Source organism: Rhipicephalus microplus, chromosome X, assembly GCF_043290135.1.
Source record: "Rhipicephalus microplus isolate Deutch F79 chromosome X, USDA_Rmic, whole genome shotgun sequence".
NCBI classification, from domain to species: domain Eukaryota; kingdom Metazoa; phylum Arthropoda; class Arachnida; order Ixodida; family Ixodidae; genus Rhipicephalus; species Rhipicephalus microplus.
In genome coordinates, this window is record NC_134710.1 from 442,194,709 (window position 1) to 442,266,797 (window position 72,089).

Here is a 72,089-nt window from a genome sequence, read left to right on the forward strand (position 1 = left end):
CGTCATTGTATTCTCCTGGTCGAATTCTTGTAGTCCACATTATAGCACGCTACACATTTATATACTGTTTTCTTTTTTCGAAAGCAGTTTGAAGAAATAGCGTAACTCTGTGGTAGAATACCAGCTTGCCACGTAGGAAGCTTGGGTTTGGTTGTTTGTGCGTGTGACTGTGACGGAAGATTTTTGTTACCTATTCTATTTTTTGTGTTTCTCAATTTTTCGATCAGGGGCAAGATGCTGCTTCGTTCGCAACTGACTACACCGACACCACAATTTCTCCGAACCGAGTACATTGATTCCGTTGCGTTAGACTTGTTCGGCGGCTTTTCTGGTCAACCGGCCAAAGCCGAAAACCTAAAAACGGGACAAACAAAAATGAAACTCCATTTTTTTACATCACCTACACGTCTGTAGCCTAATAAGTGGGGCCACCATAATATGTGCTCACTGCGTCTGCGCACCGTTCTACTTTTACTTCATTGCTACAATTGCAATACATCAGGGCCCTTTCTCGGTTGTAGTGTACTAAATTGAAGTAATCTATGTTTGCTCTGCTGTTTTCAACTTAGTTAAAAAGCATTTGCACGTGGTGTAGTTTACTACGTGAGTCTATATATAGAGTATGAGGACCACTTAATTTCCTCCGGTTAGTAACGAGCATTTTTATTCTGCAGGCATTCGAGATGAATCATGGCGCTTTTTCGAACATATTGTTCAACATCATCATTATTATGGCGATGTAGTAGCTTCAAGTTCCACGGCTTCTAAGCAATAAGAACAGCTGTGTTACGACTGTGGCCTTCATCACTTGTACGACACATGGATGTACATCCCAAACAAGCAAAGCAAAGTATATTTATGAAAACATATTTATATCCCAATTGGTCTATAATATTTTATGGAACAGCAACGCCGCGTTAAATTTTCAGTCAAGGTAGAGAACGTGCTTAAGCTAGTAGAGACGACTCAATTATGAGAATCATTTACTAGTACATTACGTGCAATAAAGTCATATCCGACATCTAAAAGAAATGAAAGGGGCTGAACTCACCCCGGAAGGCCATGACCTTATTTTAACTGCTGGCACAGAATTTGCTATGACGGAAGTCTGCGAAAGAAGAGGTAGAAATGTTGCGACGAATCACCGAAATCACTAATCACGCGATGATAAAGCGGGGCTTGGTTCAAAGAACCCTCGTAGATCGCAGGTTAAAGGTTTCCAGTATCTGAGGGCGTGTGCTTTTATATAGCCTTGCTGTTGCCTGAAACAAAACAACCTTTCAAGTTAAAAATTTTTCAGTGTTCAGTGTTTCAGTGAAACCGAGATATAAGGCGTTCTAGACAACCACAATTTCATTCAATATAGCACCAGACATTTTGCACAATTAGGCATGGTAAGAAATAGGTAAGCAATTATTCTTAATTGTAACAGAGAAAGTTTGTCTCAGGCCGTCCTCCTTTTCTTGAGCGGCCTGCAAAGTCAGGTAATCTTACTTGTTTTATAGTGAAATGATGCCACCATCATCAAGCAAGTAGAAGAATCAGCTATGCCACAATAAAGTGATTGCACACTTGTTAGAATATAGTGCTAAAATACAGTCTGGGAACGGCACCTTTGGAGATCGTCCGATACTGCATCATGTAATATTATTATTCAGGGATCTCTAAAAATTACTACAAAATTATATGCTTTGTTTCATATTTTCTTATCTACAGCCTAATGACACCTTTTGCTTGCAATAAGACATTTTCACTTATAATGTGAGCAAGACTGGTGCACTGAGACAAACCCAGGCAAGAAAATAAATGCTGTAACAATCTCCCTTTGCAGCTGACATTGGAGCCGGTACTCCTCGAGCAAGGCTAAAAAAGATAGCTATGGGAGTGGAATGTGCACGTGCCATTATAAGTGTGGGCACAGTGCTTGATCTGCAAGCACAGCTAATTGAATTACTTTGTGACTCTCCCCCCGCCGCGGTGGTCTAGTGGCTAAGGTACTCGGCTGCTGATCCGCAGGTCGCGGGCTCGAATGCCGGCTGCGGCGGCTGCATTTCTGATGGAGGCGGAAATGTTATAGGCTCGTGTGCTCAGATTTGGGTGCAGGTTAAAGAACCCCAGGTGGTCGAAATTTCCGGAGCCCTCCACCACGGCGTCTCTCAAAATCATATGGTGGTTTTGGGACGTTAAACTCTACAAATCAATCAATTACTTTGTGACTCTCTGCACGCGTTCAACATAGGCCCGTATGCGTGTGTTTTATTATCTGTTGCTGCTCTGGGAACAGCTGCGAAGTGTTGCTCAGAAGGAATTGTTGCGCTGACGACGGCAGTTTTCCTTGAAAAACAGCGTTGCAAAGAGCACGATGGGATCACGTGAGAAGCCCTGCACTACAGATGGATTTCCGCCATCGAGTGGTGAAGGCGTCAAACGCAGGAATACGTTTCCCAGATAAATTTTGCATGCGGGGCATTTTTCCGTCGGGCCATGTCACGGCTCCGGCGTCGGCTGTGCCGTCAACACCCTCAATGTGCATGCTCTCGTCTCTGCTTCGCGTCTCGTGCCAACTGTTGCTTTCCTTCCCCTCTCTCGCTGCGGAAGGCTGACACAAGCAGCATCTGCTAGTAAAAAAAAAAAGAAAAAGACTGCCCGTGCTCCGCAACCAATAATTGGCCACCCCATATAGGCATTGGATTGTGCGTTCGGAGTTCCGTCAAGAGTGTCTTTACTTCGATTTCGCTTGACTCGAGTAGATGCGATGGAAGTAACACCACCCTCAACAAGTAGTTGGGCACAACCCAACATCAGCGTCTCGCCTCTAGTTTAAGACAGCGCTTCTCCTTCATTCGATAAATGAGCTTAATAAAGACGGAATAACAGTTGAACATTCCCAAAGCATACCAATTTACGCAACATTCACACAATACCCCTAGAGTTCCCCCCGTGGGAAGATGCGGGTTGCTTTGTCTCTTTTTTTTTTCACCGCTAAGCGTCCTATTGCTCCTCTATTGACCACCTTTCCCACTTCGCGTGCCAGCGGAATGAATACGCTCGTGCCTTCTTGAAGGTCCACTGGCCACTTGGGCGATGCAGCCATTCGTAAAATTTTGTTATTCTCTTATTTTTTTTGTTCGTATTTGGTGAAGAGGCCAAAGCAAGTGGAAACTCGATTGGCACAAATAAAGTGAACTTTTTGAAGGCCCGTTTTGCATAAAAAACTAACAAAACAGACATACACGTAGTCTTAGAGTGCCAGTCTATAAAAGCAGCTTCAAGTTAAAACTGACATACGGATATAGTGAGCAAACGCTGAACCCAGAACATCTGAACCAATGTGGAAATTATCAACAATCGCGAGTATAGAACATGTCATTTTTGACTCAATAACATTTGTGATGACGGCGTGAATAGTTTTCTTAGAGAACTTGAGAACCAAACGAGACTAGTTGAGAACAGAGCAGCTTAAAGCAATCAGAAGGTTTTAGAGAAACAACATCAGTGTTTCGGCAAGTTCACTTTGAGTTCGTCTTAGCAACGCTGCAGCGTTGCCTTTACAAATGAAAGTTCACTTGTCAGAACGTTTACTCCATCTGCACTCTCTGTAATGTTTTAAGAAGAATTCAGTCCATCACGTGTACTTGAGTCACACTATAAAAAGAAAAGACTCACGAAATCTCAAATTGCAGCTACAAACATTTCATGAGCAGTAAACAGCCTATCGGGCACTTGGCATCATTTGAACTACATGCCAAAAGTAAGAGACCCTAGCCAACTAGAGTTCAAGCCTTTCAATGAACGCATTTTCTAGACAGAAGCTTGACTGCCGTCTTCACCAATCAGTCAAGCGCCACTGCAACATGCCCCGGAGACTCACCGCTAGTTTCGGTTTCAAGGAACATTCAAGATAGTAGCGGTTGCCAGACATCCTAAGATCCGATTGAACGTAGTAAGGTCACGTGAATGTTCGTTTTTATTGCCTTTCACATGTGTTTTACAATTAAAAGAAATCGATGCCCCTGTAAAGAACTTGTCTTTTGTTTATATGTTTTTTCTTAATTCTTATTTTGCAAATTTTAAATCAGGCGAAGGTTGGGAAGGGATTCGCTTGCGTTCGTAGCGCTTGCCTCCGCTCCTTCTCACCCTTTGCTCAGCCTTATTAAAAGTAGGAACGCGCTATGTTACCTCGCTCGGTTCGCGTGTCAACTACGGGAGAGACGAAGACAGCAAGTTGTGGCGGGCATAGAACGGAAGCCACCGTGAGCTACATAGAGCTACCATAGAGTAACATAAAAATTAAGAGTGGTCACTCTGGCCAAAAGCGGCGATGCTACGATGCTTCACGCCGGCCGTAAGATGGTAACACATCCCTCACTGCTTTCAAGAAAACGCGTTTAATGGTTATCTGCTATAGTACCTTTTATAGTGCATTATATGTCTACGCGTCTTTGCGGCTGCGATTGTGGCTTTCTTATCCACCATCATTGCCTCATTTGCATGCATGGTCGGGCACGATCTGGCATGAATGGGATGCTAGAGAAGTGCATATGCATCGACTCGACGGCAACGTAGTCACGAAGAACTCCATGTTCATGGGCAGTGAAGACAATGCAGGAGTACGGGCAGCAGCAGGGAGATGCGATAAAAGATGTTGCGAACAAAATTCCCGGAAAAACCGCTAGCAGAAAAAAGTTAGTATACGGTACTCAGGCCCAGGTAAAAGGCCCGTTTCACAGCCTCGAGGGTGAGCTCGGGATGCGCCGCGCTGGTTGTAAGCTGACACCGAGGGGCAGCTGCGGGTGAATAGAAAGGAGAGCACGGGACAACGCTTGACCACTGGAGGAGAGGGAGAGCGGAGGAGACGACGCGGTGATGGAGTCAGTCGCAGATCGCCCTCCGTATCTCTAAGAACTCTTTTACTCATTGTGTATCTGTGTCACCATTTTGTTTGTTCATAAATAAATAGTTATTCGTTACCGGAATAACACCTTGGTATTCATTTTAACAAACGTGAACCACAAAATTTCTGGTGCCGAACCGCGGGACTCACCCTGCGTCGACATTACAGTGTAATTTTCACGTCAATGACTCCGTGCCAGAACGTCCCTGTGATCACCTGATGCATTCCTTCCGGTGAGTTACCCAACAAAATATTCAGTGTAAATAGAACCCGGGCTCAAGAAACGCGTTGTCGTCCGGGCACGAGGCACGTGTCCTAATAACGAATGTAAATAGGGCAAACAAGTTAGTCTCACACCAAACGGAGCAGGAGTGCTGCATGTCCCGTTGACATTAATACGGACGGAGGTTAACACTGTCAACAACTAGATGGAGGCCCTGGTTTCCGAAGGCGACCTCGATAAAGAGTATACGCAAGTGATTGAGTTTTACGACCGTATAGCGCAATGCTTGACACGGCTGGGACAGCGAATGAACCGCGACGCAAAGCAAGCGCCTCCAGCTCAACCAGCTCAACGAATCAGCGGTGCCATAACCGAAAATACGTCAGAAAAAATGAAGGTCAAATTGCCGCGACATGAGCTAGTAACATTCAGTGGGTGACGGCATGAGTGGCAGCCCTTCTAGTAGTTGTGCGAACAGGTAGTGAACAACAACGATCAACATTCCTCTCTTTATAAGTTCCATTAGCTGAAGGCATCTCTCACTGGTGAAGCCGCTGCGGTGCTTACCGGTCTACATCCAGCGTCCCGTTGCGAAAATGATGCGAAGTAGCTTCTGAAGAAATGCTCAGGTAACGAAGAGCTCCTAATTCAGGAGCCATTGAAAAAGCTCATCGACATGACACCTGTGTGCAAATCGGACAATGTGCGTGGACTTCAACGTATGTACCACACTGTGTCAGTGCACATCAGAGGACTCGAGCACTCGGCCAAAAGCTCGGCAGCTTTAGCTCTATTCTACTCCCCATTGTACAACGAGCGATGCCGAAAAAGATTCTGCTCGAATTCAGCAGTAAGTGCGTAGTGAAAACTGCCGGCCCCATCGACGATCCGCAGGCCACCACCGATGGTTCATCGCTAACGACGGAGAAGGGAGACAAAGCTACTGTAAACACTTTCTACGGGCTCTTATCTTTACGCCGAGTTCAGTTTGAAAGCCGTGAATATCTGGTTGCACTACAGAGCATGAACATTAGGCAGATTCCGAATTACAGTGCCAGAAAAGCACCCCCCCCCCTCCCACAGAACGAAAAGAAAGGAAAGCATGCTCCATCTGCCGCAATGCTGCACCAAAGTGCCACCCAAGAAGGGTGCTTCTTTTCGAACGCTGCAAGCCACACCTTGCAAGCCTGTGGCGAAGAGAAAACGATAGCAGAAAAGAATACACTGTTAAATTCTAACGGGAGATGTTACAGGTGCACGTAGAGAGTCCCTCCGGCTCGAAAATGCCGATGCAACATACGATTTGCAAAGTGCGAGAAAATGCATGTCATCACCATGTGCGACGCAACGTATGCAAAAACGGACGTGTGGTAGCCGAATGGCCCCGTCACAAACGCGCACGTGGCTCTTTAGGCTACCATCACAGGCAGTGAAACAACCACAAAGCAGACAGTTCTGCTGAAAACTGTGAAAGCTTTGTGTTGTGATGAGGCCTCCGGGGCTTAGGTGCGAATACTTTTTGAAGGTGGCAGTGTTATGACCCTCGTCCGTGGGCGCCATGCTGTCCATGAGAAGCAGAGCCGAGCAGTGTTCCCACACCCGAAATCCCAATTTTCTCGGAACGAGCATCCAGCAGCGGGGAGTGACAAGAGGTTTAGAAGACGCTTTGTTAGCCAACGTCCCTACAAGCATTTCCTCCTGATGGCTTGTTTAGCGAAATGGCGAAGCAGAAGGAATCCACAGGTCGTGCCTACGTGATTAAAGTCCCTACTTCTTGGCTGCCCTTCTCGGGAATGACAGCAGCAACCACCAACTTGTTCCGGGAAGGAACCCAATTGCCCTCTCCTCAGTGAAGCTCGGCTCGAAAGAGTATTGCGTTGTAAGATGCGACCCCTTATCGGTAACCATGTCTTATTGACTGATGGCCTAGAGGGCGGTGTCTTAAGTGTGTGATTGGTGTTCCAATGAAGGAGGAGGAGCCCGAGAGGGCTTATAACGACGCTGCAAAGTGCTGGACGTTGCTTTGAATAATGGTTTGATGGTTCATTCCCCACGCTCGTGGTTTGCGGAACTCCTTATCTTTATGCTGTAAATGAGTGTAAATAGTGCGATAAACTTGTTTTTCGTATTTCCATCTTGTTAGCGTTCGTTTCCTCCCCCCGAATTCGCGCCACGCTACCACACGAATCCGGGTACGATGTAACCCTGACATCTCGGCAAACCACAGCAGCGGGGAAGCGTCGGGTAGACCCCGGGCCACAACAGCAGTCAACGCTCGTACATCACGTCGAATACGTCAAAAAGAATATGATGTAATCCCATCGGCAGCAAAAGACTGACAGTGGCCCCGGGGTTCTTCGGAAATCACAAAAGTGAAAGATTGTTCAACAAAGAGTCCGTCAGACTAATAACGAATGATCAAGGGGAATGTAAAATTTATGTTTTGGAGACAGATGTTACTTGTGACCGAATTGTCCCCTCACCACCGAAAACGTAGACCGACCGCCTTACTGCGCTTGGCTTCAAAGTTGCAGACTTCTACAACGACGGTGCCACTAATTCTGAAGAGCTGCTAAACGGTTTGGATCAGTTTTGGCGGCTCACGACTGGCCGCACCACTACTAGGTTTGTAGGAAACATGGGGGCTGTTGAAACGGTGGTTGGTCGGACCTTTCACGGGCCTGTGGAGGAGAGTAATGAGTCGTCTCAGTGCACACAAACAGAGGCGCTTCGAACGTCAGTCATTGGAATAAATTCAGCTGACGTGCTTACCGAATTCTGGGCATTGGCATCTGTTGGACTAAATGACTTCGACAAAACGAGAGAACTAAATCCTAACCAGCAATTTGTCCAAGCAACTATCAGGCGAGTGGATAGTTGTTACAAGGTGGCCCTTCCGTCAAAACTCTTCCGGCACCACAACAAGAAGATGGTCATGGAGCATGTGCATCACTTGACAAGGCGTCTTCAATACCATCCAGACTTGTGTCAAGATTACGATTCAGTGATCAGGCACTACGATCGACTGGAGATAGCGGAACTGAATAGTTCGTGTGCAACCACCTCACTTAAATTCAGCATCTCACAGGTGGGTTATCGTGAAGACATGGCCCCGGAAAAAAGAATCCCGCGGATATTCTCACACGAGGAGTACCCGCCGCGCAGCTGGCCACAAACGAGCTCTGGTGGAACAGAGCGCAATGGATTTGCAAAGCAGAGGTGAATTGGCCTCGAGTTGTTCCCGAGGCAACATTCAACGAAGCCGAGCTAGAGCAATGAAGGGAAACAAGTGTTGTGCCACCTACATTATCACCCCCCACCAATTCATTAATTATCGACCTTAAACAGTAGAGAAAACTATCAAGGGTGATCAGAGTCACAGCGTGGATTTTTCGGTTCATAGCAAAAACAAAACGCCATATTCAAGAATTCAGATCCCTCACATTGGACGAGCTGAATAAAGCGAAACAGTATTGGATATGCCGTGAACAGAAAGAGGTATTTCTAAGAGAAATTGCGTGCGTCGCCAATGGAACACAAATTCTATCTGACTCACCTTTGTGGACTGTTTCACTGATGATGGACAGTGACAGAATTTTAAGAGTTGACGGAAGGCTGCAGCATAGCCAACTTGATTACAACGGGAAGCATCACGCTGCATTACATAAGAACCGCAACCTCGTCGAACTTCTCGTCTCACAGTGTCACCAACAGGTTATGCACGGATGTATACGGAACACACTGATGCACATGAGGGAGCAATTATGGCCGATCGGGGCGAGAGAGATGGTAAAGAGAGCCTTGAAGGCGTGCGTAATATGCAAGTGTTTTCATTCAAGGCCGGCAAGCCAAGTAAGTGACTGCTCTTCTTCCAACATATCGCATCACCCAGGCCTCTCCTTTTGAAGTGACCGGTGTCGACTTTGGTGGCCCTCTTCTCGTCAAAGGGGCAACGACGACAAATTCGTACATTGCACTCTTCACATGCAGTGTCATTCGGGCAATGCACTTCCTGTTAGTCATCCGCATCTTTCTTTCTTGTATTCCACCGATTCACATCTCGATGATGCCTACCGAGCACTATTTATAGTGACAACTTGCTCCCATTCAAAAAGACGAGCAGAGATCAAGCTGCACTCTGTGACAGTTATCAGAAATGAAGAAGTTAAGAACTTCGTCACCAACTCACGCATACAATGAAAATTCATTGTGGATTGCGCGCCATGGTAGGGTGGATTTTATGAGCGCTTGGTTGGCGTGACTAAACAGGCTATCAGAAAAACGCTGGGAAGAAGCAGTCTTGGATTTGAAGAGCTCAGCACATCACTAAGTGAAGTGGAGGCCATGTTGAATTCGCGCCCCCTAAAACAAGTCTTTACGGAGCCCAACGAGTCCGAACCACTTTGCCCGGCTTTATTTTTGACGGAAAGACGGCTTACATCGCTGCCTAACTAACAACGACAGGAGATTGCAGTCCTTCCCTCTTCCCACTTTAAGCACATATTGTCCCATCGAAGTAAACTACACAACCAGCTCTGGAAAGATGGGCAAGTGACTACATAAAAGAACTCCGGATATATGAGCTGAGAGGAAAGACTCCAAGGCAGCTGAAGGCCGGTGACTTGGTTCTGCTGAATAAATCAATGCTACCAAGACAGATGTGGAAGATGGGAGATATTGAATCCATATTTTCTGGACAGCAAGATTAGGTCGTGTCGAGTGCGACCCGGAGGAATGATGCTTCGACGGCCCCTTCAGCTACTGCATCCAGTTGAATTATATAGCTAAAGGCAAATGGCGGCGTCGTTTCGGGAGCTAATGTGATGCGAAAGAAATTGCCGGAACAAGCAGAAGCAGGAGAAAGTTAGTATACGGTCGCCAGGCCCAGGAAAAAGGCCCGTTTTACAGCTTCGAGGGCGAGCTCGGGACGCGCCGCGCTGGATTTAACCTGACACCGAGGGGCAGCCTTGGGTGAATACAAAGGAGAGCACGGGAAAACGCTTGAGCACTGGAGGAGAGGGAGAGCGGAGAAGACGACGCGGTGACGGAGTCAGACGCAGATCGCTCTCCGTGTCCCAAAAAACTCTTTTACTCATTGTGTATCGGTGTCGCCATTTTGTTTGTTTATAATTAAATAGTTATTCGTTACCGGAACAACGCGTCGGTATTTATTTCAATGAACGTGAATAACAAAAGATGTGCTATAAAGTGCCCGGAGTGCGTCGTGGTCTTCTTGTTTCGTCTGCCTCTAAGCGTGGGTGCTGCTAGGTACGAACGACACCAGTTCTTTGTAAAGTGCGTATTGCATTCGTCATGGAAGCCTTTCACAAACATTTCTCGCACATTGCTGTTCTGCACAAAGGTTTTTTGTGGTTTTCGAGCATTATTTTCGTGGATTGCTTCACACGAAAAAAGAAAAAAAAACTGTTTTGAATGCTGGGCAGCACTTTTACGAGAAAATCGTTCCTTGGTTCAAGAAAGTGAGTTGACGCTCTTGTTGTTAGGGTTTTTTTTTGTGCTGCTACATGTATTCAAATTCATTGTAGGAGCGAAAGTTTCTTAAAAGTGCAGTTGTGCTCAGTATTGTTATGTGAGGCGTTCGTAAATTGTGCAAAGTTCCAACGAGCGCAATAAGAGAGAAGTGGTGAATCTAGAGCGAATGTTTGTTAGCGAAAGCTAGGACGCAATCTTTCAGTAAACACTCCTGCCTCGTTAACAGCTTGCATGAAACCTAGTATTGCTTTGTTTGTGCTGCGGCAACTGCTTGTGACTGTTTTTTGTAAAAGAACAATGTGAATGCGTAGAACAAAATTGGATAAAGACGGCAAAAAAAAACTATGGCCAACATTTTTATTTTCTTATTTCGGTTTATGCCGGAGTCAAGTGCTGTGTCAACTGCTGCCATGTTGCGTTGTGCCCTGTATGATCGCACTTGTTGTAGTTTTACTGTTTTGCGGGTGTTCTTATAATGTTGCCTATATGTTTATTTTTTTGTGTAATTTATATACACGATATGGAAGCTCTATTTCCGCGTCTTGCAGTGCAATGAACATCTCTCTTCGTACCCGCGTTTATCAAAGAATAACAAAGTGGACATGCCCCAACGTGGTGGTGTAGTGGCTAAGGTACTTGGCTGCTGACACGCAGGTCGCGGGATCGAATCCTGGCTGCGGCGTCTGCATTTCCGATGGAGGCGGAAATGTTGTAGGCCCGTGTGCTCAGATTTGGGTGCACGTTAAAGAACCCCAGGTGGTCGAAATTTCCAGAGTCCTCCACTACAGCGTCTCTCATAATAATATGGTGGTTTTGGGATGTTAACCCCGCATATCAGTATATCGACAAAGTGGGCATGTGTATACTAAGAATATCACTTCAAAATAAAAGTTTTCGCTCCTGCAAATATTCTCACATTTCCTTTAAAATTTAGGCTTATACACACAGTTGCATCATGTGCTTGCCGCATTGGCGGTGCAGCTTACAGGAAGATAATCGGTGCATGCAAACTATGCGATAAAAACAAAATATGGCCTCATAAACGAGCAAACAGATAGAAGTGATTTCCGAGGTTGTGTAATATTTGTATTCGCTGGAAAATATTCTTCGAGAAATTCTTTTTTTCGTGGACTCCCATCTCTGACGCTGTGAAAGTTCCCAACGACCATTTAGAGCGCTGCCAGCCCAGATCATCCGCTCTAGGAGAGTGCCCTCTCTTTTCATTTTATTTTTTACTCTTTGGAGCTACGCCGAACAAGTCAATCATGCATTCGTTGAAGATTGCTTAATCGGGCAACACATGCTTTTCGCGGCTCTGCGGTGTGCTAAACCAGGCATTTCTAGTTCCGCGAAGGTTCTTCAATGTTTCCTGAATGCAACGGGTAAGCACAAAATTCGGACCCACTATTTGAGCACGTATCGATTTTTGATGAGTATATATGTATACCCAGTTCTCTGCAGGCCTGACTGAACTGACAGAAGTGCAGTGTCGCTTGATTAATTTGTGAAGACGGCAGCCAAGCTCCTGTTGGGAAAATGCGTTTATTGAAAGACTTCAATTTGAGGTGACAAGGCCTTTTTGCTTTTTGCGTGTCGTTTGAATGACGTCAAGTAATTATTCGTTTATTCGTTTATTAGTACCTCTAGGGTACCGAGGGACATTACATGAGGGGTGGGCAAAAAAAACATAACAGATGAAACAAAAAAAAGAAAATAAAGTGGCACTAATAATAACAAAACAGAGAAAACAGCACTTGATCAAACTTAAAATTATAAAATATGGTTTTTTACGGTGTTTCCAAATTGATCAAGCTGAGATATGACATGGCGATGTGGGAGGGAAGTTCGTTCCACTCAGGTGCTGTCTGAAGAAAAAATGACTTCTGGAATGTCTTCGTTTTTGGACGTACAGGATACACTTCGTTGGGGTGCGAATGTCATGATGTCCAATATGCAGGTCTAATGAATGCATTGCCTGGTGGCAAAAAATGAAAAAAAAACTTATGATAGAAGCCTAAACGTGAAATCTTACGGCGAGAGGCAAGAAATGAAAAAAAAAACTCACGATACAAGCACAAGCGTGAAATTTTACGGTGAGAGGAAAGATCAGTAACATCAAGCTGGTGTTTGACTTCTGACACATTGATGTTATTTGAGTAATTTGAGATAACAATGGATCTGGAAGCGCGGTACTGATTGGATTCGAGCATGGTGGAAAGGTTAGCTTGATGAGAATCAAAAATCGCATTAGCATACTCCAGTTAAGGCCTGATGAGTGTTTTATAAGCTATTAGCTTAGTAGCAGCAGGTGCCGAAGCAAGGTTACGACGTAGGTGTCCAAGAGCTCAATTAGCTGAGTTAGTGATACTAATGATGTGTAGAGTTCATGTTAGATCAGATGAGATATGAACACCTAGGTATTTGGTATTGTTGGTAGCGGCTACGGTGTATTAATATAGAGTGTAAGTGTTACCGATTTAGTCTTTACGATGATAAAAAGTCATTAGGAAAGTTTTGTTATTATTTCCTGACATTAACCGATTCTCACACTATTGCTGTATAGTGTTAAAATCTGACTGTAAAGCGGAAAAACATAAGACATTAATTACACGTTGATACAATACGCAATCATCGGCGAATAGTTGAATAGTAGAGGTTATGTTACTTGGCAAATCGTTAATGTTAATTGATAAGAGGAGGGGACCTATTACAGTACCTCGTGGAACGCCATAGTGAACGGGAGAAAGGGGAGATTTGCAAGAGTTAGCGACAACAAACTGCCGGTGATGGGTTGGAAATTCCCGAATCCAGTTCAACACGAAGGGGTGTAGGTTCAGGAATGAAAGTTTAAGCAGTACGTGACGATTGGAAACCTTATCAACTGCTCTTTCAAAATCAAGGAATATAGCATCAATGGGGACATTATTTGCAGGCGAGAATGAATTTCATGCAAGAAAAGGGCTAGTTGGCTTTCGCAAAAATGGCCGGGACCAAACCTATGCTGATTGGGATGGAAAAAATAATTAGTAGACCGAAAACGCGCTACTTCGGAGTACACTATATGTTCTATTACGTTGAAACAGACACTGGTGATAGATATGAGACGGTATTTGTTCAGAGACAACCGATTCTCTTTCTTGAAGACGGGGACGACCTTGCCGATCCGCCAGCCTTCTGGAACTAAACCTGAATCTAGTGATTGCTGAAATATTAGCGTTAATAAGAAACTGGTTACATATTTGGTGTTTTTGAGCACTCTGGTATTGTTACCTTCAGTTACAGCAGCTGACGAGTTTTTTTAAGTTGTCGATGATATGCACAATCCCACTTGGATTGATTGTAATACAATTCATGAGCGAATGCGCGTAGAGCGAATATGAAGGAAGCATCTGAGTGGATTCACTGGTGAAAACTGAGCAAAAAATATTGTTTAGTTCAATAGCAACATCCTCTTTGGCTATGGGAGAAACATCAGAATCCATTAGCGAAAAACCTTCAGTTTCTTTGAGTTCAATAGTTCTCCAGAACCGTTTAGGATTGCTGTGCAGCAGATGAGGTAGCGTAGAACCGTAAAAGTGAGTTTTGACCTGGTTGAATAAAGTTAGGTAACCCTTAGCTGCAGGGAAGTACCTATAGCCCAAGCCATGTTATAATAGGAAAACTGAACTGATATGAATCTTTTTTTCTTATTGTTGAATTTCTTTAGTTCACCGTTAAGCAACGGGCACTGTGCTCGCTCTTTAAGAATAATAGTGTGGATATATTTTGTGGTTAGACGGGATGACTTTAATTTAAACATTGACCAGCTATTTTCGATAGAGAGTGATTGACAGTGATTTTCAAATTCATCATAAAAGACAGCTAACTCATTAGTCATAGAAGCGTAGTCACCTTTGTTATACAACATCAAGGTTTTTGTAGTTTTCTTATATAAATAGACAAGGTACCATGAAGAGTACAGTTATCACTCAGTGGTGGAAGATAAGTGAATGAGGAACAGAAGTCAGCGTGTGTTGTAAAAAATAGCTCGAGAATGTTTGAAGAATGAGTGGAAATGCGTGTTGACTGAGTGACTAGTTGAGATAGACCGAATGTAAGACGTGTTCAGGAAATCACTTTCAATGATTTTCTTTGATAGCGTGACTGCTTGGTTAGTCCAGTCGATGAAAGGAAAATTGAAATCACCGATGATAAAAATGGGAGAGTTGGGATAGGCTTCCTTTATGGTTTCAAAGCATACATGGAAGCTTTTATTGAACGAGCTGACACTATTAGGTGGTCGATAACAGACACCGATAAGCATACATGGCAATGTAGCATTACAGCATATTCATGAGAATTCTAGATTGGATGATACGTGTACTAACGTGCAAAGCAAAGATCGATTAGCAGCAGTAAGAACGCCAACACCACGCGAGCCATCGGGTCTATGTTTACGAAATATATCAAAATTAGGCAATGCTGGTAACAACTCAGGATCTAGGTTAGATGAATTAAGCCACGTTTCGGTTAGTAAGACCGCATTGCTTGATGATGAGGAAATGAGACTACAAGACAAGTTACGCTTGCGCATGAAACTATACGTATATTTGTGTATAGGAATGACAGGGGCATTCGGCGCGGGCCACTTTGTTCATTACGTTGTGTAACCTGGCGCTAAGATATACGCTCAACGACCTTTTGCGAAGTTTGGTCATAAAAGTAGCTTTCGTTATTACAATAAAGGGTGTCGTATCAGAGCTTGAAGTCTGTATAGATTACGAGCCTTATCAAACTGCACTATATGTTTGCGGGCTAAGCGCGTTTGTGGTGGAAAGTCCCCGCTGACACCATAGACAGATCCTTTAAATTTTTTTGAAAAAGTGTTTTGTTTTACTCTAAAATTGGCAAACTTAACAGTTATGGTTCGATTTCTGCCTTGTTTGTAGGAGCCCAGTCTGCGCGCACGCTCAATATATTGATTCAGGTTTTATAGAACCGGAATCAATAGTTAGACCGAGGAATGTCTTGCAAATGTCAAGGATTAGTGGTTCGCTGTTTCGCCAAGATTCTTTTGGCGTATCACTAATACGAAAGAAAACAAGATTATTATGACGAAAGCCGTTTTGTGCATCATCCATTCGAGCAGACAGCAAAGAAATTTGGCTTGTGCATTCAATAGCTACTTGAAATTTTTTCATGTCGACCTGAAGAGTGTTGAATGACAAGCACTCCGATTCAATTTTTTTCAAGCCTTGCTTTGAATTCACTAAAGATTTCTCGTGATCCGAAAGTGTTAGACGGATTGATTTCAGTTCCTCAATTATCGTCGACTGCCCTGACTGCAGCTCTTTCATTGCGCTGACAAGTTCCCGGGACGGAAAATCAGAGAGATGGCCAGTATTGGCTTCAATATATCCGGCTAGCAGTGACCATTTGAGCAATATACAACTACAATCATAAAACACTTTCCGCATGCTTCGTGGGCTGGGCAGCACAACAAGCGAACGACAACTCGTTTTTTAGGGGCGAAGCTCCTTAAAACGGCATCCGTTCGTCTTTCGTTGTAATCGTAGTGCGTAACTAGTTTTACGCTTTGACCTGCAAGGTGGTGCGGTGGGGGATTTCTCCTGTGTGTTGTTGAAGAGTAAAAAATTCGCAGCGTCCGCGTTAACTAAAAGCAGAATTCTCCTGTTACTCAATCCCATTTAGCAGCGATTGGCATGTACATTGAGCACTACCTGACAAGAAAGGTTTGCTAGGTTGAACTCGCTGGGCGTAACTTTTTTGGTTTCAGAAAGGCTTAGCGAGCGTTGGGCTGCAGTACCATGAATACAGTGAACTAGTATATACCATGAACTCAAAGGGGCTAAAGGTGGGAAGTAGACACGAAGCGCAAGCCGTAAGAAAGTGTGCGTGTGCCTCATCTCGTTCAGTCCTTGGAATATCCGCTGGATGGCGGTGCTTCTCTATACGAAATATATGTTGAAAAGATGCGAGATGGTGGTACTTGGAGTATAGACTTGATGGACGAACGGATACACAGAGAGATGCATGGGCGGACGCATGGATGGCTGCACGGATGAATTGACTTATGGACGGACGCAGGGGCGGATGCATGGATGAACGCAGGGATGGACGCACGAACAGACGCACGCACGGACGGGCAGATGGACGCACGAACGGTCACACAGACGGACGCATAGACGGACGGAAGCAAGAACGAATGGACGGACAGATGCTTCGCCCCACTCTCCATCATTCACCCCATGGATATGTTGCCATTTTTGGGGAAAACAGACAATGGCAGTTAGTTACCTGCATAGCAAAAACGAGTCAGTTAGGTCGAGCCATAGCTCTCGTGCTGCCAAGCCCATTACACCGTGATCCACAAGGCTGGTTGCTTTTGTAGTAGTATTGCGGTATCATCGATGACGTCACAGCCCTGGTGTGATGCCGCTGCAAGGCGCAGTGCGATACCAGAAGCGGGGGTGGGTTATCATCGTTCAACGCAACAGACTGTGCACTCACGCCCCGCAAGTGGAAGGTGCAGTAGTCTTGCTGGTGTTGAGCTCCGGGGGGGTCTCAGCGTTGCATCCATCGTCGATACCGTAAAACAGTGGAAAGCGGTCAACAGTATACGAATGTCAAAGAGGTCCGTAATAGTGCGTGGGCCGCCAGAGGCACCAGCTTCTCCAGGCCACTGCAACGGTGAGTGTACAATGCCGAAAATCTGCATAGCAAAGACTACAGCCAGTTAGGTCAAGCCATAGCTGTCGCGCGGCCTAGCCCAATGCCCTGCTTACTGCTCATGAAATTCTTGTAGGCATGGTTTCAAAATTTGTGATTCCTTACTTTTAATAGTGTGACAGAAGTACACGTTATGGACTAAATGCTTCTAAAAATAACTACAGAGAATGTAGATAGAGCCAACCTTTTGACAAGTGAACGTTTCTTCGTCAAGACAATGCTGTTGCTCTGACGAAGTCAACCTGCTGAAACGCTGTTTCTAGCAACGTTCTTTCTCGAAAAACTCCTGATTGCTTCAAGCCTCTCTGTGCCTCAGAACTTAAATCTCATTTGGTACTCAAGTTCCGTAAGCAACCTATGCGCGCTGTCATAACAAATGTAATTGAGCCAAACACGACGTGTCCTATACTTGCGAATGTGGATAATTTTTGCACTGGTTCGGATATTTTGGATTGAACATTTGCTGATTATTTCCATGTGTAAGGTGAAAAGTAAGACTGGGTTTAAAAATTGACGCTTCCCACTACGTGTATGTATCTGTGTTTTCATGGAAAACGTGAAATAATAAAAAAAGTTCATTTTACTTGTGCCAATCCAGTTTCATATTACTGAGAAATCAGTCAGCTTACCTTTCTCCTCTCCAAAAAAACAAAGAAAATTAAAAAAAGAACAAGAAAATCTTACGAATGGCCACATCGCCCAAGCGGCCAGTAGGCAGAGCTGAAGAAAGACGAGCGCATTCCGCTAACATGCGAAGTGGGAAAGGAGGGCTTCCATGGCGACCCTCCTCCTCTCGATCTTTCGTCCTTTCTTTCTGTTTCGGGACGTCATATGACGCCAAGGAAGGAATGTTTTGTTCGTGATTTATTCCTAGTATGATGCCCGGCGACCACCAAGGGGTAAAAGTGGGCAAGATGCAGTGTTATATACCTTCCTCGTGAGGGATAGTAGCAATCTACCTGTCATAATTTGAGAGCGCTTGCCAAATGTGCTCCAACCCGTTCTCTTTCTTCTAGTTACTTCAATCCCGTGGTTCGGATCCGCGGTTATTGTCTGTACATTGTAGACATAGTTATTTACAACTCTAAGGGCACTATTACCTATCTCGAAGCGCTGCTCTCTTCCGAGGTTGTTGTTGTATGCACAACCCCTCATAGTGTTAAAAAATGTATTTACTTTCACGTCCTTCGTTTTCAGCGGATACTTACCGATGTAAGGCTTCGCTAAGTTATCGCAATGCCGATCTTTTTAAAGAATTTTCAGAAAAGTCCCAGCTTTGCCGCAAAGGCGAAACAATGAACGCGATAGCAAAAAATCGGAACGTCACGCGCCGAATGGCAAGCAAATCGTAACACGCCCCGCACTTCTCAAGCACAAGTGACGCACGATACGTATACACACAGGTACAGATGAACACGAATAAGCGTCTCAGTTGTTACTTCGCTGTGTTTGAAAAGCGCACCCCATTCCAAACGAAGACTGTGCAATGATTGCAGTGACCTTTGTGCGCACAGTAACTACAACACAAACGTTCTAGTGAAGGCCCAACGTCAGCCAAGAAATACATACACGCAGTGATGTTTTGTACTACGCCGAAGAATTCCCATTCAGAGACGAGAAAATTCCACATCTCGGGAATTTGGGAATTTTGCTTTGCAAACTTTTCCGAAATTCCCAGCTTATTTCTCTGCGCAACGGTACTGATTTCCGCTGCCATTCACGCCAACACTTAATATAATTAGAAGTTTCTCACGTGATAGGAACTTTTGAAATAATGACTAGCCCCTCCGCTGGTGCACAACGAAAGCATGACTTTATTAATTTAAATACTGTTAGTGCAATGCACATTGTCGACTTCACGTCTAACACCACTAGTGAACTAGAAAGTGGACCGGGTAAATATCAGAAACAAATACCAAATATCATGCTTTCGCGGTGCATGTGCCAGAACCGATTAGAGCTGATGAAGGCGCACTGTGACCACTAAATATCAGTCGTCATAGAAGAATTTAACTATTCTTGAAGTTCGTAATACTATTGTTGAAGTTTATTAAAGGATAAGCATATAAATGAACAGATAAGCGGAGTACATGAGGAGGTCCCAGAGTAAAAACTGTGGGGGGGACCTCCTAACATTTGTGAATAAGATGATGCATAATATGCAGCAGACAATGGGCGTTGTGACAGTTCTATATACAACGTGTAGCGTGAACAAAATGAACGAAAACACTTTACTCAATTTTCAAAAATACGAATATAAATAACAAGCCTACAATAATTAGAAGAGCTGAACTAGACCATACACAAAACTACGTTTACTTTAGAGGTGGCGTACATATTGCAATTACGCTATAGGAATAGCGACACTGTTATTACACATATAACGTGCAATTCATCAAATCAGTGCAAAACAGACATAAAGTAAAAAGAGATGAACCGATTTCAATTTCCTGATTGCACATATATTTACCATATTCTAGTTAGTTCAGTGATTAAGTGTATTTTGGTTAATCGGCAAAATGAGCTTGTCGTGAAAGGTTGTTTATTTTCAGAAGGAATCGAGTTCCAAACGAACACACCAGCAAACTTAGCAGTCATTTTCCCAGTGTTGTGCGAGCTTTAGGTAAATGGAAATTCTCACGCACAGAGAACCGAGTTCTATCATTATTAGTCAAAATTCAGGTCAGAATCGTTCTATGCGCACATTGTGATGAATAAGGCAATACATGATGACTGCTAACTTTAAAGTAAATGATTCGTTAAGGGGGAGTATGTTTAGCTCAACGTATAGAGAGATGCAGCGACAAAGATACGGACTGAACGTCATTAGCCGCACCGCTTGGTTTTGGAGGCGTCGTAGATTATCTAGATGTGTGTTGTACGTGTTTCCCCAAGGTGATAAGCAATATGAAAGGTGGCTGTGAGTGTACGACTAGTACAGAGACAGAATAACATGTGATGGATGGTATGGTCGTGCTTTCAGAATGACATGAATACCGAAAGAAACCTTTTTAAGAAGAGACTGCGCATGAGCATGGAACTTCAGATGTTTATCCAAGATGATGCCTAAAAGCCTAGTGCTATAAGAAGCAGGTATTGTGTGGTGAATAGCAGGTATTTCTGTTGGAAATAAAATGTCACAAATGTTGTTTTTGTAACATTCATTTGCAGTTGATTAATCAAGCACCACTGGTGAATGCTGATAAGGTCCTTGTTTAGTGCATTTTAAAGGGCGATCGGATTGCTGCTTCCTGCAATATCACGGAGATTCCTTTTGGTGCCAAATGACAGACGAAAATTCTTCAAAAAATGACAAATTCCCTGCACGGAACATCACTGCAAGCACATGCTATGAGCACCGCAGCCCCGCTGCTACTCCGATACTCTTTGAAAAAATTACACTGGTGGCCACGGGGCGGCGTGGCAGCCTACGAAACTTGCGAATAGGGAGCTTTCGCCCCCTGGATGACACGCAAACCGAGCGAGGTAACTGAGCGCGCTCCAACTTCTAATATTGCAGAGCGAGGGGCGAGAAGGAGCAGAGGCAAGCGCTACAAAGGCAAATCAATTACGTTCTGTGCTTCGCCTGATTTAAAATTCATAAAATGAGGGCTGAGAAAACACATAGAAACAAAACAGAAGATCTTCACAGGGGTATCGAATAGTTTTGTATGTGAATACTTGTGAATGCCAATAAATGCGACAATTCACATAAACTTCACTCTGGTCAACCGAACCTTAGGATTCCCGGCAACCGCAACGAGCGTGCACGTTCCTTGAACCCGAAACTTGCGATATGTTTCCAGGGCTCCTCAAAGTTTCGTCGCAGCTTATCTAATGAGCCATCGGACTGCTAATAATGAGGTCGAGGATCGACATCACGATGTTATCGCCGCGACGGGAATAATAACCGAAAATAAAAACTGAAACCACAGTTAATGTACCATGACACAGCGAAGGGACCGCTTTTATCGACCCAACGCTGCGTGAGCATTGTATGCGGAACTTCGTGCGAGCATTGATAATTTTGCTTTTGTGTGGCCTTTTTTATATGACTTGTATGAAAATCTTGTGTTACATACGCTTTGCCGATTGTTTCTTTGCGTCTGCAGTTTTAACGCGATAGCGTTAGAGAGCTCATGTCGCAAAAATTCAGCCGTTGGAGTCGGCCTCATTAGTTGTCTATGAAAAATCGTCTAACCTGCTGAGCACTCTGGGAAAAATTAGAAAAACGTCGATTATATCACGCATATCTATATCTAACACAGAATTCATCAGCTAATAAGTGTGTTCGCCAGCATACGTTCCTAAACTATAAAAGACCTGCATTACTTCTCAATAAGTTCGATATATCAACTTTGCACGCTTTTTGGTGTTGTTCGGTACAGGCTCGCATTTGTTCATTTACCTTAACATCTCGTGTTTTCGGTGCGCACGAGAAGTGATCTTCTGTGCCGGCGGTTGTAGCTTCAGGCACATACATAACTGAACATATTTTAACTTGTTTATTTCATCAATGAGAGCAACAGGCTCTATAGTCTATAATGCTCGGGAATAAACAATTAAATAGTTTCTGTGCTTGATGACACTTTTTGTATTTGGTAAGGTTACGTTCGAGTTGCTTTCACTCGGACACAAGTTCGTTCTTTTATATTGACGTAACGAATGCTTTAACGTCAGCAGAACACAAGATACCAGGACGCTCTGGCTTAGCAACTTGGTTACGTAGACTTACCTATAGCCACGGTGGAAGAATAGCTTAGGTGAGAGAACGGCGCGTAGGGGACGAATCGTGGGGAGAGGCGCATGCTGTTCTGGTTAGAAAACCTCTCCAGAGAGGGCGCGCTAAACTAGCCACCCACCGCCGCCGCTTGCTTTCCCGCCGCATTCTTGCTGTCCCTTCACTCCACGCTGGACATGTCGTTGCTTGTTTTTCTGAACGTGCTCGCGTAAGTTGGCACTTCGACGTTTTTCGTTGTTCAGTGTACTAGTGTGCTTCGCGATGGGGAAATGCTTTGTACCCTACTGCAACACAGGCTATAAGTCGTGCAAAAAAAAGTTTTCGCTTTTTACGCCACCGCAAGATCAAGCGCAACCAGCTAATTACTAAAAGACTGGAAGAAAGTGAAGCTGAAATAATGAAACTGCAAGAAGAGGATATCAAAAAGACACTCCAAGCTTTTGATATTCCACCGATGCAGCTTCTTCTTGTGCAAGAATGTATATCTGCAGCTAAGTGCACTACGAAGAATAACAGGTGCTATACAGATGACTGGCTATTCCTATGCCTCTTGCTTAGGAGCCTCTCTTTTTACGCATTTTTACGAAGCAATAACATATTGTCGATGCCATGCACAACCACCATTATAAGATATATAAACATGGTGGGGCTCAAATGTGGTTTTGATAATAACTTTTTCAAAGCTCTCTAGAATAAATTGGCAAAGAAGACACCCTTTCAATGCAGAGGGACGCTTATTCTAGATGAGATGCAGGTCAGGAAAGAGATGACTGTAAACTCGAAGAACAAGAGTTATGCTGGTCTTGTTGACTATAGAGACCAAGGTGGACAAAGCAATGAGCTGGCTGACCATGGTCTAGTGTTTGCTTTTGCCCGTTTTGCTGACAGCTATTTACAGCCAGTGGCAGTATTTGCATTAAAAGGTGCAACTAAGGGTACACTTCTTGCACAGCTGTTGCTTCAGTGCATCGTGCATTTAGAGCAGGCAGGAGTTTATGTTGATTGTGTGGTATGTGACGGTGCATCTACCAATAGGGCCATTTGGAAGCAGCTTGGGGTAAGCGGTGCTCTAGGACATGTCGTAAATGCTTTCGAGCATCCCCTAGATCCATCCAGAAAAGTGTATGCAGTGGCAGATACCCCTCACTTGTTCAAGTGTATTATAAACAGTCCTTATGATAAGAAAATGTTGAAAGTAAATGGGAAAATTGTGAATTGGTCATGCTATGATGCACTTTTTGTTGCTGACACGAAAAACGCCGCGGAGCTAAGGGTGTGTCCAAAGTTGACTTACTCGCATGTTAATCTATCACATATGCTCAAAATGCGAGTGAAGTTGGCCACACAAATCTTTAGCAACTCACTTGCTAAGGGCATTTATTTCTATGCACGGAGAGGCACACCACGGCTTGAGAATGTGGAATCAACTGTGAAGTTTACGCTCCTAATGAATGATATTTTTGATGCCCTCAATCGTCGCTTTGTTGCAGAAGGCCTCATCCTTGAATGCAAAGACTTTCAAGTTCTAGAGGCAGCATCTAGGTGGCTTGATAGCTGTGAGCAGAAAGTAGTGAGGGGTGACATTCACAAAGATCTTTTTTTAACGCAGACTACTGCTGAAGGCCTGCGTGTTACACTTAAGTCTGTTCAGGAACTGTCAGCATTTCTTCTGAAAGAGTGCGATTTCAAGTATGTCCTGTCAGCCAAAATGAACCACGATCCGTTGGAATGCTTTTTTGGTATTATAAGAGAAGCAGGTGGCCAAATTGAGCATCCAACATTTCCGACATGTTTGCAGCTTTACCGCAAGCTTTCCTTGTATTCTTTGCTCAAGCCACCAAAGTTTGGTAACTGTGTTGTTTCTGAGAAAAACTAATCTGCTTTTCTCACCCTGAATGATTTCTGAGAAGTGTTCCAGTCTGCACGTTTCCAGCGCACTAATAAAATGCATGACCTCAAGGAGAAACTAGATGGCCTCATCAGTGAGGAAACGTGGGAGTGCGATGAAGTGTTTCAGCATGATTATTCTGATGCCGCCATCGTGAACTGCATTGTATATTATGTCACTGGATTTGTGTCGCGAAAGCTTGCCACTCAAACTTCCTGTACAATTTGTAAGGAGGCCCTGGTTCGGTAGAAAGGTGTTTTAAAGCTACCAGAAGCCGACTTAGTAAATTGCAAAACCAAGGGGGCTCACACATCCAAATGTGTATCTATTTCTTCTGCTTAAAGAGGCTGAGGAGCACTTCGCAAAACATGCTGGTGAGAGAGATGTATATGATCGCACGACAGATGCAGTGCTAGAAAATTTCAACTTCACGTTTCCATGTGCTGCTCACAAAGAAGACGATCTTGCCAAGCTATTACACTATTATGCGTGCCTACGCATGCGGCAACACTGCAGGCAGCTAAAGAATAAGCATGTAAAAAAACCAAGACTTGCGCAAATTGTCGAAACTTGTATAATTGATTCAGGAGAAGTCAAATGTGTAATGTGTGCAATAATGCTTATGTGTACTGTGATCATGGTGTACAGTGATGTACTCTTTGTTTTGTGTTTGTATGTAAAGTGTTTCATTTATAATTTTACTGCTGATCTAATCCAAATAAATAAAATTTAGGATTCTCACCCACGCAAATGTGTGTGTCCATGTCATGAAGTATAGGAAAAAGTCTTAACGAATACTAACATGTATATACATGAGAAGTTACACAGAGCAAAAGTGTTGAATGGGTTATTGCAACTCATTAGCCGATTTTTCGGCCAAGATGTAGCTAGCATTGTATGTGGATTACTTTGATATCCTAAATTTCTTGCGCGCTTACCGCCAACGCTAATGTTATCGCATAATAAGGCCCTCGCGAGCGGCTAAAAAGAAACTCAGCATGTACTCTTGACCGCCTACGACTGTGACGAAGGTGTAAATATTGCGCAGATTTCTTGATGTAATAGGCAGTTTTAGAGAACCTTCCCGTCACTCCCGCAAATATCGGCCAGACAACTGGGACATTGCCACAGACGCGCTGCTTCGCCTTTGCTACATAAACCTGAATGCTGCATGCTTAATGTATTCAATCATAAGATTTTTAAGGCAGAAAGGTCAAAGGACATATTTAAAAAATGATCTGCTTCATAAAAGCTGCATTCGGTGCCATAGCTAGGCCAAACTGGCTTCTCACTTACCGAGCTTGAGCTAGGGTGGCTCCGAGCTCTACGGGCTCTGCTGCGCCGGCGGGACATAAGTTGCTAGCGGCATTTGCTCAGGGGTTTGAGAAGCAGAACTTTGTCGCGAAGCGAAGAGCGGTGGCGTTCTCTCACCTAAACTATTCTTACGCCGTGCATATAGCTTACTGCGAGATGGGTGCACAGCATAGGGCACCACTAGCACCATATGTCATTAGAAAATCAAGTGATGCACTGAAAGTGACTTTATTTGTGATGCGGCACAGCCCCACCATGGCGTCTGAATGACAAAGCCTTAGCGATTGAGCATAGTGGAAATTAACTTTTACATTAAATTGAAACCCTTCAGATGCCGGAAAACTAGTACAAGTAGAATTAAAAGAGCAGGAAAAGATGAGTTAGTGAGTGGGAACGGAACTTACAATTCTTGATAATGCCTGAAGCTTGTTGATATACTCTTGCCAACGCAAATAGAAGGCAGGAGTATACGTGCATTGCTTACTTTGTTTACATGTAGATTCGTTCGGTTATCTCGGTTAAGGATAACCAGCCAACTTGTCTAAACTTTTACATTCTAAGTTACACGTACATTCCATTACGTGCGCTTTTTTTGCTTACTACACTACACCGGTATCATCTCTACGGGTGCCTTCTGGGAAATTTTTGTACAGCAATAGTCGTGGAATTACAGCCAGTGGCACGACCTCCCAAGAGGGTGAACCTATAACCACTAGGCCGATAAATTACTCTACAGGTGACCGAAACCCACGTACACCTTTATCAAAACATACATGGATTTTGAAGTTGAACGTCATGTCCCGGACGTTTTTTTTTTTTTTGAAAGCTCAGTTGATTTCCACTCCTGCGTATTACTCAGCTCGTTTAGATCACCAACATAAGGTACGCGTCATTAGCTGTCCCACTAACACTTTCCATCATTCCTTCGTCCCACGCACATCCAACGGCTGGAACCACCTTCCCTCGGACATGCTTTCCATGTCAAATCATGACTTGTTTTTTTCTACAATACAGGAGTACTTACGTGATGACGCGTGAAGTGTATATTGTACATTTATATTATTGTACTCTGTTTCCCCTATGTTTCTGATGGTACTTACACATACATTCAGTGTATTGTCTAACATCAAATTTACATGTCTTGTAATCTTTATTATTTTGATGTTACTGTGTTTGCTCTTGTTTATCATTTATTATTTATTGTACCCCACTCCCCTCTGTAAAGCTGTGTGCGATGGAGGGTAAAAAAAAGAAAAAATCACGATAGCATCAACAGCGTGGAGTTGGACGATGTCAGGCACCTACTCTACCGTGGTCATCGGCTCGTCGGTGAATGGCTCTGTGCCCTCTACGAAGGCCGTGATAAGCTCCAGCATGGCCTCGGGCTGGTCGAGTGGCAGCTCGTGGCCGCCATTGCACACCACCACGTAGTTGAGGTTCTTGAACGTCCTCTTGTAACCGTACAGCTGCTCACCGTCGGCGCTCCGCCACGGGTGTTGGACAGCGTGGCGCCAGTCCTCTGCGTGCGACCAGGCTACGTGCGCGAGGAAGTTCTCGGTCATGATCGTGGGCACGCAGATATCGAGCGGACCGCTGTAGACGAGAACCTTGTAGCCGTTCTCAAGCACCTCGGTGAACTGCGGTACGGCCGAGCGCATGAAGTCATCGTAGAAGTGACCGACCACGACGTCACGCGTAGTGCTGAATTTTTTGTCGCCCACGTGCAGGGCGCGCCTGGTTTGAGGCTTCGGCAAGAAGACCTTGTACGCCCTGGTGACTTTGGGCTCGGTGTTAATCAAGTAGTTGTAGTAGTAACTGTACCCAGTGACGTTCTTGAAGTACGTGTCCTCCTTAGTAAGGATTCCGTAGAACACCCTATCCATGATCTTGAAGGCTGCAGCAGTGTTGCCTGCATGGATGTGCTGCACCGCCTCCAGAGTGGCGCTCGACATGTATTCGGCAGCGCTTCGACTCATAAGGCCGATCGGGTAGATGAAATCGGCGATACGCAACATGTTGATTGGGTCTGTTAAGCCATTGCCGTAGGCGATACCCTTGAATTTGATTTTCACCCGCATAGTGTCGGCATTCTGGTGCAATGTTGCTCCCACTGTCGGAACGTACTTGCCTGCGCGTTTAGAGTGAAAAAAAAACAATGTTTAGAAAGCGAGGTTTCTTCACCAGTGGGGCATCGGCTACACTTCGGAATAGAAAAAGCACAGGGTTTATGATAGCCAAGGGTGATTTTTGGGAACCATTCCAGTTTGTGAAAGTGAATAGCCACCGAAACTGTAGGCCACCACACAGGATTAACGTAAGGGTTCACATGGTTTCTTTTTTCATTCTACGGAAATGTTAGTTTTGTCAGCTGTAGGGTTGCTCATATACTAGTCGCCTACTGGTCTGGTAAGACGACATGGTTGATGAACTGTTAACTAACTTCTATTGGTGTGCCACTTCAATGCAAACTCTCCTTACACAGTTAAAATCACAGCTTCTGTTCTGTTGAGTAAGAGCAGGGACATCACACTTGTCCTGGAAAAGGAGCGCACTCTGTGGTATGTTGATCACTACAAATAAAATTAGCGCAACGAATTAACAAACACACAAGAATAACGCAGATGAGGACAACCGTTGCGCTCGTCGTCTTTTGTGTGATTCTTTTTTCATGTGTGCCAGTGTGCCAACGCTTCCAATTCAAGAGCTTATAGAGCATTCAGCCGCAGCCCACAGCTGCTGTAACGCATTTGAATCATTTCATACATACTTGATTCGTACAAAATTCTAAAGCTTGCACGATCACCTGTCAGGACTTCTCGCCCCTGGTCGTTCTTGCAGTTGGCTAGTTTTTGCGACATACACCTTTCATTTTTTTGCAAACATTATTACCTTTAACCGGTGCATGAAGCTTGGAAACAGAGAAAACGTGCCCACGACATAGTAACTGATGAAATGACCTCTCGTATATTTCCTAGTAAGCAAGGTATGTCACATATATTATTTATAAGCTCAACTCGAGAGATCTACGTTTCATGACAGAAACTTGACGTTCGCGCACCAAATCAACGAGAACCGATACGTAACAACGCAGTTGCATATGCCGGACATCCAAATTACATAGTCAAATCAAAGTGATCGCTTTTAGTAAAATGTCGTGTTGTTAACCCGCGTTGTTGCATAAAAGTTTGATTGCGTCAGTTCATTTGACTTTCTTAGAGTCGCACGAAAGACGATGTCAAGCTTTAAACTTTATCATTGATGAATCACTGAGAATTATGATTCGGCTCAAATAGAAACATAGCACTGTCTCAAAAAAAGAGGGGTTCAATGTGGAAGCATAGAGCTATCTTAACCGGGAAGCCAGAGCCATATTAGCTGCCCCCCTCATTCCGAATAAACATCGTCAAAACACAATGTAAGTTATATAGCTGCCCTATGGAAGAACCTCACTTGTCGTGAGTGCCCCCTCTCCTATTCTCCTCGGTAAAACAATTGTGAAACACTCTCACTAAAATTGTCACTTTCTATAAGCGCTGATTAGCGAAGTTAGACTAACGGGATCATACTTCCCGACTGAACGTCAAGCCTTCTATAAGTACTATTTTGGTATCTCCCTGTAGTTCTCATGGTCATTACAGCATGCGCATTTCATTCTTGACAGGTGCCCAATCGAACGTTTGCCGTTGAAAACAACATTGACATACCTCCAAAGTGGGCGTAGCTTAGAGTACAGGAACGTACCGGCATAGGACTCTCCGGAAAGGTGAAGGCCGTTCTGGGCCAGATCTCCAAAAAGCGTGAAGAACTGCTGCAGAAACTCCAGCATGTCACGTCCCACATCGGTCTGATTGCGCGCGTAGCCAGCTTCGTTCTCGGTGAAGCTGAAGCCCGTGCCTACGGGCTGGTCCACGTAGAGCATCGAGTAGCGGGACGCCCAGTTGATCTCGCGGTACCTTATTTCCGCACCGTCCGGTGACAGTATGTACGGCCCGTTTTCAGCGAAGAAGCCTAGCATGGACGTCGTTCTCGGTCCGCCTTGCATCCACAGTATTACCGGGGCATTCTCAGGATCGCTCTAAGGAAGAGGATCAACTCAATTATGTTCAACTGTTCTATACATAGCTATCACGAATTAAATATATTTTTGTTGGAATAATGAATAATTTGCGGAGTATTTCCTTAACGGTTAGTCTTATTTCTTTCATTGTTGCTCGTGTTGGTGATCGGCCGCGGTTACCGCTGTAGCTTCGATATTAGCAGGTTTCCACGTTTGGTAATTTTCTCTACAGCATGCTAATCCACCTCTCTGTTTACGAGGTGTCTCCTGGAGGGAAGAGTACCATAGTCTTGGAAGAATGCTAACGGCATCCTAATACATAAGAAAGGAGATGACAATGACTTGAAGAATTACAGGCCGATCATTCTGCTCTCTGTACTATACAAGCTATTTACAAAGGTAATTGCTAACAGAGTGAAGAAAACATTAGAATTCAATCAACCAAAGGAAAAAGCAGGATTTCGAACAGGCTACTCAACAATTGGCCACATTCATACTATCAATCAGGTATTAGAAAAATACTCGGAATATAACCAACCACTATACATAGCCTTCATAGATTACGAGAAGGCGTTTGATTCAGTAGAAATATCAGCCGTTATGCAGACACTTCGTAATCAGGGCGTCAATGAAGTATACGTACACATCCTGGAAGAAATCTACAGGGGATCAACTGCTACCATAGTGCTTCATAAAGAAAGCAACAGAACACCTTTCAAGAAGGGTGTAAGGCAGGGGGACACAATCTCCCCAATGCTGTTTACCGCGTGCTTACAGGAGGTTTTCAGAAGCCTAGAATGCGAACAGTTAGGTATGAGAGTCAATGGAGATTACCTTAGTAACCTGCGCTTCGCCGATGACATTGTATTGCTGAGTAACTCGGGGGACGAATTGCAACTCATGATTACGGAGTTACACAAGGAGAGCAAAAAGGCGGGTCTTAAAATTAATCTGCAGAAAACGAAAGTAATGTACAACAACCATGGAAGAGAGCAGCGCTTCGAGATAGATGATGGTGCACTTCAAGTTGTAAAAGAGTATGTCTACTTAGGGCAGGTAATAACTGTGGAACCGTACCACGAGACTGACTAACTAGAAGAATAAGATTGGGGACTAACTAGAAGAATAAGACAGCCAGATTGCCACTATATTTTAAGAGGAAGGTATATAACAGCTGCACTTTGCCGGTACTTAGCTACGAAGCAGAAATCTGGTGATTAACAAAGAGGGTTCAGCCTAAATTGAGGACGGCGCAGCGAGCAATGGAAAGAAAAGTGGTAGGTGTAACCTTAAGAGAAAAGAAGAGAGCAGAGTGAATTAGGGAACAAACGGGGGTTAAGGATATCATGATTGAAATCAAGAAGAGGAAACAGACATGGGCCATGCATGTAGCGCGTCTACAGGATAAACACTAGTGATTAAGGGTAACTGATTGGATTCTCAGAGAAGGCAAGCGGGTTAGGGGGAGACATCAGCTTAGGTGGGCAGATGAGATTAAGAAGTTTGCGGGTATAAATTGGCAGAAGCAAACACAGGACCGAGTTATCAGGCGAAACAAGGGAGAGGCCTTTGTCATGCAGTGGACGCAGTCAGGCTAATCAGTATGATGATTATGATGGTGATGACGACGACGATGATGATGATGATGCTAATCTGGCCTTCTTTTGGTTTGGACACTATCTAGCGGGTGAACAAGAACCTGTTTGTCTGCTAGCAAGTGAGTTTACTCACTGCTCTTTCCTCTCGCATGGCGAGGAGAAGCCGGAGAGATGGAGAAACATGCCAGAGATTGCCGCGCATCGAGGAGTAAAGCGAAGCAAATTAGGGTCGCGTTTTCACTATCGCATGCGTGTAACGTATTGTTACGACTCGCACTGCCACCAATACTGCTGCGTAGTGCACCGAGGTCACGGGCCACCAAGGTTGTTCAGTAGCGCGTTTCTCAGCTCGTGGCTGCTTTTGCGCAGAGCTGACGGACGAGTAGACAATACGACCGTGAGTTAAGGTAAAATTGATGTACAGCATAGATTAGAGGCGGTACACATTCTGCACTGGGGCCGACAGCTTAGGGACTCGAAGAGCCGAGGCGTCTTCGTACGCTCTTCTCTCTGACGCAAAGGTCGGCTGCTCAGTGACGCACCTCTTGGCTTTTTTATAGGCCTCGGCTGATCCTTACGTCAGCAACGTTCAATCAGCGCCGCCGTTGGCCATGATGTCACATTCCTCTAGTCAGGAACCACCGCTGGATTGCACCCATGGACGAGTTGTGTCGCCACGCATTGCGTAAGACTCGCCAAACTGGATGGCGCTGATTGCATCATTGGGCTGCTATCGGGCTCGTGGGTTGAAGTAACTCACCATGCGTTACGTAGGACAGACCAGTGCCACAAAACTAGATCACGTCATCAAGGGGTGGCGTCAGACGGGCTCGCTCGCGAACCTTGACACAGATTGCCTTTGCAGAGGCAATGACGTTTGGTCTGTACTCCCAGGTGTAACAGTATTCACTCATTTGTTAGGAACTATTAAGGAGCCCAAAAAATTCACAAGGGCATGGGGATCTGCGCGGCGATTCATAAGATGAACCATAATACAGCTACTTGCATCAAGGTACATAGAATTCAAGGCCATGCTGTGAACCCACTCAACAATGCTGCTGACAAGCAGGCACACTGCCCTCTAGACATAGACCTTCCAGCCATTCCTCTTCCACCCCAGCCCCTAAACTCACCCCATACCCATAACAATGTGCTCCGGCTGGATACACGTGGTCTCATTCTACCGTGTGTCTGCTCTTTCCCCCCCCCCCTCACCTTGCTAGGGTCGAAAAAGTGGCGCTCAGGAGGCTTCGGGCTGGAGTGGCCATTACACCAGCCGTTATATCATTATGGAACTAGTCGCATTTATCAGTTGGTGATACGTGTCCATATTCTACCACTCCAGTGATGCAAGTAGGTACTTACCACCTTATATGTAAATGTCAAGGGTTACATGCGGAACGCTCCCGTCACCTTCTTCAAGCCGGCCTTCGCTAAGCGACACAGCTAGTTACAACCACTGGATACACGTTCTATCAAACCACAGTGTTGATGAAGTTAATGCCTGGTGCGAGTAATGAGACATGCACATAAACCCAGAGAAAACTGTATCTATGCGCATTACTAACAAACAACGTCTAATTTACTCGTACAGTAATTAACGAACTCCAATTTTACTTACACACAGTTATAAATATCTTAGCGTCACAGTCACCAACAACTTAAATTCTTCTTGCCATATTGAAAAGATTTGCTCATCTGCCCGTAGAAAATTAGGGTTACTAAGGCACACCATCAAAAGCTCTCCCGCTAAAACTAAACTCCTTGCTTTTAGCACAATAGTCCGGCCTTGTTTGAAGTACGCGTCTGAAATCTGGGATCCGCACACTAAAAAAAGATATAATAATCTTGAGAAAGTTCAAAGACTAGCTGTTTGGTTTATTTACAATCGCTTCCGCCAGTCTGACTCCTCGACAGAACTAATAATTAATAACAAAATTCCAACTTTAAAATCCCGAAAGTAACTTGCTAGACTAAAATTTTTTTCACCTATCTAAGAAAAACACTTTCATAGACCTTTCGCACGTCCTCACTCCGTTATCTTCACGTCCTACTAGAGAATACCATTTCTACAAATTCACACCTGCCTTTGCGCGCATGCACTAGCAACTTCAAGTACTCTTTTTTTTTCTCGCACAATAACAAACTGGAACGAACAGCCGCACCATATTTTTTAGTCTGCAAATGTACTAAAATTTCTAGAAAATTACTTTGAAGTGTGAGTTATATAACACGCGAATATAATGTACACCTGTCTGATTTATTTTTTCTGTTTTCTTGTTGTTGTTGTTTCTTTGTTTTTTGTTCTTTCTCCACACCTGTACATCTATTAATTGATCATACTATTATCATTGTACCACTTCCCACTCCTGCTTGGGCCATCTTTATGGCCTGCCATACTTTATAAATAAATAAACACATTCCACAAGACACCACCTCATGCGCAACACCCACCTCACGGCGCAGATATCACAAACAGACTCACAAAAATATCATGCCAAGACAAATCTTCGTCGCAATAAAAAAAACTACATTCGCTGCAGACTAGTGTGCAGTTGCAACGCTACGAATCAATTTAGACCTCCGACGGCTCGTGCTCCGCTGTTTCAAGGTCATTCATCGCCTCGGAATGACCTTGGGAATATAAAGTAGCATAGCCTTCGCTCTAAAAAACCAGTGAACTCGGTCAGTCATACCCCCACTTTTCGTTGATCATGCCCCCACCACCACCCCTCCCCAACAGCATGCAAAGAACGCACAATCTTACTACTTCTAGTGAAAAGTTTGCTACAGAGACCGCGTTCACGTACCAGTTAAATTATGCTTTTTTCTGGGTTACCATCCTGGCACTTCGAAAATGTTGAAACAGTTCGTGCGTTTAAAAGTTCTGTATGTTACGTTATACTCTATCTTGCTGTGTACCACCGCACTCAATATAAGGAAGAATATGATGGAGCTTTGGCACGTAGTTGCTGAGGCTGATAGTACAAACTGAACTGATTTTTTTTAACAGGGCAAGAGATATAAGGCACCATCATTTCGCAATAAGTAATCAAAAAGATGACGACATCCGGAGCACAGGGTTTTGATAAGCACAGCCATAAATGTTTACTTACACGAAGCCACAAAAGTGAAGTCTGTCGCGGGAAATTCGCACTAGCAATAATAATCTGCGAACCGAATTCAGCGTTAGCGCAAAGTTCTTTTGATAATCATGCAATCAAGCACTTCATGCGCAAAATTGGTAATCATTCCCAATAATCGCAGCAATTATATAACATTTAAACACACACAAGGACTCTCAAATGCCTGTGAACTTATCAAGGATGGCACGAACCAGAAGAGGTTGCTGTTGTACTGCGGGTTGACGGTTATATAACCAGAGAAACCAGGTACTTCTTTATCAGCACTGAGCGCGCCCACTTTGCTCCTGGACTTGGCTTCATCCAGTTTTCCTTCCTTGATTAAGGGTGTCAGGAACAAGGCCTCCCCTGGACCAGTGAGAGAACTAACTTTGAGGTAGTCCTGTCACTGCTATTATTCACATCAGATGGCTGCAGGGTTAGCATACGCACTAGCTCTGCTTGGTTACTGAACTCTTATAAGCGTTTTGTTCTACAAACAAAACTTATTACATGTATGTATGTATGTATGTATGTATGTATGTATGTATGTATGTATGTATGTATGTATGTATGTATGTATGTATGTATGTATGTATGTATGTATGTATGTATGTGCGGTCCTGCAAGATACGCGCTGTGAACAAGTTTGCCTAAACTGAACAGCACAGAACATATCACCTGATATTACTATAGAGCACCTACAAGAACCCAAGATGTAAATTTCACCTTTTGGTTCTATATAGTCTTTTCATGACATTTTGCACGGTAGCTTCAACATGACGGCAAATAGCAAGTTGGGCAGATTTCAAGAACGTTTTTCAAAGCAAATGCTTAACTGTAGCATAACTAGTCCACTGTTAGTTCATGAATTGATGATGCATCTGGCAGCATTAACATAAGATTCTGTCACGCGGGAAGCTGTGTCAAAAGCCAACCCATTACGAGCGAACAGGGGAGTGCCCTGAGCATGTTACTAGATCTGACACAATCGAGAAAGTATGGCGATTCATCAAATTCCTAGTTCAGTACTCCATATCAGCATTTCCGTCTAAAATCACATATCTGTCATAAGTAGGCTTGACGAACGGACAAGCATCGTAACATCTGTACTATCTCGGAGGTTTTAATTGCAATTGTAAGTGGCATTACGCTTTATCTTCTGGTGACATGCGAGTACAATGACCTGTCACTCCTAATTAAAACCCCATTATTCTATTTCTCTAGTTTTGTTTAGCAGCTTAATAACAGCAGCTATCCACATGCACGTATATCCACAATTCCTCCAGGACAAAACGGGCAAGTCATATTACACAAGTAAAAAGATCTCACACATTTTTCCGAGTCAAATTTTTATACGTAAAATAGGTTTATTGCAATAACGATGCCTACTTATTAGACGCAAAGAGCTGAGGTTCGTTCGAACTACCCGGAATGTTTAACAGAAAAGCACATTAAAAAACTGATACTAATAAAAGACAGCTGTGCATTGAAGCCAAGTTAAATTTGCATGTCGGGGGTCTATGACCCCATCCAACTCGATCATGTGAATGTTACCGCTGTCAACCTGACACATCACCCACATCACTTGCGCAATAGCGAAGGACTGTCACTTTAGATGTTCGAGAGCGTGACATATCACGTGATAGCGGTTAATTGCCACACTAGCTACGACGTTCTCAATTTAGTTCGCTCTAATGAAAATTTTGTAAGGCAGAAAAAAAAGCAATTGTGGGTTTTATTGTTGAAGAAAACGCCACATCCAGATTGAAACCTGAACACCCCAAAGAATATTAGCTGTGTCTGTCGCAGCAAAAGTTTTAGTATTTCAAGCCCTAAAATGATTGCGAAAAGTTTTCCGTTACCAAATTTGTTTTTGGGCTTTCTTTTTTAGCGTGATGAAATATAGCAATGAAATTGGGCCACTTTTCCGAAATATAACCTGAAAAAAAATGTAAGTAACTTCATATCATTGTTCGTCTCATATACACATGTCCGCCCTATGTTCCAAAAACGTCCGTCACATGTTTTTGCAGTATTTCGTATAAGATGCAGCTTGACTGCTACCTCCGTTCTGCGTTTTTGTGCAGTCATAAAATTGCGCATATCACTAGAAACGGTGTGGTAGCAACGAAAAATTCCATTAAACGTGAAGATGGTCCCAGAATTCACGGCTGTCACTTTACTTCCATATTGTCCTGCTCGTAACACTGGGGTTAACCTCGGACAGATTCATTGGCTGGTAGCTATAACAAACCTAGCTATGCAACAATGTTGCAGTGAGCATGGTTCTTGAAATGAAGTTAGCCCAATACGCAAGGCTTGTTGTATGGACTTTGATTGCTAAATTTTTTGTTGATGCGTGGGCTTTTTAGGTTTACTCGGTTTTGTGCATTGTGGAATTGGCTATTACATTACGGTTAATACAAAAAGTGGCTTATGTGATCATGTGGAACTTACAGCTGGACTGATTTTTTGTGTTGGATGAGTTTTAAATAAAGGCGTGAATATTTCACGCAGTGCGAGATGTCACTTCAGAGTAGCCGACTAAAGTGTATGTTTATTTATCAAATGTGTTGAAAAGCGCAAACAGTGCAATAACAGCACACGGGAGTTTATTTCCTTCAACACACGTCTTTCATAAAAACGCACACCGCCACCACGCATTCCCCTGACAATTAACTCAGAAAAGCAGGCTTTTTGCTAGGTAAGTTAACAGGCGACGTACTGGTGCACGCTTAAAATGTTTTCCGCTGCTATATTCTCCCTCTTCAATTTTTCGTCATGTCACGTTGATCATAAAAAGCATGACATGACATACATTTTGGTCAAACTGCATGACGAGACACGAAAATGGAAGTGTCAAACTGCGCTTCTTTGTCTGACTTCTCTCGCCATTTCCCGTTCCATCACGCAGTTCAGCCAGAATAAATCCCTACAAACCTGCTCAGTGTTCTACGATAGTATGACATGGCAAGCGCACGATTACCGTATCTTGTTTCAGAAACCTACGCTATTGCACGTAAAATCTCAGTGTCATACATTTCTGATGTGTTATTTGTTCAATCACTCTAGTGCACATCATGACCTTAAATACGTTTTTTATTATTTTAAATTTATATGCATGTGATGGCAAACCATCGCCGCTGTTAGAATGGTCATACTTGCCAATGTCCATGTCATCTCATCTGCTAGCGTATAGTTGGGCCTTTTGATATGACGTTATTAGTCCATATAGTTTCCTAAATATACACTAGAGGGAACTCTGGTGCTAGTGTCTATGGGAGCACCTACGCACAGCGCTGTTGTGAGCATGGGAATGATGGGTAGTACACGAATTCGTCTAATCTTCGTACTTCTGGCTCCGTGTGCGTTCGTGTGGCTTGAAGCTGTTTTTCCATGAAACGAAATCAGCAAATCTTCAGCGGTTAAGCTTCACCACCTTATTCCTTTAGGTTTACCATTTCAAATCGGGTGAGGACGTTCAAAAGTGTTCATTATTTCCTTAGAAACAACATTGAAACACAGCAATAAACGAAGCCACAAGTTCGATGCGGCACCCGAAAGTACGAAGACTAGGCAAATATATGTACTACCCATCATCCCCATGGTTGCTGAAGGATCGCAGTGCCAGAGTCCCCTCTAGTTAATGCTAGAAAACTCTATGGTCTAGACAAAATCGAGCGAGCTGCCTGCACAACCTAGCTTCTAATTCTCTGCCACGTGTTTTGCTATATTACATGGCTCCCATGTTCGCTGGAGCACCGACTACCATAGAGTCGTGTTTTCTGAACATGTTAAAAAAGTGTTGTGCAGTCCCTTCAAACAACGCTCTTTTTGTGGGCTTAGCAGCAAAAGTGACATATTTTACTCGGTGACACAATGAATGTGAGAAGCATGTGCTTTCATTTCAAGTAACGCGGCTATTGAAGAGCTCATCCTGGCGTACGTGAGAGCGCGCGCACACACACAAACACACACACAAACACACACACACACACACACACACGTTTGTGTGTGTGACACGTGTGTCTGTGTGTGTGTGATACACAGGATGCACTACAGGAGTGGGGGCGTAGAGTCACACTGTCACTTCTTTTATTGGCCCACTTTTGTGATATATATACAACTGAAAATGACCTAACATGAAAGACTTTTTTGTTTGACACATTTTCTGCGGGAGAGAGACACCTGCCACGGTGCCTTGGTGATTATGGCGCTTGTCTGCAGACCCGAAAGTCGCGGTGTCGAATCCTGGCTGTGGCGGTTGCATTTGTATTGGAAACGAAAATGCTTGAGACCTGTGTATTTCTCGTAGGTGCAAGTTCGAAAACTCCAGGTGGACGAAATTTTCAGAGCCCAGCTCTACGACGTCTGCAAGGATTGTCTGTCTTGGCCAGAAGTTTCGGTGCGACTTGCACAAGGGGTAGCGGCTACCTGCCTCTTCAACACCGTTTTTATCTCAAGTCTAATAATATAGATAATCATTGGGGTGTAACGTCCGAAAATGACAATATGAGTATGAAAGACACAGCAGTGGAGAAATCGGCCAGCTGTGTTTTTTAACGTGCACCAATATCTATAGCAGCACACGGGCCTCGAGTATTTTTGCCTCAGATCACATAAACCATGAGAATGTGCATTAGGCTCACTACTTTTGGCAGTCAGTGTGGGTTTCGAGCGGCTATAGCTGAATTTTTCTTAGAAGTTATTTTCCGTAATTACGTACGTAGTGGTTGCAAAACCTTTGTCGAAAAAAGTGCGTGTGACTAGTATAGTCACTTAGAAGAAGCCCTCTGATTTAGGAGATACGCATTTCTCCCTGGAAATGCTTGTAGTGAAGGGACTCTAGTTCATTATCGCCCCCTTACCTGCGACGTCGTCACCACTAGCATCGGTTCCCTCCTCAGCGTCCTGTCGTGCCGGAATCCTGTAACGGGATTTCTGGCACCCCATCAAATGTTGTGCTGTTCTGCAGTGTTCTGGCGATACACTGCAGGCGACCATGCTCATCAATGTTGGCAGTGTTCATCGACTTTAACTTTGCATCCATCTGACGCGCACGTTGCAGCAGGTAGCCTCAAAACAGTCCACACTTGCACGAGTAGTAAGCAGGTGGTAGCTGCGCACAATATGAAATTCCTGAAATCACGTTTCATCTGGACTGGAACGAAACTGTTGACACATAATTGTAAGCTCAGGCCATTTTTCGTATCACAGTTGCACAAAGTTAAGGATTGCCTATGGCCTGCTTAATGAAATTATGGTCAAGAGATGGGCTTCTCGGAGACCTTCCTGAATATAAAAGGAAAGAAATGCAATAAAAAATAAAAAATACGTCAAAAATAGAATTAACGCTCATGTTAAAGAACTAATTGTTCATTATAAGCACCACACACTGTTACATTTACAACATAAGTGCAATATAACTTTTTTATCTTTTATTTTAGATTGAACGACTCGTCTTTCCTATTGAGTGTCATGCCTAAAACTATAAAAAAATATTTCGAGTGCAGACAATGTATACAGGTATTTCCAACAAGTTATTGATTTGTAGACACATTTGAGGACATTGTCATCATTGTTGTGTTTCAGATGGTTGCAGTCTTTATAGGTGATATTTATCTTAAAAAACTTCTTTTTCAATTTAGAGGGCGATTGTATTAATATAATTACAATAATCGTGCAGCCAGTTACACACGCGTAACATCGAACTGTCTCCAGCCAGAAACGTGAACTATGGCGCCTCATTACAGAAATTTTATGTTCATTATTGCCTGTTAATTATTACAATTTACTTCAAATCCAAAATACTCTCGACATCGCTTCATCCTCTCCGGAAAATACAATGACAATTCTTGGACACCTATTCCCAAGGTCTTTTTCTCCCTGATTGTTCACGCAACCACATTTCTATAGATGAAACGCCTGCTGTTTTCTTTATTTCTTTGGCCTTGTCACTGCTGAAAAGTACCGGTTCTAGTTTTGGTGCAACAGTGCTGCACACTTCATTTATATGGTCACACGTGCTCACATTTGTGTCAATTTGGTGCTCTTTCTATTGCGTTATTTGCGGTGCTCTTGGCGTTGCAAAGTGTCTAGTAAGGCAACGCTTGTCTCGCCTTCACTTCAATTGACATGGCAGTCGCGACTTCTGTGTATTGTCAGAATTCGCTACAAGTTTTTATTCTAAACAAGCTTCAGTTCAGGTGACAATTAAATTTTTATGACAGCCTACCAGCCTCACCTCGCAGTCTCACATTGACGGCGATAAAACTTTATCGAAAGATACTATTCTTAAAACTTCTCTAGGCTGTCGAGAGCAGTGCCAATATAATAAAATAACCACTAAACGGCTTTACCTATGACCTTGTTGTCTTCACACTATGGATAAGTTTCATTGGTATCACGATCTAATTCTCCTGGTGAGCTTGTGAATAGCAAATGAAATATAAGTACTTTATTTAACGTGACTTGGACTTTTAACGCAACTTGGACTTGGTCTTTTGAAGTTTGCTGCAAAAACACTGTTTCTTCTGTATACACAGTACGCTCTCTTGCTTTTTTCTGAGAGTTTCCAGATTGTCATGCATACCTCAGTAGCCTACATTCTGCAGAAAACGTTATCATAAAAAAATTTTTCTCATTCAGTCGAGCTAATTTACTTTTGATGATCATTATTAAGTGTACTTTCTAAGGAATCGCATCATCTGCCGATTTCAATGGTACTGAATGTATCTATAGTTCTGTTTTGTGTGGTTTTCTGGAGTCTTGTTTTGCAGTTCTGGCTTAAGAGCGTGGCCAGTCGCATTACATGCGTTGGCATACACGTTTCAAGACGTGCTTCCCGAGGTTAATGTCTAAGATGGTGCTTTATTCATACTCAAATCAGTCTCACCAAGCTGCTTGCAAGATGTTGGTTTCCCTTACTTCCCCGTTTTTCGTCCCAGTAGAAAAAAAGTATAAAGTGACTCTGCCGCTTGTTAGTGAAAGAGGGACTGTAAATGCCCTTGTGTTTGGAGTAATGAAAAAACACATTAGGGCAAGAATTTTGGAAATATACTACCCATTCAACCACATATAGAGCTCACTAATTTCCCTAACTTCTCATGTATACAGCATGGGGGTGATCACGAAGTATGAAAGAAAAAAAAAGTTACAAAGTATCTGCAGTTTAGAAGAGTATACAGGAAAGTTGGTTCAAGAGGGCACTGGACGTATAAGAAAGCAATTTCGTATTGTGTTGGCCGGCCGAAGATTCTTAATTTTTGTTGAGTATGAGAAGCCGTCACTCATTATTCATCATCCTTTAAATATTTTGATAGTAGTTGCGGAATCTCTCAACCCTTAGCTTGTTCATTTCTGTATAGTACTGAAAACTTCGCTGTATTCATATAACCGAAAAGCCAAACAATTTATCCATAATTTTTTACTGGCCCATGAAATGACGTTAACTACGAGCTAGCAAATATTAAAAAACATAACTAATAAAACAGTGAAAACAAGGCACGCAAACGTGCAGACTACTCTTGTGCTACGAAAACTAGAGTACGCGTGCGTCATATGGGACCCTTACACTAAGCGTAATATTTGCACTCTTAAACGCATTCAAAGAAAAGCTATACGATTTATATTAAACAATTTTTCCCCTTTAGACTCCCCTTCAAATTTAATACAAGCAAGTGACATTACCTTATTACAGGCACGGAGGCAAGAAGATAAATTAGAAATTCTTTATGAACTTTGGAACAAAAAATCAGCTCTAGATCCACCTCGTATTTGCCACATCTAGCTTGCAGGCCCTCCCGACGCCACCACGCCAACATCTTGACCCCATATTTTGCTCGTACTAACCTATTTAGACATTATTGTTTTCCAAGAACAATTAATGAATAAAAATTGTCTTACTATCCAATGGCAATTATATATTGCTTCAACTGCATTGCTTTTGTGCGATTGCTGCTTCTTTTGTGTTTGTATTAACCACCCTTCATGGTACACGAGTCCACAGAAATAAATAAATAAGAAGAAATAAGCACTATTATCAGGTATAATTAACTGAAAAAACAGGGAAACATCAATGTACAATGAGCCGCGATGTATGTGCTTACATTATCCAAGCTTTGTATGACATTATCCTGTGAAATCCGCGTGGTGATTTGTTAGAAAAACAGGGGACATCTGATACTGTTAGAACACTGATTTCATTTGGAAAAAAGCCGTGTTGCTTTTCATCTATATAGGTCATTGTTTTTGTAGCGACCAGAACATTGAGATCAACTGGTACTGGTTTGGGTGTGGCCCTGTATGACACACCCTGACGCAGCTGATTTCAACTATTTTGGACTTTCTCAAAGCATGGCTCACTTTCAGAAACTTTCGAAAACTCTTGCATATCTAAGTGGAATGGTTTGAAAGTAAAGAAAGAAGCACTCACTCTTTGGCATCTTCAAGTAGGGCGAGGTGCCCAGCACACACAAGCAGGACTGCGACTGCTGCGAGCTTTATGTTTGTCGAAGTAATCGGAGTGCAAGCATGCAGTGCCCAAAGAGTCCGCTTGCAGACGCTGCGTATTACGACTGATTCGAGCGACAGCGGACTCGGCTTTTTAACAACGGGTCAGCCAAATCACGGGCGAAGAAAACGGTCATTATTATTGGATGACGGCTATGCTCGCGAAGCGCGTAATTGGATGTGTATACGATTTCGTTCCACTCGCACCGAGTGAATGACTCCTGATTTGCTCACTGTCAGCCCGCTATTGTAAATCACAACGAAACGTGCCATGACTATCAGCCACCTGTCAAACAAAACCGACCAATCCAGTCAAGAATACAGATCCGCCGCACGTTCTCTTTCTCTCTCTTCTTTTTTATTTTTCTTTTCCTTCGTACCATATTCACAAATTTCACTTTACCAGGAAACAAACCACTGCCGCTATCACTCACTGATATCCGATACCCCACATATGCTACGGGTCAAGCAATCGACCGGTACAAAATGGGCTTTAAATATTTACACAAAAGTATTTTTCAAAAATGTGTTATTGGAAATGCGTTGTGAAAATGCGCTTTCGCTTTAACCGTTATATAGTTGTCGATATTTTTTTGCTCTTTTCAACATTACAGTAACACCTGACGATTCAAGTGACATGCGATTCCAGGAACTGCATGATGATTTTCACATATACACTCATAACCACATAACACATGCAGCCACATGCATACAAATTGACTACACTGTTTCCAAAGTTTCGTTGAGGCCCATGGCCCACAAGTAAGTCAACAGCGCTTTCGTGGCGCACGTAACGCACAGCGGCTACTTTTCCAAGGGCCCAGAATATGCCGCAAAACACGAGTTCAGGTAAAGGTGTAAAGCCTTCTTCAAAAACGAGACCGTCTCTATTATTGCATCCAACGCTAGATATATCGGCACATGGGTTCTGGGAGTGAAGCAGAATAAAAAGAAGAAAGTGGAAGCAAGAATGTATGATAAATAACAACTCCGGGCATATTGCAGTATCATCATCATCATCATCATCATAATTATTGTCATCATCATCATCACCACCAGCCTGACCACGCCCACTGCAGGACGAAAGTCTCTTCCATGTTCCGCCAGTCAACTCGGTCCTGTGATGGCTGCTGACACTTTATACCTGCAAGCTTCCAAATCCCACCTGCCCTCTTAAGTTTTTGTGTCTCCCTCACCCGCTTGTAACAGTATTTTGCCGTATACTGTTATTAGTTCTAGGTTTCCAAAACAAAAAAAATCAGAGGTTTGCGGCACCAAAGTTATTATAGGTAGAGGAACATGCTCGCTTCTACGTCACGGAAACATTTTCATGACGCTGTTGTTCAACGTACGATACGCACGCAACATTGGGGGCGTAGTTATAGGTATCATCCGGTGCAAATTCTTGCACGCGCACGCAAAGTTAAATGACTTCTGCCATTAACTTCAAAGCAATATTCCTGCTACCTTTTTTGTGTTTTCTCCTGAGAGGACATCTAGGAACCAACCTGAGAAGCTGTTTAAACATGGTGAACCAATCATAACAAACCCACTCATAAATTTCACAATGTATACGTCAGAGTTAAACAACGTTGGCTTCAATGAGCTTGACTTGTGTCTTGGGATGTGGTTCTCGCGGGTAACTTGTCCCTGCTACATTCAAATCTGAAACTACGCACACTTCACTTGAGATAACCCACCAGAGGCGGTATTGTGTATCCTCTTAGTGGACTGTACATGTTTCTGTACTCTGATTGAATAGAGATCGGAGCCGGCAGTCTCAATTCAATTATATACCACTCTGTGGAAGCTCGAGGTTCAGCCAATCGTAGCATGGTAAAATCAACAGCACACTTAGTATTGGCGGTGGTGCTAGCAAATCGTATGGAGGGGTTGGACCACACTACCCCCTCCCTCCTCTGGAATTTTCATCTGCCCCTCCAATAGCATATAATACATAGTCAAAAGAGGATGCATGAGTTACTCGCCTTTCTCATTTGTTGTGGGCGCCCCCCCCCCTTCCAGCAGTCCAAAACTCTTCGTGCGCACACTATAATATCAGGTCTATTTTCTTTCACTGAACGTCTTATTTCACTCTCAACTATAAGACAGGCTTCTGAAATGTTGTCATTGATTCAGCCACATAAATGCGAAACAAGCGCACATAAGCTAGTACAAGAAATCATTCATAATAACTTCTTGCTATTTATTGTACTTGCCGGTGCTGCTGTCGGCTGATGTATGGATTCTTCTCCCTTGAAATTGACTTTAAAATTGTTGGCTCCCACGTGCAGGAGCTACGATCTCCATATCATTACGCTGAGAGCACGCGACGCTCACACACACGCACGCATGCAATCCAACCGACCGCTTGCTCGTCGAGTTATCTCAGCGGCAACAGCGTTCATCGTGTTCAGATAAGGTTGCCATGACATGACGGACATGTTTGTCAAAACAAAGGTATTATCGTGAGTGCAGCGCATCAAACGTCAAGTGTCACAAGGAAAAACTGCCAAGGAAGCAAAAGCTTGTATCACTGCCTATCAAGAGGGCTGAATTTGGTTTTTCTTATCACTGTTGTCCTATGGTATTAACGTAAGACAATAGCGTTAAGACCATGCCCTAACACTTGTCTTAGCGCTAGTGTCTTACAATATTATGGCTATCAGCAAAGCCAAAAGTATAAAAGAGGAAAAAGGAACGCATAAATTTGAGGCCGTCATGCTTGGCCCTATGTTACAGATCTCACCTCATAGAAAGTTTCACATGTACGTTCAGGTCAGTGGTTCGGTTGGTAAGCTGAAATACAGGACCAAATTAGTCAATAATATTGATAATAATACCGGGAGCTTTACATTCCCAAACCACGATGTGATTATGAGAAACGTTGTAGTGGAGGGATTCGGAAATTCTCACCATCGGTTTCCTTCAATGTTCTCTTGCATCACACAGTATATGGGCATCTACCATTTCACCTCCATCTAAATTTGAAATCCACGCTGAGGTCGAACCCGCTACCTCTGGGTCAACAGCCGTACACCGTAGCCACTGTTCCACCAAGGTGGACGCCGAACAAATAGTCGCCTTGGTGGCAAGGCTTTATATCAGCAGCAAAAGCTATTCCAAGTGATTTATCGGTTTATATGGCCTTGAAAATACGATCCATTTCCGTAATAATTTAATTTTTTGGGTTTTACTGCGAAACCTACAATATGAATATCGGGCATGCCGTCATCGAAGACTGCGGTTGAATTTCGACCACATTGGGTTCTTTATTATGCACGTATATAAAGTAAACGACTGCCTTCACTCGAAAAGGTCTGATGTAACGCAAAACGACACATGGACACGAGAAAGCGCACATGAATGTCACTCGACGTTACTGCCAAGAACAATTCTAAAATCAAACCGCTTATAAACCACTATCTCCAGGCAGACATTTCAGCACGTGGGATCACTCAGATGGATGCGCGATAATGTCACTCTGCCTAAACAACCCCTTCACAAGGATATTGCAATTTATCACCGCTTACGCAAGAAACGCAACTCCCTATGGAACAGTGCTATTGATCCTCAGTCAACTGCATTATGTAGGTACTTCTAGGAGATGGCGCCATCTATTATACAGTTTGGAAGATACTGCCGGTTACGCCTGACGTGGGACAAGGTTAAAATAAGAGGATCTTCGCTCCTAAATTATTTCAGAATACCTTATTGCTGCACGCTCTATGGCTAACCGTTTGTCTGCTGTATCAAAAGAGTGAAAGTTACGCGACACAGCGTAATTGAATCTCGGAATACCTAACCAGTCACAGCCATAGAGAGTGTCCATTTCTTAAAGTCGCTGAGTTTCAAAGTGCCTGGGAATGCTAACTGCTTATCAGTTGAGATAAGCAAAAGTTCTTTAGAGTATATTTGCGAGAAAAACATCAACAAGGATATTACAGAAACCTCCATCGTTAGAAATACAGGCAAGAGTACGTTAAAGGAACAAGATAATTTGTTTTCGAAGTAATGGATATAAAAGAGTCAGTCACGCGGTGTGTCCGACTGTGCATGCAATAAAATAGCCCCCGTTTATCGCCGCCACGCTGATATTGCATTTTGGTTCGGCATTTCCGTCATTTCTCTGTAGATATACAGGAGTGAAAGAAAAAAGAGAAAGAGAGATGTGTATTTGGGAAAAAGCAAAGATATCGGGCTTGAACGATGTATAGCAGTTTGCATCAAGTACATACAAAACATATTCTGGGCATACAAGAGAACCGATGCAGTGATTCCAAAACAGAGTGGTACTCGTTGTGAAAAGCAAATGCAGAAAAAAAGGTTTTCTGGCACATGCATCTCTATGTTACAGTGCACGTGTTCACTTGTCAAAAATAATATTCGTCGAAGTAAAACTCAACTTTCAGCCCACTCCATCTGTTCACTTGAGCAGAGCTCTCTCAGCTGCGTAGTGGCTGTTGCTACAGAAAGAAGTGGAAGGTTGGTTGCTTTGGTGTTCGTCTTGTCTTGTCGTAGCTGCTGCTGCTGCTTGTAAAAGATGGAGACCAGCGCCTTTCGATACGTTGCAACAACTCGACTTTATGTACAGGAACTTAAGTACATAATTACAAGACTCTTCATTGTGCGAAACATCGCATGTTGCCTCGCCAAATTCGATAGTGCAGAACACTCTTTGCTGCGACCAGAATGACCGTGAGGAAACGGCAGCCAGGTTTTACCCTTCGGTTGCCCCTCCCACTTCTCCACACGGCCAGCCAAAACAATCCAGTCCGTTTATTGGACAGACTAAACACATTTGTTACCGTCCTCTCCTCTCGCTGTCTTATTCAAGCACTCGACCTCTCGGTCGGACAGAGAGAGACGAAAGGACCGGCCGGCACACTACGTTCCGCCAACTGTGCGAACGCACATAATGGTGGCGCCGTTCAACTGTGGGGCCCCTGCCTTTACTGCGTGATGACTACGCTGTCTAGCGTGACGGCCATCCCGCGGACTCTAATCCTGATGGATGGGTGCCGATACACCGGCTGTCCTCACGTCGGCTGCTGGTACTTCGCTGGCCGGGGACCACGTAGCTGGTTGTCCAATGCGGCGACAGTCATGGTCTTCTTGCCAGAATAGGCGTCCTTACGCCGAGATTATTGTCAACCGAGAATCAGCTCTTTGGGAAGCGCACCCTTTTACGACAAAGAAAACATACCTCCCTTGGCCTGCAACGCCGGACCTTAAGTGCTAACCACTGGCATGCGTATGCTCGCGTCTACGCGTCAAAAGCGTCAAATCCACGTCTCGGCGTCGGCGTTGGAGGAGCATACTCGAGGAGGCGCGAGGGATCAAGCCGGGCTTGATATTTTTGCCACGCGTACACTACGTCACCACGCGTACAGCGGCGCCAACCACCAGAGGCCGCGTGCCAACCAACCAGAGGCCGCGATGCCTCCGAATGTTATGCCCGATGGCCGCCGCTTCAAAGGCACGGTCGAGTGGTGGAAGCAAGCACGGAAACTACTCTAAACGTACCTGAATGACCGCTTTGTAATTTAGAACGACAACGACACGACGAACGACTGCGAGTGCTACCAGCGTGACGCGATTTCGTGCTGAGTTCGAGCGACGCCGACAAATCCAGCGGATGCCAGCCGGCAATGCTTGCGCCAGTCCCGAGTGCGATCGTCGGCCGAGCGAAAACGTCACACAGACTACTGAAGCATGTCGGTGTTCTTGTGCTTTGATCTGTGATGTTCTGTGCTAAAAACGAGCGTAAACAGACTTCGGAGGCTCGAAGCTTTGAGCTTGAGCCCTCGCCTACCGCGGAGGCAATTCAAAGCGGCGTCATCGTCATCTAGCGTAGGCCCTTACCCTCTAGTTTGTATGAACCAGCACATGCGAGGAACATCGGCTGAAAACAAAATCTACGGTATTTTCCGTCGCAACCTAGACAACTACGCCTGAAACATTGCGTAGTGCATACGGAGGCGTTTTTATCTTCACAGTGTTTGTTTTCAACATCGGTATTCATCATCGCTGAAAGCGAACCTAGCACTATCCAGCACATTTCGGTGATGTGAAATCGTACGTGCTTATATAAGCGTATTCGCGAATTGTATGACGCTGAAACATTCGTTGGCTTCGGTGCTAATCGTTTTCGTGTGTTTCCAAGCTAATAACAAGCATGCGCTGGTTGGTAGCAGTGTGACGTGACTTCGTGTCGGGTACCAGCGACGCTGACACAGTCAGCTGTCAGCGGTTTCATTTCCATTCATATACGAGATAGAAACTCGATGGTGCGTTGCTGTGGTGATCGAAAAAAAATTTGCATGATTAAGTGCTGCTGGTATTGCCTGCTATTTCACTCCTCGCTTGTTCTGCTTCTCTGCCAGGCTCAGTAGCACATACGTTGTTTTGAGGCATTCTAACACACACACATTCTTATTAAATAGTTCATTCTGATACTCATAACTTTATGCATACAATGGAGCTTCTCCATCGTTTTACAGTTTACTATTATATAACACGCGTTTTGTTTACAGATGTACAGATAGCTTAAAACCTTGTGCGAAGCACCTGATTTGAAATCAGCTGCACGATGACACGATAGTAGGAAGAGAAGGTTACCTCATGTATGCACAGAATGAATGAAAGTGCACTAGTACTGTACTGCACTTTGTATAGAAGAAATGCAAAAGGTACCTCATGTGACTTATCAGACCGTTCTGAACTGTGCATGCATTTTTCTGTTCCTCCAGACTGTAATGAGCTTAAGATATTATTACATGGTTTCGAACACTGAATCTTTGTATGTGTTTCCAAGGACTGCTTCATTTGTGTTCCGTTTTTTAGCATACGCATTAACTTGGACTATATAGGCATGCACTTAAGCATATTCAAAATATCAGGATATTCAGTTTAGCTATGTTAGAAAACTGGCCAAAACCTCTGTACGGTGCTCTGGTGCAATCCTAAGGCACGTATCTGTCCCATAAAAAATTTTGGGCATGCTTTACTGCATTAAAGGGAATTTTGACTATTGATGACATTTGAAAGCCTTCTACACAGTGCTTGGCTGCAATCTTAAAACCAGTGTCTCAAAACCAAGAAGTGTCAGATGCATTTAGTAGATGTTAAAGGATATTTAAACTAGCTGCAAAGTGCAGAAACCTTCAACACAAGACTGATCTGCAATCACAATCTAGCTTAGAAGCCATTTGTAGTGCTTTATAACACGTTCTAATAAAGTTTTCAAACACTGCAATGATCTATTTGGTTTGCTTCACGATACTAGTGTGTCTGACTTTTTGGAGGCACTTGTTCCCTAATAATGTTCTATTTCTATAAACTCTTACCGGAGTGCACTCAGAGGGTTGTGATATTTCATTACGTTGGCACACTTCTTTTGATATTACTGTTCAAAAGCTTTCATTTTGTATATATGTACACCACTCCTGTAGTATCCTCACATTGGGCTGCCGCATTTGAAAATAAATAAATAGACCATCTGTAGGTGTTCCACGCTGGGCTCGGTTCCAATCTGATCGCTAATATTTGTTGCATCATAAAGTGTCGGGTGAGTTTCATTGCATTCGAGAACATTTTGACTGCCTTTCATACAGGGTTCAGTTACAGTATTATAACCGATATTTGTGACTTCATGAAGAGTTGGGTGTGGTTTGTCGTTTTAAAGAATACTTTAACTACAGACAACGTCCAGGAGGCTTCCGTACAGGGTTCAGTTGCAGTTATATGACCAATATCTGTCTTATCATGAAAGTTTCAGGTACAGTTAAATGCGTTAGAGCATATTTTGACTACAAAAATGCCCAAAGACAATCTATACAGTGCCTCGTTCCATTCCTATGACCAGTATCTGTTGTATTATAAGGAGCCAGGTGCGGTTTCTTGCATAAGAGGATATTTCAAATACACTTATTATTCGAAAGCCCTCCGCACAGGGCACAATTACAGACTCATGACCTAAATGCGACACATCATGAAGACTAGGGTGTGGGTTGTTGCATTGGAGAACATTTCGGCTGCAGACAACGTTGAAAAGCCTTCTATACAGGGTTCAGTTCCAATATTATGACCAATATCAGTGACTTCATGAACAGTTGGGTGTGGTTTGTCGCTTTAGAGAATACTTTGACAAAAGACAACGTAGAAGTCTTCCATACAGGGTTCAGTTCCGATATTATGACTGATATCTGTGACTTTATGAAGAGTTGGCTGTGGTTTGTCGCATTATAGAGTATTTCGACTAACGACAACGTCCAAAAGTATTCCAAACAGGGTTCAGTTCCAATATTTTGACCAATATCTGTGACTTCATGAGCAGTTGGGTGCGATTTGTCGCTTTAGAGAATACTTTGACTAAACACAACGTCCAGAAGTATTCCATACAGGGTTCAGTTGTAATATTATGACCGATATCTGTGACTTCCTGAACAGGGGGGGGGGCGGTTTGTCGCTTCAGAGAATACTTTGAGTAAAGACAACATTCAGAAGTCTTCCATACAGTGTTCAGTGGCAATAATATGACCGATATCTGTCACATTATGAAGTGTCGGTAGGTGCATTAGAGCCCATTTAGACTATGCAAAGTGCCCAAAGGCATTCTATGCAGTATTTGGTTTCTATCTGATGACTAATAGCTGTTGTATAAAAAAACCTGGCAAGCTTTGTTTCATTTGATGATATTTCTAACATACACATCAGCCGAAAGCCTGCTACTCTGGCCTCAATTGTAGTCTTATGACTTAAATATGTCACATCATGAAAATTCAGGCGTGATTTTTAAGTTGAGTGATATAAAGTATGAAGTGTAAATGTATTGAAGGTACCAGCATATTCATAATATTGTTATTGATTTTGGTAGTGCAGGTATTGAAACCCGGTGGTTTGTAAACCTGATTAGGAGGCCAGCCACCGCCTCATTCACCGAAGAGAGGAGGGAGGGGTGCTCAATGCAACTTCATATATTACCATAATAGGGAGGGGGTGCTACGTAAGCCCCTACATGGACATAATAGGAAGGGGGTACTGCGATGAACTAGCCCCCACCCCCTTAATGAGAACCTTGATAGACATACACTATTCCGCCCCCTTAAGGAGCCTATGATAGACGTGCAGTATCTTAGACGCAAATGTTCATTCGCGGGAGCAGCACACGCACCGATGTTGATTTCTGGTGCATACCGCTGTAGTTACTTTGGGTACTGGAATGTCAATTACTTCTAAAATAGTCTAAACAGTGGTGGGTGAAGCACTATCAATTTTTAACGTGTTCTCATATTCTTTTAAACATACAAACCCGCTCCAGTTAAGAACGTGCCGTTCTGTGCTGAACTTGGACAGTTCTAAGCCAAACGATCAAGCAACATTATGCATCGGCCTTGGACGCGTGGGCGTCAACGCGGTTGACGAGTGCCAGTGGTTGCACAACCTTTACCTCCACAGGCGCGGCTTGACGCTTTTGACGCGTAGGCGCGTGCATACGCGTGCCAGTGGTTGGCAGATTACACGCCCTTCCCAAGATTCGCGCGAGCGCTCAAATGCAGCTATGCGAATTCCCACAACATAAAGAGATGGCGCTGAACGTTCCCAAGCCTGCGGCCGCACTTCACAATTCCTGGAACGCCAAAGGCGTCTCTGCAACGCGTGCAATATTCTTTCTCCTCAAACCTTGTGGTACCACTAAACGGGTGCCACCACGAAGCAAACAGAAAGAAAACAACACGAGGTCACTAAGTACACAAGTACAATCGATTAAGCAGGCAGCCATATGCGCCAAACAGAAAAACACTTCTCCAAAACGTACACATCATTCCACACATGGTGCTGTTGAAGTAAAAAAAACCACAACTCCGGCATGCTCACACAAACACGCACAAGAAAAACAGTACACTTCACTGAGACACATACATATTTAAATTCATAGGGCTGTTCAAGTGTCTCCAGGTTCGCGCACGTCACTCTTAAATAAAGGAGTGTCCACCACGTGCCTAGTCCTCTAGTGTCGCAATGGACCCCGAGGCACCGATGCCATTTACCCAGCGAAGATTAGGTGCTTTTGACAGTGTGCATGCGTCGGCAACAATAGTGGGTGGCGGCCACAGATCATGGTCATCAGTGCGCTGAAGGGCCAGAAACTGAATGCTCCCGAATTCCAGCTGACTGACAAGGAATCGTGGCACTGAGACACCCGTGCCGTCCAAACGCGATCGACACGTGAGCGTCGCTCTTTGCCTGGCGCGATAGGTAGACCTCAGAGATGGCCATGGACAAGTTCACTACGAGCCAATATGGCTTTTTGGGATCTGTTATTATCAATGGTGCTGCCTGACACAGTGTGGCTCCGTGCCACCGAGACGCCCACGCAATTTTGTCTGCAACCCACTCTCCCGTTAGCTCAGAAAACGGCCCAGCTACCTCTGCGTAATTTATCCCGTAGATTAGGTGGTGTCCATACGATGCCTGAAATTCTATCAGCTTCATCCCTACGGTTGGCACACTCAACATCTTGACTACCATAAGGTCCTCATCGTCAGGCGCACGACAAGGGGAACCTGCAACACGTCCTCAGTAGCTCTCCAAATGAAACTCCACGCAACACTGCTCCCACTCGAGAAGTCTCCCAACTTCCCCTATTACGATTCTAAGGGCATGCGAGATCTTTCTAGTTAATCTTTCTTTCTCGGGAAGTTTTGGTTGTCGCACCGCAGTCGCATTGGGTTGGCCACTCAAAGGCACTCTGTTCTCACTAAAATCTTTGCGGACTCAGTCACGGTCTCGTTTTCCGGCATCTGGCGACAGATCTGAAACCGGGCAAGTCCCCGCAGCACACGCTGCTTCCGGCCGCGGTTCATACTCAGCAACGCTAAACTCCACGCCTTGCTCGAGCGATGCGCCAACTGACTCATTTTTTGGGCAAAAAAGGCGCATTTCGCTCGCGCGCACCAGCTCTCGAGGCTCCGCTAGCCCCCGTGCCACGCACAAACGCACAAACGCTCGCGGTGTTGCTCAGCAATGCCTTCCGCGCCCTCCTCAGCTAATAGCGGTTTTACCTCGGCATGATCTTTGTCACAGGTCCCGTTAATTAGAGATTCGATCGCCAGGCTAACTTCAAGGGCCGAAGTATCAGCCGCCCGAACTGCACACCGAAAGCGTGGACAATTTAAAAGGGGTCCTAATTGGCGCGCCAGCGGACGCCGGCTGGGGCCCACAGAACGATCAGAGCCGAGAGTTGATAAACAAAGCAAAATTATATTTTCAAATGTGGCAGATCAAACGATACACAGGTATGCACACTCGACGATAGTTGAATACAATATGTCACCAATCAAGCAACGTTGTAGAAATTACAAACAGCTACACTTGAAACAACGGACACAAACAACAATATGCGCTACAGTGCAATCACATGCATCGAACAACCAAGACATTTAAAGACTGAGGAGTTCGAAAACTTATGCAGTTCAAAGTCCTTGGAACAAAGTCTGAATAATACTCTTCCAAGAATCGCTTACTCAAAGTCCAGCGCTGTTGTCGATCCACTGCCCCCGAAGTTTCTCTTCCAGGAAACCTCGCGTCTTCAATTGGCCGCTCTCCAAGCATTAAACTTCTTCGCCGGTAACACGTCGGCTGTTGCAACGCGTCTTCGCTCACTGGCGGTAGACACACTCTTCTGCTTGTAGCACGAGTCTTCACCCCTCAGGTGGAAATCCTCTTCATTACCTGCTTTGTCACTGAGGACAGAAGCCTCCACCGACACGGCGGAAACACCCTACGCACCCTGGCGCAAGCTTTCTTCTTCTCTTGTTTTCCCTTCTTCGCTGCTCGCTTAAATACCTTTCGCGCTAGATTCCAGAAACTTCTCATCGGTTCGTCGGACTCGCTCGCTGGATTCCATGCCGACCGGTTGCGCTCTCACGATTTCCGACGTCAGCGTAGCTCTGACCGACTGGACTGGCATCTCCTGACGCTGATTTGCGACGACAGCGTAGCTCGGACCTACTGGACTTGCCCTACGCCATCTCCTTACGCCGGCAAGAGCTCTCGCAAATGGTGCCCCGTCCTCGGCCTCCTGTGACCATGTTTCATCATTCCTATCTCTTATATCGTCGCTGGCTGTCCTTGCGCATCTCTCTCTATATATATACTTTTAATCCTACCCTTTTAACTCTTCCTCACCCCCCTCCCCTGTGAGCTACTGTTGAGACGTCATACGCTGATGCAGACAGTTACGGGGCTCACTTTTCTTTTCTCCCTCATAAACATAAACACTTCCCCGGTTCGTTGGCGCGAGGCCAAGCCAAGGCTGGGGAAAAAGCGAGATGTTTCGAGGGCCATCAGTGACACGTGACGCAACTCTACATCACCCGGCTCCTTTCCTTCCAGATCTTTCCATGGCTTCCTTGGTGGCCAGTGTGAGGAAGTTTGTCGGCAAAACTACGCTTGCGAGGGGGAGAGAAGGCGCGCCCGGAAGTCTTTGGATGCTTGTTTTCTTCTTTAGCGTTGGCCTTGAGGCGTCAGTTGGCACTTGGTCGCCAAAATTCAGCGGCGCGCCCTTTCTTCATTTTTTGAGCGCTCGTTTAGGACACACCTCTCGCGGCCATCCTGGGGCGTGCCTGAAACTTTCTTGCCAACCGCTCGTGTTCCATCGGGCGACGCACGGCTGCCCCGAAGGCTGTCGTCGTCCCCGCTCCTCACGAAAACATGAGTGATCTTACCCTTTATAGACGCGGTTTCCCCCTGGCTTTCAGGGCTCTTGGTTTCTAACTGCCCCACGTGTTCAACGGGCCACTTTTTGGCGTCAGCTGTGTAATGTGTGTCTTCTCCGCGCCTTTCAATGTGCTCTCAGAAGTGCACTCATCTTTAAGCAATTTCTACGAATTTTCTGAGAGCAGGCAATCTTCCCGTGCTGTCAGTCGGTCAGTTAACGCGCAAAGCACTGAAACCGTCCCCTTTAGGTCAGCGCTAACGCCGCTTTCGCTAGACATTGTCAATAAGACCACCACGAGCTTCGCCTTGACTGTACCACCGAACGCAGCAGATGTTAAATTAATGGTGCCTTGCGGCTTCACTATCTCCGGTGGGATCGCGCTCTCCCGCAACACAGTGAACTCCGCCCCCGTGTCCAAAACCTTGTCGATATGCCTATCCTTACAATCGAGTGACACGGCGATAAGTTCACTGTGCACTACCACCGGTTGTCCCATCGAAACGTGCGCCACTAAGCTCTTGCTCTCAGCGCCCGGAATCCTTCAGTTGGCTGTTTCTGACGCTTAGGGCAATGTCATTTTTGGTGACCTGTGCTACCGCAACTGCAGCATGCCCTGGACTTGCGTTTTCCTTCTGCGCCTAGGCTTTCTCTGGCACCGCGGCACTTTGCTGTCTCATTCTGAGCTGTAGCTTTGCTTGCGCCTTGCAATTCCGCCGGCTTTTGATTCGCCTGTCTTGCAGCGTTGTTCCCACCCTGCGCTTCCTCAAACGTTCGCAGCAACGCGGATATCTTTGGGGCTTGTTCACGTTCTCCCATCTTGCAGTGTCACATACCGCATGGCCTCCTCCGAAAAATTTTCTTTTAATTGTTCAGCAACCAAAAGCTTAACCAGGCCCTCGAATGTCGACACCCCCCTTGCCTCAAGGTAAAAGTGGAGGTAACTCTCTAAACTTGTCGAAAAAGGTCTCCACCCTTCGTTCCCATGCTTCCCTGACACCAAGAATCTTTTTACATACTTCCCTGCTGAAAGTTTGAGATCGTCAAGCACCGTTTTCTTGATTACCTGGTAATATCTATGCTCTGGTGGGCTTAGTCGTGTGAACAAAAACGGGACTCTCTCCGCTACCAACGAGAAAACCAGTCGTACCCATAACTCTCCCGGTAACTCGTACGCTTCCAGGGCACTCTCCACAGACTCAAACCACACCGGTGCTGCAGCCTCAGCTGGAAATTTGGGTTACCCCTTGTAAGAACTTTCGAGTAGCGTATCAGTTCGCTACACAGATCCCACCTGCCAAACTCGGGTCCACTTCACGGAGAGCTTCCGCTTATCATATGCGACAGTCTCTCCATTTCCAACCGCAACTCCTGCAGTCTACGCTCCAGTGTAAGATTTCTGAAACGGTCATCTCCTTGGCCCTCCCACGCACTACCCTCTCCCTAGTTTGCCGCATTGCTCTTGTCTCACAATTCACGACTCATGGCCTGCGCTCGCCTGTCCGGTTTTAAGTGGGCGAACCTCGTGTCCATAGGACGCCTTACAACTCAAGAAAGGCAGTGGAACCCCTGAGATGTAAGCACACCAGAGGACTCGCCACTTGTGAAGCTGCTGCTCGCTGTCTTGTCGCTTTTCCTGCCGTCAGACACTCGACATCGCCCTCGACAGCGGTCCTGCAACTGTCAATTTAGAATGACAGTTGCTGGACCGCCGACTTCCTCGGGTCGATGGCTGCCGCACCGCAGCCACCTCAGCTTGGTGGCTTGCTTCTTCGTTGGCCAAATCGATGTCTTGGCTTCGTCTACCGTGTCCTCCGCAACACGACGAACTCCTTGGTACGTAGAGCGTTCTTTGTAGTCGTAGTCTTGATCTTGTCTGACTGTGCTATTAAAACTCAACCTTCTACCCACTCCCTCTGTTCCCTTGGGCAGAGCTCTCAGCTGTGTAGCGGCTGTTCCTACAGAAGGGATTGGAAGGTTGGTTGCTTTGGTGTTCGTCTTGTCTTGTCGTAGCTGCTGCTGCTTGTAAAAGATGGAGACCAGCGCCTTTCGATACGTTGCAACAACTAGACTTTATGTATAGAAACCTATGTACATATTTACAAGACACTTCACCATTGGAACCGCTGCATGCTGCCTTGACAGAGCCGATAGTTCAGAGCACTCTTTGCTGCGACTAGAACGACCGTGAAAAAATGGGGGCCAGGTTTTAACCCCTCGGTTGCCCCTCCCAGTTCTCCTCACGGCCAACCAAAACAATTCAGTTCGTTTATTGGACAGACTAAACACATTGGTTGTCATCCTCTCCTCTCACTCTTTTATTCAAGCACTCGACCTCTTGGTCAGGCAGAGAGAGACGAAAGGACCGGCCTGCACTCTACGTTCCGCGAAATGTGCGAACGCACACAATGGTGGCATCGTTCGGCTGCGGTGCCCCTGCCATTGCTGCAAGATGACTACGCTGTGAAGCGTGACAGCCGTTCCGCGGACTCTAATCCTTATAGATGGGTGCCAATACACCGGCTGTCCTCACGTCGTCTGCCGGCATTTCGCTGACTAGGGACCACCTGGCTGGTTGTTGAAGAACATCGTGGCGACCGTCCGCGGTCTTCTTGCCAGAACGGGCGCCGTTACGCCGAGATTATCGACTCCCGAGAATAAGCTCTTTTGGGAGCGAGCCCTTTTGCGACAAAGAAGACTCACCCCCATTGGCCTACGACGCCAGACCTTACAGTCGTCGTCGTCATCATCAGTTGAAAAAGTGCACGACGTATTATTAGTACGAGCATGTCGAAGTGGCGTGCGTGTCACGCCAACTGAAGAACGGTGGCTCAACGTCGTGTACGTTCCTTGTACGCGAACGCTGCTGCTAGGCCAAGAGGGTTGGCCTCTTTGCCTTCATGTCGAGCGTCTGAAGTAGTGAGCGAGCAAGTCGGTGCGTCACTGCATGCAATAACATTTCGGTAGCACTATTCAGAGTGATAGAAGAGTCATTGCCTGAAGAAGTGCCGAAAACATGTCAGGAACAATTCTGCATGCACGCGAGAAAATCAACATACTTGAGACACACGAAGTTACTGTATAATTCACCGTATAATGAAGGGAAGATCCTACTCGAAGACAATTTTTTTGATATTCACCCTTGAGAAATTAAACTTGAGCTGTTTATGGATGCTTAGCATGTTATTAAATTAGCATGTTTTTATGCTAATTTCAAATATATTAGTTTTCTTGCAAGTTGCTTACTTTCAGCTCTGCAAAATGACAAAGCGAAAACCTTAACCCTTTTGCTTCCCCCCTTTTTTTCATCCCTGAACTTCCGTAATTTTTTACCTTTCATAGTTTACAATGTTTGAAAGAAAGCTTGAAATGCAAATAACTATATAGGAAGCACATACAAAACATTTAACAGGCGTGAAAAATTATAGACGTAAAAAGTCCATATTTCACCTACTCTAGTAAAGGTTTTTTAATATACAATAAAGTATTGTATTTTAGTATTTTAATATATACAATAAAATAGTATTTTTTAATATACAATAGTATTTTTATATACAATAAAATATTGAAATTTAAACTAGATAATTGCATTTTCCATTCTTCCGAAAAACGTTGGGCAAAATTTCTTGCATATCTGAGCACTAGAAGTGCCCGAAAAAGAAAGGGCGCATTGAAAAAAAATGGCAAAATTTTTGTTTTGAGAAGAACGAGTTTTCAAGTTAAACTTTAGTTTTTATTTATGAAAAATATCAATAAATCTGATGAAATTTGCACGCCAAAAACAACTATCCTTCTTGTAGTGGCCACTGCGACTAGAGTACGCCAACCCTATGAGTTTCTCCTTCTAGGCTTTTTCGAGCCGACTCCTCACCGACCTTTCGCTCACAGACAGGGCCATGAAACGCTTGCCAAACTTCCGCTCCATGTGGCAGAGCTTTGTGCCAACTGCAAGCTAAGAAGAAGTTCGACAGGACTGCGAAATCCAAACTAAGTCCAGTGTCATGCCATTTTGTGGCCATGTTTGTGCCACATACCGTCATACATAAAGGGAATGTCGTCCCTGCTAAGTTCTCTCACTGCGAGCTCTTTCAACCTCACAAGATTGGTGCTGACGTCATCCATTACCACATCACAAACTTTCCTGCTGATGGGTGTGAATGGCTTTTGATGCATTGGTTTTTGCAAGCCAACAACTGCCGCACATCGGGCCAGCTGCTCGTAGCCTATTCCTACAGAGCGCGCCACACAACGGCTTTCACTTGTGAGCTATGCTTTTTTTTCATTGATAACGGAGATAATTATACGAGAAAAGCATTGTTCAGCTGCGCTGCTCGACAAGACATGGACCCCGTAAATAGGCTTCACAGCACATACAGGTGCGCAGCGGCCAATGGTGGTCCCCGATTCGTAACACGTGATAAGCCAGTGGCGGTGCTCGAAAAACGTGCAGAAGCGCGCTTCTTTTTATTATTTCTTGCGCCGCATCAGCGAGGGAAATTGTTGTTGCTTGAAGAGTGAGGCTCGACTCTTCGGCTAATGCGATCAACAATGGCGAGAGGTGGCGTATTATCGGCAGCAAGGTGCTCGAAGACTGCACACTTTGAACCTTTTAACAGGCACCTTGTGCTCTTTTGATGCAGTTTTAAAGCATTTCCAGTTAAGTCTCCACCTGTAATTTTCCCCTAATTGTAGAGGTACTAATCTTATCAAAACAGACAAAAATAAAAAATCGGTAGTTTTGAAAAAAAAAAAACTCGCGTTTTTCGACCCGCATCTCCCCTTAAATCGATTGATGACTTTCATGGCAAAGCCAGAAAGTTTGGCGAATGAAAAATAACGTGCAAAACTGTATTTAAAGGTATGTTTATTTTCTGCACGCATGTCGCGAAGTATCAATTGAACGTAAAATACTCGCAAAGGCCCTTTTTGGGTCAAAACTGTCATGTCGGCCTTGAGATAGGAACTGACAAGGAAAGGGAGCAAGGGTAGATGTTAGTGTAGGGCCCTGGGACAAACACATCATTCCTTATATAACAACATATACCTAGACCTGAGTCCACTAAGACGTGTGATGGTGATCTGCCGCAGTGAACTACCTGCCTCGGCAGATTAGTCTCGGCACACTCAGTAATGTCGTTGTTTGATTTGTATGTCCGGCACGCTATTCAAGCCTGCTGTAAACCAGCAATCCTCTAAAATCTCGCATTTTTCCACCTTCACAACGTCCTCCTACGTTTCATTCGTTTATTAAATTGCTATTTTTTGCGAGTTGTCAACGCGCCTAGCATCGCATGAAGTTGAGTCCTCGAGTTGGATTCCTCAATTTTTTAGGGAAGCTCCACAACCAGCCTTAAGAGAAATTTAATTCATGCGCCTTATAGAGTGCCCACTCAAAGCATGAGTTACAAGTGTTTATTTGCTTTCTGGCAATGCGAGAGCACGAAAAAAATTTAAATAAATTTGACTTTCATGTAACCTTATGATGTCAGCTTTTTACTACAAAGGCACACATGCGGGACAGCTAACTCTATTTCTGTTCCACTTTTATTATCATATTTATACGCCTGTTGAAAACATTTAATAAAGTCAGCATGACCAGAAATTCACTATCTTGACATCGCAGTTACAAATAATAAAAAGGGTCTTATCAAAATTTCAAAGAGAGCTATTCATGGTATCATCAGCCATTGAGAGAGACAAATAGATTACAGTTGTTCATATAAATAAACGTACACCGCGGGGTAGTTTGATACTACAATGCAGAATTGCTAATTTAAATTGCCTCCTATAAAACGTGATCATTCCGAGTCAAGGTTTCGAGTGCGTTACGTAGGGAGAATGTCTCTTATACTACTAGAATTCTCTTCGTGCACTTAGGCTATGACAAACAGATTGCGTGCATGAGCATGTTAAAACATGCTTCAGAACTTGTACTTGGTTCTTTAATGATTAGCTACATCGTTGCCTTTTAGTCATTACGGACACTGTGCAGTCCTTTTGCGACTTTTTGCGCAATCTTTGAAAGGCGTCCAACAATGTAAACCTTTTGAGTGAACAGTAAGATAAAAAACATAGAAAATGCAAAGTGTGAGTGAATCGGGGTTGCAGTATTCGGCTTGCTACGCTGTGTAGAAGCTGCAAATAGAGGGAGAGAAAGGGAAGTAAAAAATTAGGGGTCAGGAAGAAATACTTCACTGTGACAAAACGAAAATTCATTTTACCCGACAAAGTTTCACTCTTTCTGACAACAACTTGTGCATAACCCAAGCTGCCATCTGGAGGTATACCGAAAATGGACCCGTGTTATCGGAAACCACTAGCATATCATAGATTCAACATTAAGACTTTCCGCAGCCGTACCTCTCTGTTCTTGTCCTTAATTTTTATTCTTTGATGGTACTGGTATTCTTGTATTTCAGTATGCACCTAAAATTTCGGCATACTACAAACTGCTACACAAACATGTGCTGTGGGAATGTGAAGCAAATACTAGAAGCAGTAATCCCGATGATTTATCGGCCAAGTGTGCCAATGCTCAAGGTTTGCCTACAAAAACTAGGTTGTCCAGCATGCCGGGAAGTGGCGACAAAACAAAGCCTAGACGTCCCCACGTGGAAGACCTGAGCCTGGGTTTATCAATCTGTAGGACACTCCATAAAGTTTCTTACGAACCAAAGGGCTAAATTTGATTTGAGAATTGTCTTGTTCTATCATTTACTCCTTATACCTATACCAAATGGGCCTCAAAGGAAAGCAAGAGATTAGAGGAGAAAGAGGGGGACAGGGACGTTAGAAAAAGAGAAGGAGAATACATGATTTTCAAGGAGTCCCCACATAGCACACCATATCACAGATATTCATAAGTGTACTCGAACGTGCAAGCAGTTTTCTGAGGTTGCCACACCATTTTCTCTTCTGAAGATTTGAGAGACTAATATTAGACTCTTCTGACAACTTATGGCTGGAGCTAACAATAACACAAGGTGACACACGGAAATGTAGCCGCATTATCAAAGGGGCTTCGATCGGCTCCACTTGAAAGAGTGTTTTATAGCTATTTGATACGTAAAAGAGTCCTGCGGCGTAAAAATTTAAAAAAAGTTGTGTCATTCATGCACAAGACTGACTCAGTTTCAGTAACCTAACATGATGATGGCTCTGAAGCTGTCATTAGTCAAGTGCTGGTGTTAGTCAACAAGAGTGCTCTTTTCTATTCATTTTTGACGCACTGTGCGATGTCAGGGCGTGCTAAAGAACACCAGATGGTATAAATTTTTGGTGCTCTCCACTGCGACATCTTTCATAATATCATATAGTCGTTTTGTCATGCAATACTCCTAATAATAATAATAATAATAATAATAATAATAATAATAATAATAATAATAATAAAAATTTATCAATAAATTTGCTTTTGAAGATACAATTGTAAACCCATAGCCTGCAACCGTGCCCATAAAACCCATAATTTTCCGTTGCGTTTATCTTTATTGTATTTCTTTATTGTTTCAAATTTTAGTAGGCATTTTCTTTCGTACAATAGAGTGTACCGGATATTCATTTGCCATACAGCATCTTTACTTTTTGTTAATCGCTAAGAGCTTTGTTTTGTTTTGTTTATTTTGTTTTTGGTCGCGTTTTCTCGTGTTATGCATATGAAGCGCCATGCGTACAGCTGCGTGCATGCCCATATTGGCGATATTTTGGCTCCACCATTACAGCAAACAGCAAAGCAGCTTTTCAACCATGTGCGTGTGATTTGTTAGTTATAACGGTGGAATTCACCTATGCATTTCCGAATAGAGTTGTTCTCCCCGAGTGCTTAAGGAAATATATAGAAAAGCTGGCAAAGCCACTCGGCGCATTTCCATGCAGCATCTTTATTTTTTGCTCTTCGCTAAGAGCATTGTTTTGTTTTGTTTATTTTGTTTTTGGCCACGTTTTGTCGTGTTATGCATATGAAGCACCGTGCGTACAGCTGCGTGCATGCCCATATTGGCGATATTTTCGCTCTACCATTACAGCAAACAGTAAAGCAGCTTTTCGACCATGTGCGTGTGATTTGTTTTATATAACGGTGGAATTCACCTATGCATTTCCGAATACAGTTGTTCTCCCCGAGTGCTTAAGGAAATATAGGGAAAAGCTGGCAAAGCCACTCGGCTCGGTGGAATTCCTCAACGAGGCGGAATGGTCAGGAAAGGAAAGTTCGGAAAAGTGATTTCCCTGGAAAAAGGCAGCTCTCGGGTTCGATTCACGGGCCAAGGCGAATTTTCGTCCGGTGTAAAGAATTCTTGCCGAGTCAGAATACCTGTCGTCTTCGGGCTACAAACTTCTGGTTGTCAACATCGCTTTCTGGTCTAGCGAAGCTGCTTGTCACTAAAGACAGCAGTCTGAGGGCACTGAATGCATTTGTTTGCACTTAAAACCTCACAGCTATGAGTCTGTGTACCAGGCATGTTGTTCTAAACATCACATTTTTTCTGTCCTCTCTTTCTGTACAACATAACGAAAAATCAACTTCAGTTTACTTGGCTGCTGACCCGCAGGTCGCGCGTTCGCATCCCGGCTGCGGCGGCTGCATTTCCGATGGAGGCGGAAATGTTGTAGGCCCGTGTGCTCAGATTTGGGTGCACGTTAAAAAACCCCAGGTGGTCGAAATTTCCGGAGCCCTCCACTATGGCGTCTCTCATAATCATATAGTGGTTTTGGGACGTTAAACCCTACATATCAATCAATCAACTTCAGTTTACTTAGAAATTAGAGGCCAGCAGGATCTACCTAAAACAATGTCGTCACGACCGTGAGGGTTATTGGTTTATACTACCAATGCTAAGTGAAAGCCGAACGAATAGCAATATATTTAGAGTAAGAAAGATTTGCCAGTGTAAAAATAAATATACGCCTGTATGCGGAGTTTTGAGCCAGGGGAAAAGTTAATTGGGCCAGAAGAGTTATATAGAAAGTAGAATTGCTGTCCAATCATGCATGCATGTACATGTGCTCACGTACTTTGTATGTATGTATATATGTCTGTCTGTCTGTCTGTCTGTCTGTCTGTCTGTCTGTCTGTCTGTCTGTCTGTCTGTATGTATGTATGTATGTATGTATGTATGTATGTATGTATGTATGTATGTATGTATGTATGTATGTATGTATGTATGTATGTATGTATGTATGTATGTATGTATGTATGTATGTATGTATGTATGTATGTGGTTATGTATTGTCAGAGAGTTGATTGGTGCGCTACTTGGCATGGATTGATTAGTACAACTTGACACCACTAACAAAAAGGAAAAAAGTAAGAAGGTAGACAAACCTTTAATCATCATCATCATCACCACCAGCCTGACTGCGTTTACTGCAGGACAAAGGCCTCTCCCATGTTCCGCCAGTCAATCAGTCCTGTGCTTGCTGCTGCCAATTTATACCAGCAAACTTTTTAATCTCATCTGCCCAGCTAACCTTTTGTGTCCCCCTAACCCGCTTGCCTTCACTGGGAATCCAGTCAGTTACCCTTAATGACCAGCGGTTATCCTGTCTACGCGCTACATGCCCGGCCCATGTCCATTTCTTCTTCTTTATTTCAACTATGATATCCTTAACCCCCGTTTGTTCCCTAATCCACTCTGCTCTCTTCTTGTCTCTTAAGGTTACACCTACGATTTTCTTTCCATCACTCGCTGCGTCGTCCTCAATTTCAGCTGAACCCTCTTTGTAAGTCTCCAGGTTTCTGCTCCGTAGCTAAGTACCGTGCAAGATACAGCTGGTATATACCTTTCTCTTGAGCGATAGTGGTAATCTACCTGTCATAATTTGAGAGTGCTTGCCAAATGTGCTCCACCCCATTCTTATTCTTCTAGTTACTTCAATCTCGTGATTCAACTCCGCGGCTATGACCTGCCCTAAGAAGACATAGTCTTTTACAACTTGAAGTGCACTATTACCTATCTCGAAGCGCTGCTCTTTTCCGAGGTTGTTGTACATTACTTTCGTTTTTTGCAGATTCATTTTAAGACCCACCTTTCTGCTTTCCTTGTCTAACTCCGTAATCATGAGTTGCAATTCGTCCCCTGAGTTACTCAGCAATGCAATGTCATCGGCGAAGCGCAGGTTACTAAGGTACTCTCCACTAACTCTTACCTCTAACTGTTCCCATTCTAGGCTTCTGAAAACCTCCTGGAAGCACGCGGTAAATAACATTGGGGATATTGTGTTCCCCTGCCTTACACCCTCTTTGATTGATATTCTGTTGCTTTGTTTATGAAGCACTATGTTAGCAGTTGATCCCTGTATATTTCTTCCAGGATGTTTATATATGCTTCATCGAAGCCCTGATTCCGCAGTGTCTGCATGGCCGCTGATATTTCGACTGAATCAAACGCCTTCTCATAATAAATGAAGGCTATGTATAGTGGTTGGCTATTTTCTGAGCATATTTTATGACCTGATTGATAGTATGAATGTGGTCGATTGTTGAGTAGCCTGTTCAAAATCCTGCTTGTTCCTTTGGTTGATAAAATTCTAATGTTTTCTTTACTCTGTTTGCAATTACCTTTGTAAATAGCTTGTATACTACAGAGTGCAATCTGATCGGCCTGCAATGCTTCAAGTCCTTGTCATCTCCTTTCTTAAGTATTAAGTTGATGTTAGCATTCTTCCAAGACTCTGGTATTCTTCCCGTCAGGAAACACCTCCTAAATACAGGGTGGCTAGTTTTTCTAGCACGATATGTCATCCATTTTTCAGCAGACCTGATGTTACCTGATCCTCACCAGAAGCTTTGCCTCTTTGCTTGCTCTCCAAAGCTTTTTTGACTTATTCTATCATTACTGGTGTGGTGTCACGTGGGTTATAGTAATAAGGTCGTGGTTGTTTCGGCTACTGTACAAATATCTGTAAAACTCCTCCGCTATTTTAACTATCCTATCCATATTGGTAGTTATTTTGCCTTCTTTGTCCCTTAGTGCATACATCCTATTTTTGCCTATCCCAAATGTCCTATTCACTGCTTTGACACTTCCTCTGTTTTTGTGAGCGTGTTCAATTTTCTCCATGTTATACCTTCTTACGTAGGATACCTTACGCCTATTATTCAACTTCGAAAGCTCTGCCAGTTCTATTTTGTCTGTTAAACTTAAGACTTTCATAATTTGACGCTTTTCAATGAGATTCTTGGTTTCCTCGGAAAGCTTTCCAGTGTTCTGTCTAACTACCTTGCCTCCAACTTCCACTGCACACTCCGTAATGATACTCGTCAGATTATCATTCATTGTATCTACGCTGAAGTTGGTTCCCTCACTAAGAGCCGAGTAGCTGTTTTGAAGCGAGACTCTGAATTTCTGTACTTTCCCTCTCAGTTCTAGCTCATCGATTGGCTTCTTGCGTATCAGTTTCTGTCGTTCCTTCTTCAAGTCCAGGCACATTCAATACCGTACCATTCTATGACTGCTGCATCGTACCTTGCCAACCACTTCCACATCCTGCTCGATGCCTCGGTGTGCACTCAGGATAAAGTCTGTTTCGTTCTTCTTTTCGCCATCACGGCTCCTTTATATCCACCTACGGTTTCCTCGTTTTCGGTAGAAGGTATTCAAAATCCGTGAATTATTGCATTCTGTGAATTCTACTAGTACCTCTCCTCTGGCATTTCTAGTACATATGCCACATTCTCCTACTGCCTGGTTTCCAGCTTGCCTTTTCCCTACCTTTGCATTAAACTCTCCCATCAGTATAGTATACTGTGTTTTTACCTTACTTATTGCCGATTCCACGTCTTCATAGAAGCTTTCAACTGAAGCGCCACCATGGCTGGATGTAGGGATGTAAGCTTGTTCCACTTTCATCTTGTATCTCTTATTCGGTTTAATTACGATACCTACCACCATAGTATTCCTCTGTGTTGCCAGCTGTGTTTGTATGAATTAAGAACCCCCCTCTCAGTTCTATTCTGTCAGCCAAGCCCCGATAGCAAAGAACGTGCCCATTCTGTAGCATCGTATAGGCCTCATCTGTCCTCCTAACCTCACTGAGCCCTGTTATATCCCGTTTAACACCCTCTAGCTCCTCGAATAGTACAGCTAGACTTACCTCACTAGATAAGGTTCTAGCGTTAAACGTTGCCAAGTTCAGGTTCCAATGGTGGCCAGTCCGGATCCAGAGATTCTTAGCACCCTCTGGTGCGTTGCAGATCTGAGCGCCGCCGTGGTCAGAGTCTTCGCAACTGCTGGGGAGTGAGGGCTGTAAGTTATTAATATGTATCTTTAAAATGTTTCATACCTTGAGGGCTATGCAATATACGATATTTGCATGCCTTTTTCTTTACAGTACTGCAAACACTGAACGTGGCGCACCATGCAGCACTTGCATCAGCAAGCAAAATAAAATGTACTGTTACTTTTTACAGCGCAGTTGTCTATGGTGCCATCTGGCAGTAATGGGAAGAAACGAAAGTTATTTAGAACGCTGAGCTCCTGGTTAATGCTCCTGAATTTTTTATCGAAGCGTAAGAAACACCACACTCGCTTTTTGGTCATAGCGTTGCATTGTTAGCGCCTTGTAATAAACACTTTCGTCGCTAAATTACATCAATCTGCATTTTCTAAATAAAACAACACACTAACTCTTACGTATATGTTGCACCTCAAATATGCGTCATTTGCTTTTTGACTGACAATGTTCAGAAATATGAACGCAGCTACCAGATCAATAAAGCTACGCATGGAGCATAGGGCTAAGCTTTCGCCGGTTGGTCGAATAGTTGTGCAGAAACCAATGAAAAAAGAAACTTTTTGCGTTCAAATTTCAAAAAAGGCAATTGTCTTGCTATCGTCCTAAAACGCACCATTCTCGTGGTATGATCTCGCAATCTCTAAGAGGTGGTGCGGTACCCATGCCACCCATGATGCCCTCCTGCCACGCTGCGTGGAAGCGCCATTTCATGGAGACAGTGTCAGGGCCCCGCCGGGAAGGTGACCCAAACACCCTTTTGTTGAGGGTGAAGAATTTTCATGCCTTTAGCTGCAGTGGTATCGGACACCTGAGTTTGATTAACGCCACCAGTCTGAAACGGCTGATGAATGTCGGGCCTACGATTTTGAGATCAACGCACTGCCCATCAAGATCCACAGTATCACCATGGTCTCTCAATACTTTTACTGGTCATGAAACTCCCGCGTAACTCATTGAGAGAGCTTCATATACCGCCCACACTTTCCACGCCGCGGCGCTGGCGTAGCTACAAGGGGGACGAGGAAGCCGCCTGCTGCTGGCAGCCATTAGCCGAGTGTGAGCGAGGAGTGGTGTTATTTGTGGTGCTTGCACCTTTTTTTTCTCTTTTCGCGGTCATCTCGTCGTGACCACGATGCCCAACACCTGCTGTGTACCGGGTTGTCGCTCGGGATACAAGGGCAACGTCGAAAAAGTCTCTCTGTTCTGTTTACCAGCCGACGCAGAACAACGCGACAGGTGGAAACGTGCAATTGCGCGACAGGAGACTGTCGGATTTTCGTTTGACTCGAAGTATGTTCGCGTGTGCGAAAAAAGTTTTGATGTAAGTGACATCGTACGTGCGAACGTGTGTACAGTGAATGAGAACAACGTTTTACTGCCTCGGGATCGGCCAAGGCTGGTGGAAGCCGCCGCGCCAAGAATTTTCGAAGGTTTGCCTGCTTACCTCTTCAAACCAAAACAGCGTTCGCGTGGATTAACAAAGCGCCCACCTGTAAAAAGGCCACGAGAGCTTTCTCCAGAGTGTGATGCGACAGTTGTGAATGCGGACGTCTCCACTGCAGCCGACGAAGAAATCGACAATAAGTCTGGCACAAAGCTGGCTCAACAAAATTGGCTCCTTCCCTTATGAAATTTGCTCTTTGTCAGTCTTTGCAGATGTTGTAAGAACTGAGAATCGCCCAGGCTTCGCTGATGCAGAGTGTCAAACTGAGGTCCAAGTTTGTTCAGCATCGGAGCTGCAGGGAGTGAAGGTGCAACTTCGCAGCGTGAAGCAACAGCTTCAATCATGCCAGCGGAAACTCGCAAAAGCGGAGGCGCACGCGAATAAAAAAGGTGGAATGTACGGAGATATTCACAAGCTGTCATACCGCGAGAAGCTCATTATAGACCAGTGAATCATGAAGGCAAATATGAAGTCTACGAAAGCAGCACGGTAAGATCCCGTTTGTGAAGTGTGTTTGGAGTTTTATGTGAAGTGCGGTTTTCGGAGTGTGCGCGCTTTCTTTCTGGATAATGATAGAAACTGAAAAGTGAAGCCGTGGACCAAAATGCAATATTTTGTTTTACTTTGATAGTGCTGTTTGCTGGTGCTGTCGCTGAATTTTGAACACAAAAATCTGCATTTTATTTATTGCAGGTATAAAAAAGAATGGCTTTACGACTGTTTACTGCTGAAAATCAAATCGACAGCAGTTTACACATTTCTTCGCGAGAATAATTTTCTGCCTCTAGCACACCCTCGCACACTCTAGTCCTACCTAAAAAATCTGAAGGCCGGCTTTGGATTTGGTGAAAATTTATTTGCCATCCTCAAAAACAAAGTGGGAAATATTCCAGAGAGAGAATGCCGCGGTATCAATTTTTTATTTTTTTTTGCATTTGATTTTTCTGGAGTTTAGGTAAACAGCTGAAATAATATTTTTTTTTCTTTAGGGGTCCTGATGTTTGACGAGATGAGCGTGAGAAGGTGCCTTCATGTAAGAGAATCGGATATGACACTGCTTGGAATGGTCGACTTAGCAGAGCACACGAAGCCTACTGACCAAGTGAAAGATGGTGACCATGTTTTAGTGTTCCTTTTCCGACCATTCCTCGGTGGCTGGTCGCAGACTGTCGGAGCGTTTTGCACGTCAGGGGCTGCACCAGGCTCCGCTATTGCTAAACTGCTCCTGCATTGCATTGTACTCCTGTCGAATGCCGGTGTCGTTGTGGATGCAGTCACTTGCGATAACTCTACTTCGAACCGATCAGCATTGAACTCTTTGGGTAAATATTTATAGACATTTTTTATCCTCATGGTATCTAGTACGTGATCTTAATAATAGAAATGTCTTCCTTTTAGGTGTCAGTGGCGATATCGCCAGAGTATCAATGTCATTTGAGCATCCGCGTGACTCCTCCGAAATCATTCAGGTCATAATTGACCCACTTCACATCTTCAAGTGCATCAGGAATAACCTTCTGAAGGCTGGAAAATTTCTGGTGGGTAAAACACAGTTTAAGATAACTCATCACAGTGCTCTGGCTGTTTTGTCTCACAGGCTTTTTCTTTATGTAACAGTTGCCTGGTGACAAAGAAGTACAGCATTTTCACTTTACAGCTCTGCTAGACTACGAGGAGCAGCAAGCTGGAGTTCGGGCTGTGCCAAAGCTTACGAAAGCACACATCAGGCCCAACGCTTTCCAAAAATTGAGTGTGAAATTTGCTGTCTAGGCAAGTCTGCTCTAGCATGTGTCATTGATTATTAGTATGTATCAAAAAGTGCTTTTCTTTCATGAAAATACGGCACTCTACCATATACCTTCTCTGAAATCTTTCAGCTCTTCAGTGAAAGCACCGCTTCAGCAATGGACTGCTATCGCAGTAGAGAAGAATGTGTGAAACTTCGTGGCTCCAAAGCAACCTCGGATTTTGCGAGATGAACGAATATTCTATTCGACTGCTTAAATTCCAAGAGGCCACAAGATGTGCAGTATAATGAAGCAGAACACATTGCTGTAAGCCCTAATATTTCAAAGCTATGGTCGCTTCCTTTGAAGTTCCAATTAAATCAGACTGTTTTTCAGACATTGAAGGAGAACATCGAGTGGCTTGACAGGTGGCACACTTACAACCGGAGTTTACCAAAGCAAAAGCAACTCTTGTTTCTGAGCAAGCCAACATGCAATGCTCTGAGAATGACTTTGCACAGCACAGTGACGCTTGTCGAAAAGCTGCTGAAATGTGGCTTTTGCTATGTTTTAGTTGGAAACTTTGGACAAGACCACCTCGAGGTAAATTTAAACGTTTTCGCTAGTTGAAGACATTTTCTTTGCACTTTTCTCTCTTTCAGAGGTTTTTTGGCATAGCAAGGCATGTTGCTGGAGCAGGGGGACAGCCAACGGTTCAGCAATTTTTGTTCATTTACCGGTTGCTCTCGGTGAACAACTTGATCCGTCCACCACAGCGAGCCTCAGTTGAAGGGGATGGTCCAAGTCTCCTTTTAAAAATGCAGTATCTCTTTCAACATAAAGAACCTATTGTTAATCAGGTAAACATTTTGATAGCACACCAACGCTGCTCGTAGGGTGTCTCTACATCGTATGGAAATGTGCTGAATGTTGTCTAGCCCTTTGATGCTAATGACACGCACGTCTGGTCGTATGATATACAACGAGCTTCTATTCTGCTTTTTCACTTTTCAAATTTCTTGCTCTTGCCATTGTGGTATGAAAAAATATTGACGTTTCAGATTGATACCTTGCCGGTTCTTTTTGATGATATACTGCTGGAGCCTGCTGAATACATGCAAGATATGATTCATCCGGAGTCAACGAGGGACTGCGTTTTGGATTACCTTGGCGGCTATGTTGCAAAGAAGTTTGCTGAAATAAGCTGCAAGGACTGCCTCCAAACACTTAGACGCAACTCCCGAGAGCCAACTGCATTGACTGCAATTAAGACGAGAGGATTTGTGCAAGTGCCATCGGAGCAACTATTGCGCCTCTTGCAAATTGTGGAGGAACATGTTGAAATGCGCACCATAGACAATATAGCCTGTGCCAATATCTACATGAACAT

The 72,089-nt window shown here is 44.1% G+C and overlaps 1 protein-coding gene across 1 annotated transcript; it reads right to left on the bottom strand.

Annotated features, from left to right (window-relative positions):
- Positions 1–19,364: 19,364 nt before the first annotated feature.
- Positions 19,365–42,649, bottom strand: LOC119160884 (putative serine carboxypeptidase CPVL). The gene is made up of 5 exons (XM_037413155.2): positions 42,497–42,649; positions 38,931–39,181; positions 34,275–34,428; positions 29,024–29,357; positions 19,365–27,410 (listed from the first exon to the last, which is right to left on the bottom strand). Exons 4-5 carry the CDS (start codon positions 29,322–29,324, stop codon positions 26,584–26,586), a joined length of 1,128 nt encoding a protein of 375 aa, XP_037269052.1. The 5' UTR covers positions 29,325–29,357; positions 34,275–34,428; positions 38,931–39,181; positions 42,497–42,649; the 3' UTR covers positions 19,365–26,583.
- Positions 42,650–72,089: the final 29,440 nt, after the last annotated feature.

Bases quoted from the DNA above. Each gene is read 5' to 3' on its own strand.
- LOC119160884 (XM_037413155.2), bottom strand. From the start codon at position 29,324: ATGCAAGGCGGACCGAGAACGACGTCCATGCTAGGCTTCTTCGCTGAA. The intron at 27,411-29,023 runs GTACGTTCCTGT...CTAAACGCGCAG, and splicing joins TTCCGGAGAGTCCTATGCCG to GCAAGTACGTTCCGACAGTG.